The sequence below is a fragment of the Choloepus didactylus genome, chromosome 3 (genome assembly GCF_015220235.1).
Source record: "Choloepus didactylus isolate mChoDid1 chromosome 3, mChoDid1.pri, whole genome shotgun sequence".
NCBI lineage: Eukaryota > Metazoa > Chordata > Mammalia > Pilosa > Megalonychidae > Choloepus > Choloepus didactylus.
The window spans coordinates 31163766-31235854 of NC_051309.1; the positions used below are offsets into that span (position 1 = coordinate 31163766).

The 72089-nt window shown below is 35.5% G+C and overlaps 1 pseudogene; it reads right to left on the reverse strand.

The window, feature by feature from the left end:
• Positions 1-23884: 23884 nt before the first annotated feature.
• LOC119530231 lies at positions 23885-27154 on the reverse strand (annotated as a pseudogene).
• Between the last annotated feature and the right edge of the window lie 44935 nt (positions 27155-72089).

A 72089-nucleotide genomic window follows, 5' to 3' on the forward strand; every position in this document is an offset into this window, starting at 1 on the left:
ATCATAATGGTTATTAGCACTGTTCACCAAGGGTTAAAGCCCTCTGCTTTCATGCAAATATTAAGATTGCAAACATATCTTTTGAAGTCATGAGTGACCCTATGAATTGATCTGGTCAATGAATTTGAAAAGAAAACATGTGCTGCTACCTTTACACTCCTCAATCCACCAAGCTCACTTCTTCTAACAAGGCACCATCTAATGGTCCCAGTTTCAGATATAAAGAAAATCAATAAAATAACTGTCATAATACACCACAGTACTACCTTCCCAAGCATTGATGGGACTGCAATCAGATGTGACTCTGCTCATTTTGTAGTTTGGCAAGGCAACAATTGATAGTCTTCTCTGAGTATGCTGTAGCTGGTAGAAACATTTTAAAGCACATGAGCTTCATATCCTTATCTTGAAAACCAACCTGCAATACAATTTGGCACCAAACATCTAGTATTTATTGCTTATTTTCTTCATTCTTCTGCATAATTTGATTTATTTATGGTCTTCAATTCTATTTTCTCTTGGCCTAATTTTCAATTTTTGAAATAATGTGTGCAACTAGGATTTGTTATGACAAAAAGATGTGCTTAAATATGCAATTGTATTTAGTAGCTCACTTATTTTTTGGTAGCTCAGTTTGATCTTGTCAGATATAATGTAGATAATTATAGCAGCAACAATAGAGATTAATTACATGTGCTCTTGATTTTTGATGTTGTGCTCCCATACAATGCAATAAAGTTTTGATTTTATAGTGAAAAAATCTTTAATGGATAATCCCCGACTCCCTTTATACAAAGCTAAAGAAATAAAAGTAGATTTTATTATTCTTTAAACATTTATATAAAAAAAATTCTTAAGTGAACATTAAACTAGGAGTAATAAAAATTTCACAGAGTTGGAATATAAACATAATCTTGTCAGCATACATAATAGCTTATGACTTTTGAATCAGGTTTATACATCAAAACAATCTAACTGCCTAGTATTTTTAACATGTCATCATATAAAGGAACTGTAATTCTAATTACCTTTTAAAAATAACTATCATATATAGCTAAGTAAATTAATTAGCAGTATGTTCAAGAATGAGAAGTCCCTGATTTGCCCTAGTTCAGTAAATTAATCAGTATTTTATAGAATGTTGATAGTGAGTTAGAGCAGGAATTGGCAAATTGTGGCCCTTAAGCCACACTGACCACCTGCTATTTGTAAATAAAACTTTATTGAAATACAGCTATGCCTATACATTTACATGTTTTCTATATCTGCTTTCATGCTACAAGAACAAAGTTGAGTAACTGCAAAAGAGACCATATAATCTGTAGAACCTAAAATATTTACTATATGGCCCTTTATAAAAAAAGCTTAGGGATCTCCAATTTGGAACATGGCAACTGAATCAGAAAATATGGTTCGGCCACTTTACAATTTATAAACTTTGCCAAGACACATAGCCTTTCTTTAGCTTCATTTTAAAAACTGTTTTTTTTATAGAATGCATATTATAATACCTGTATCACAGGACTTATCTGAAGTTAAAATGTAATAAGGTTTATAAATTGCTGAGTCTAGCATCTGATAAAAAATAATTGCTTAATAAATATCTCATTGCTCTTATTCTTGTTTTTTTTCTTGTTATTTATCATCTTTCCTCTTAAGACTGCCAGAGAAGCATGGTGAAGATATAAATTAATAGGAAGTTATGAATTTAGTTCATATCTAGCCAAAAAGATTCTTCTTAGCATCTTATTATACATCTCATTGTGTCATAAAAGTAAATATTTTAAAAAGCATTTCTATATTTCCAATATTTAACATATTCACAAGAGATTTTCGGGACATAAAAGTTTATGTGTTTAATACATGTAAAATGCAGTTGTTACACAGATTGTGATTTGAAGGCATGAAAGTCTATTTGGATAACATCAGCATTTGGGGACAGGGCTGGCTCACATTACAGGCTAACAATGTAGTTTGCTCTTACATAAAGAGTGACTTCAATAAATGCTTAATCAACAGATTAAATAAATGATTTTCTAAATTGTGGTAGATTGAATCATGTCCCCCATAAAGACTCTTCAGGTACTAGTCACCAAGCCTATGGGTGTGGACTCATTTCCAAAAAGATCTTCAGAGATACAATTAAAATGAGGCAAAACTGAGTGGACCCTAATCCAATATGACTGAAGTCTTTATAAGCAGAGGAAATTTGGACACAGTCAGTTAGCAGAAACCAAGAGAGGAGATAGTAGACAGATGTGCCATGTAAAGGAAGATGAGTGAGAAATGCAACTAAAAGCCAAGGAATGCCAAGGACTACCAGCAAGCCCTGACCAGACCACAAGAGACTCGGGAGGAAGCCTAATCCTTCCAGCACCCTGATTTCAGTCTTCTAGCTTCCAAATTGTGAGCCAATAAATTATAGTGTTTTGTTATAGCAGCCCTGGAAACTAAGATACTAATGAATTATAAGATTTCCACTTTCCCCCTATAGAGCATAAATTAACCATAAACTAAAGCTATATAAAGAGAAATCCAAAAATAATCAATTTCCAATGTCATTTTTAAACAATTTTAGGGCCTGAAAAAAGGTACTGTGCATTCACTCTCTTCTCTAAAGACAGGAATCAGCTTTACCCTCATACTCTCACTGCATAGCGGTTGTCCTCCATCCTGTTGATGGGTTTGTTGTATGCAAGTCCTCTGAACTGCACCATTGTCCTCTCCTAGCCTCAGCTTCAGGAAGAAGTATGAACAACATTTGGGGGCTGGTCACTAAGGACTAAGTTCACATGGGGAAAGAAGGGCAGGCCTATGGCAATACCACTGCAGAGTGCTGCAAGGGTAGTGGCTAATGTAATTTTAAGGGTCTTTTCTTACACTTCTAATTTTTGGAAATCACAACAAAACGTAGGAAATTTCTAGACAATGGAAATGTTGAAGTTTTTCAAAAAATGGACTACCCTTCTTTTAATCTTTCCATCTTAAGGTCATTGACATATAAGTAATGCCTTACCACATGAAATGGCCCAAACCACTTCCTTTTCCTGGTAAAATTGACAATAATCCAAATATAAAATTATATCTTTTGTTCCTTCTTTCTTAATCTTGTCACCAAATGATTTCTCTAATCAACTTTGCAAAAAGCAGTGACTTAGAATCCTTCCTATTATGGAATTTATCTTTTTGCTTATTGAAATATGTAGTTAGACTAGAATTATGTTGAAATGTGTGAGGATATAGAAGTATATTTGGTTTGTGAGTTAGACTGTAATATTTTACAAGGTGATTTCTTCCTCTATGCTAAGCATATTTTCATAGATTTGCCTAAGAACTCAAGAGAACTTACTATTCAGCTGACCTCTTCAACCCATTATTAAACACCGCATGAGAAAGTGAAGTATTCCTGGGGACCCTTTCTTTAATTCACATAGTGCTCCACATTTATTTAAGTTTCTATAAATCAATAAGCCCTTACATGATTATTAACACGTCTGGATGCTGACTATTAGAGTTTTAAAGGCACTCTGGAAACAGCGATGCTTAGTATTCATATTTGGTGTTCACATATAGCAGAGGGTATTTGCAGGCAATTTACAAGCTGTCAGGGATCTGTGAGGCCCTGATCAAAATTTATTGAAAATTGAAGAACAGGAGAAAGTAAAAGAGCAAGAAGTAAACGGAGAAATGTGGTTTGCCAACAAGAAAGAAACACTTATATAGTATGTGCTGGCCAAATGCTCTGGAAAATTAGTCAGAATGTAGATTTTTGAATGAATTTTCAAGAAATTATAGTAATAGAGAAACTAAGGGGATACAAATTTGAGCAGAGACTGAGAAGTCAGTGAATTGTCATCTGGTTAACTTTTGCTGTCTTTCTTTAATCACACTTTCTATGTGTGAAACTATTCCTTAAAAAAATGGGCAAGGAAAGACAGAAGAGGTAAGGAAACCAGAACAATGCTCTTGATACAGTGAAGGTGGAAATAATAGCATGAATGAAGATTTAACATATATGTACCCACACACAGACTTACTGAATTCACATACACATGCATTAGACTGCACAACTAGAAGCATTTGACAATGAAAGAGAGGTCTATTAATAATTAAGTCAGAGCATCAGGCAGAAAGTGGGGCTGGCCCTGGCACATGAAACAAATGATCACCCTACATAAATTTTGAGCAAATTCTCCAGGCTATTACTAATAGCACTAGTATAACTCCAGAAAACCAGCCACAGTTTTTGCATATTCAAGTTACCTTACAGCCACATATATTTAGAGGCAAAACATCAAAACATTTTTTTTTCTAAATCAAATTTTGTTTCAAATTGGCTGTAATGCTTTAGAAACATACCTCAGTGTTAACTTCCAATCCACAGAAAGCTCTTTCTCTGCCCCCTAAGTGTTCTTGTCCTTACCTTTGCCTCTGCTCATGTGTAGTTTAATCTGTGCCATGGGAAAGACATGTTCTGATTTGCAATGACTTTAATAACCTATCTGTAGGCAAATTTAAAAGAGGAAATACCTGCAGACACCTGCCAGGAGGTACATTTATGCTGAGGCACAGTGGCATTCATTTGACATTACTGCTTTGCAGGTTATATTTCCAGTTGATGTGCCTCCGATTATTTTTCCTTCAGGTCTATTAGTCTGTACTTTTCAAAACTGAATAACATTTCCTTATATTTGAACCAGATGCCTGACCCCATTAAGTCTGTACATATCTTTTGTTCCATTTTCATCACTATTTATTTTATTTTTATGTAAATCTCCTATAGATATGTTCACTCTTTCCCTACCACTCCCTTCTGTTGTTCTTTCTACTTCAGGAAAATGAGTTTTTCAAGGAAAAAATAGACATTAGCCCCAACTCAATAGCTTCTCACATGTGTACCTGTATGCAGAGTTTGGTTCAAATTTTATGTGCAGAAGTCTGCTTATCCCAAAATATAAAACATCTTTTTAAATCAAACAACAAATATATATTGAATATATAAGTATTCATCCTGATTTGGGTAGCAGTTCTGTAGTTCTGTAATGCACTGCCACATGCTGCTTCTGGTGTTTTAAGTAGGGGTGCGACTAAATTTAATGAAGGAGAGACTGACCCTCCGGCTTAAGCAGGGACCATACAGTCAGTTAGGGCACTGTCTTTATTGTTACAAATACTATCTGGTTAGTTGGTGCTCTTAATACAATACCTCATAACAAAGAGTATTATTTGGGGACAACTCAAAACACATAATCCCAAGAATATGGTATGCTATTTTGCATTACCTTGCAGTTCTTTCTGTCTGAAGTGATACAGTGCACTCCTTCAACTTCATTAACTCCTCACCATCTTACAATTCAATCTAGATGGTACTTGTTATTTACTGATTTTTTACATACTTGTTTGGTTCCTTTCTGCTCCATTCTGTAATAATTTTTTTTTTTTTAACTCATATGAAATACTTCGTTCAGGGTAAGGCATGTCAGGCTTTAGGGCAGTGACTAGCTCTCCCACCCAGGAAATGAAACAAAATTTTCTCCATGGTACTCACTCTTTCATCTCTTCAGAGCATTCTCTGACCCCAATAAAGTGGTCTGTGTTGAATTTCTTTTCTGTGATTTTGCTTTTAACCCTTTGTTTTACACTTTGATCTAGACACTATAAACTTTTATTACAAAAACACTGAATTTTTCTGAACTTCAGAATAAATATGTGTTAAGATAAATATCCCAGTACAACTTCTGAATTATGATTATATTTTATTATCTTGCTATTTTTCTCACATATTACTGTACAAATATAATAAGTTGTACTCAATAATTTGTACTCAAATAAGTGACTCAATAGCACCTATTTCCTCTACAATTATGGATAATCTATCCAGTGTGTCAGAAGTACGTACCTCACCACTGAGCATCCTCTAATCAGTGCCTAACTGCCTTTGGCGGGGAGGTTGCTTAATTCGCATGATATCAATACAACTTTGAGCCCCTGGTAAGAGGCTCAATGATGTGAAGAAGAGTCAAATTCCAGTATAAGAAACTCTTAAGAAGCAGTGCAAACCTCCTCTTGGCATTAGTAAGTTGACCAATGAGCAGTGCTTAGTAATGTTTTGTTTATATGATCTGTCTCCTGACAATAATGGACTGGTACCCTAAAGTGATAATGCTAGTATAGTGAATCCTGGGGAGAAGCTAGGTGAGTTAAATAGACCCACTTTGTAAAGCACTCAGCCAGGTGGGGTAATTCATTATTCTAAGTATCAATTAGAGCTATAGCGAGAGTAATCAATTCTATGCCACCTGGTAGTCAGGCAGAAGGTACTTAACGAAAATGGGTGAATATTTTAGTCTCAGGCAATTTCTATCCAGCCAAATAGGAGGGGCACAATTGAAATTGGTTTAGCTAATTCAAGCCCCTATTGGCCACATTACCCAAAAAGTAACATGGTAGACCTTAGTTAGTTGATTAAGGTAATCAAATAAAAACAACTTCAGTCTCAGCATCTCAGTCAGAGTGCTACCCTGGACTCAGAGAATGTGGTACACTCTGCAAACACTTTGCTAGCTCTAATTAGGTGCCAGCAACTGTGCTATTTGCAGTGCCCCATACCAAAAAAATGTGCTATTGTCCAAGTCCCCTGAGTCCAAAATCATTTTAAATCCCCAAGCAATAAGCTTTTGATAGGAAAAAAACAAGAAAAATGTAATAATAATTGGCTAGGATCTAGGATACCAGACACTGTTCTAAGCCCTATGCATGTTAACAACTCATTCAATCTTCAAAAAAAAAAAAAAAAATGCTTTGCAGTGGGTATTATAATAATTTCTATTTAACGATACTTGGAACTAAAGCATATGGGTATTAGACCTTTGGCTGAGGGAGTCTTGCAGAAGCAGGATTTGCACACAGGCAACATGACCTCAGAGACCATGTTTTAAGAAATACATTATAACTCTTCTTTTCCATTTCAGTGCCACACTCCCCAACCACTCCAAATGTATATGCATATCAAGGGAACTGCATTAAGAAAGAAATAAAATAAAAACATTTTTCTTAGCAGGGCAGATAAAGGCTAAATTACAGGAATGGCCTCCTTGCTTTACTAGTTTGCATTGACAGTAGGAAGTATAGTCTTTATTGTTTCCTCTCTTAACTGCCACTAATTTCTAAATTTATGTCCAGGTGTCATCTTCAGATCTGAAAAAGCTGGGACTACCTTAAAACTTGGTATATTTTCCCATTAAATCAAAATTTTTCAAGTCTCATACTTAAAAGGAAGAAGGAGATACCTTCATATTTTAAAGGAAAGAGATACTTTTTCTCTAAAACCCTTTTAAGTAACAAAGAGGAATCAATGAAATTTATAATAATAGAATCATTGATAATGTTAAAGATGAAGTTTTCTGAGTAAAACAATATGTAAAGATTATATTTTCATAATTTGTTCTTTTGCCTTAGACTTTCTAGACTGGAACAAAAAAAAGAATTTGTATGGTAGTGAAAGGTATGTATGTGTGTGTTTTACTGGTACCTAAATAGCCAGATTGCTCAAGGTAAATTAAACTTGGCATTTTTAACCTTGGAAGAATTATGATATATATGCATGAAGAAATGTGCTTGGGATACTCACATTCTGAAATCTGATTTTAAGTGAGTTAGTCTAGAATAAAATCCTTTATTAGAAATGAGCCAGTTGTCTCTGAAATTGGTGATAACTTTCAGGAAACGTTCAATATACAAAAGAGGGTAAAATGTTGTGCAAAATCACACAATTTTAAAATCTGTATCCCTTGGAAAAACATTTAAAATCTGGTTGATTCACATATGTACTAAAGGGCAATAGTGAGGCCCATGTTGTGCAAGGGAATAGAATAATGATATTTGGAAATTCCTTTCAAATTTCTGATGATCTGTGACTTCCCAGCCTTTCCTGAATTTCCATTAAACCACTTTAGTTTATTTCTTTTCTCTGTAGTAATAATTCATGACAGCAGTTGATGTTTCCTCATTGGAGTAATTTAAGCAAGCCAATTTCTTGATCTTTTGTCCTTATGTCCATAGCTTTGGTTAAACTACCAATGCATATTGTTTGTATATGTCACCTTAGCTGTTTTAAAGGAAAGACACTATAGAAATCTTATATTCTTAATTGGAACTTCCAAGGAGCAGGAAGATTCAAGGTTGAATCCTCACTGAACTTTTTTCCTCCTCTCCCTGTGATTCACTGTACCCATACAGCTGGAAATAAAAGCTATCAGGTTCCCAATAAAACTTGATGGGTTTTAGAACTCATTCTATGACTGTTCATTTAAGATATGCATTACACTGAGGTTATTACGACACTCACTAAAAGCTGACTAAATCCCATTCAACAAGCTCAAGCTTTCAACATACTTGTCAGTGTGTTAGCAGATGCCATGGTTAGCCCCATCTATTGGTTGACTTTGCAAATGTCACTTTTTCTGAATGTTTAGATAGAAATTTATTATCAACATTTCTGAAAAGTAGCAAATACCAAAGCAATGGCCAATCTAAATAGTGATAAAGTAAATTGCATGAATATTAAGAGTGGAGTATACTTTATTCTTAAAAATTATGCTCACTTCTCATATTTTGCATGACAATTTTTAAAATGTAGATTGTAATTAGGAACTATTTTCTTTCTATTCAATTAGTTTTTATGAATAGTTAATAAATTTGACTGTAGTAATTTAATTTATTAGTTTTTGTTGTCATATAGTTATGAATATTTATATTGGATTTTTCTCTGCTTGCTTTTCTTGCATATAAAGTTCGTGCTTACAAAGAATCATGAGATGACCTAATAAAGATTTTTGTGACAAAATAATTCTAGAAGTAAATAATTTATTCAAAATGACCAATTCTTAAATAAATCACATGCCAGGAAATAATCTCCTAACTTGTAAAATACTTCAAAATAATCACACAATCTGTGAATAGGTGTTCAGAAAATATTTATTTAGCTTCTATTTAATGTAAGGAATAAAACATATGTGGCCATCACACACAAACACAAATACACACGTATATATGGAGAGGCTGAGGGAGAGAGTAGAGATGAGAGAGACAGAGAGAGAGAGAGAGGGAGGGAAGGGGAGAGAGAGAGAGAAAGAGAGAGAAAATAGAGAGATTATGCACTGGGAAAAGTTATATGACAGAAATAAAGAGTGATAAGGAAGAAAATTTACCTGACATTATGTAGAGTATGGATGACATTCCTTTCCATTTTTGGCAATTCATAAATATATCCAATTGTATTCCAATTGTTGGAAGTCAATTATAATTTTGAAGGTAAGCTTTATAATAGTGATCTACTATTAAATTACTTCATTTTTTTTTTTTTTTACATTTGTGAGCAGCTATAATGAAATCTAATTTTCTGGCTTTTAAGAAGCCCTTGATTAAATTCAGGTGCAAAATAACATGGACACTTACAGTAAATCCATAGCTTTATTCTTTCATTGGAAATGGCATGCACTGTCAGAGGACCCCTCCCCTGTTTATGTACATTGACCAGCAATGCCTTTCTGTTTCCATTTCCCCCACTTGGGGGGCATCCTGCTACCAAGGAACGAACATGCACATTTGTTGATATATAAGAGTAACAATTCTGCAGCCACAATTACTAGCTGCAATGCCTTAAACATGTTACCCAAACTCACCGAGTTATGTCTTTGTAAAACAGGATCAAAAATGTCAACTTTGTATGCTTTAGATGAGGCTGAAAACCATCCATATAATGGTTAAAATGTTATATGGACTATAAACCTAATGGACATTACTTTTCTGAAAACTTTTCATTCTGACTACATGCCAAAACCAACCAGAATGAGTTAAAATGATTAGTTCCAACTCTACTGGACCTCCTTAAACATATTTCAGCTGAGTGCTCCAGGTAGAAGGATCAGGAGAGGAAAGAGAGAGAGCATCCCCAGAGAACAAATTTGGAGGAATGGAATTATATGTCAGAAATATGTAAAATTATGCACCACGGAATATGGGATTAAAAACTTCACTCTCTAGTCCAAAAAAAAAAAAAAAAAAAGTACAAAGAAGACTAGTGCAACTGGATTTCTTGAGGAAATAAACAGGAAAGAAATAGGAAGAAGTCCATTACTGCTTCTTGGTTGACTGAGCTGAGACAAAATCAACCTATGAACTGGAGACGACATTAGATATGGTTTGCTTTCTTCCAGCAGTTGACAGACAACAGACCAGTCCCTTAAACTGAACAACTAATTCTAGAAAATTTCCTACTCATTTTTTCAAGTCTAACTCATGACTCAGAAAATCATGTGTACATGGTTCATGACAGGGGATTTATGTATTTACAAATAGGTAAAAGGCATTTTATTTTCTTGTGTTTCTCAATACCATCAACCAATGGAGAGGTTTCTCCACATTCTGGTCTGACAGATTACATGAATACCCTCTTTGAAGCCAGAGTGGGTCAGAAGAGTACTTGGAATAGCTACAATGCATGAATCACTAGACAGTTGCATGGTGTAGTGATAGGATGCATAACACTACAACATGCTTTTAAATCACAATTATACTGATCCTATACAACGACATCGTAATCAATAATTTCCAGCCTATTGGAGCACTATGACCTTGACCATTTTTTGTGTAGCAATTAATACCTCAATAGCCTTCCTTGCATTTTTTTGATGGACAAAATATTAGCAACAATAAAACCAGTCATAAACATTATTTTATATCTTTAGATTCTTAAGGTGTTTTATTTTAAGAGTGTTCACAGTATGAAGCATGATATGGCAAAAATTGCAGAGAAGACTGGTGATTTGTGCTTCTCTCTTGATCTCTCTCTTTCGTTATCTCGTTTATAAAGGTTTAATTTAAGGAGGGATGTTCTATATGCTTTTTCTATGTGTCTTGATGAAAGGTGTATTACTGTTACATTTCTAGTCCTGTCATCACAGGGTTGATGGCTGTCTGTGAATATGGGGAAATGTTGGAAATGGGACCAAGCATGGCCAGGATTGTTGAGCATAAACTAAATAGGGTTAAGTATTTGTTTGTTTTTACTATACTTATGCATGGTTGTTAACCATAAATTGATTTTTGTATCTATCTATAAAATATTTGAATAAAATAGTAAACATTATCATTTTTGATAAAATGATAAAGCCTACTAATCAGAATTTCTAAAATATTCTTATAAAACGAGAATGATAATTGTTCCCAATATATCTTACAAAGGTGCTATGAAAATTAAATAATTTAATGATTATGTGTCAAATAACTGAGTAGTAGATAATAGGGAGATTTTCTTCTCTTAAGGTCTTTAACTTGGAAATCAAGACCTGTCATTTGAGTTGTTCCCTGATGAAAGTAGTTAGTTAATGCATCTCTTTCTTTCTTTTCCTTCATTGCTTATGCACTCTTAAATGCCATATACTGCAAGACAAGAAAGGTGCTCTGGAATTTAGTCAATATTGTTTACTACTCTGGAAAATTAAAATAAGGAATTGAGAGTTAAGAAAATTAAAACAAAAATATACAGACTATTTTAGGACCAAATGTTTTAAGGGAAGGAATAATCGTTTTTGTTTATATTAGATTTATATTTTAGTTTATGTGTGTGAGTCCTGGTATTATCTGCACAGAAGATATTTAAAATATTTAAAGTGTTCAATAAACACAGTTGCTATATAATAATACAATTTATATAAGTGGATGGATGGCTGCATGGAGAATGTCAAAAATTAACATTACATGTGATTTTATGTGTGAAATCTTGGAATGCAAAGCATATGAGGTGTAGACTGCAAAAAGGAGCAAAGTGAAAGCCAAGAGATACTGCAGGATGAAACACATGAATGAACATCTTCCCTAGAGTAATGGTAGATACATTGCACAATGTTTTGTGGGAATACAATGATGTAAAGAAAATAACCTACATTTTTATGCCAAAGAACAAGTAGAAGTCATATTCCTTCTATCACTGTCCTGCCGCATGTGTTACTAAGCACATATGCACAACAACTTCTGACAGTATGGCCATACATATTTAATATGGGTATTTTGTTGACAGAGCACATGAAAATTGACTCATTTCTGGGGAGCTCCATTACCAACTCTGACCGCCTTACAGTTCTGTTGAGAAATGAAGTATAGCATCAGGTTACTAGACAACTCTGTGGCTTTTTTTTTATTTAAAGTACTTCCTGAAACTCACGTATTTCTACTAGCTGATTCCATTCATATCATTTTGAACATAAATTGGATATTGTGTTTAGAAATATGCTGCATTGCTACTTTCACTAACATGTTTTGCTGCCTCTACATGTCTACATCAAGAGTTCGTATATAAATCTCACATCAGAAGCAAATTTTAACCTTATTCCTGACTTGCATTGAGTATATATGTACATACATGTATATAATGTACATATATGTATGTGTGTGTATATGTGTGTGTGTGTGTATATATATGTGTATATATATGTATAATTTTAACCATTCAGGCTAGTAGCTAAAGGTATCCTCACACTATTAGAAATAACATAAATGACTGAAGAGTGATTCTATTTCTTTTAACTTTTACACAGAATAAAATTTTAATTATCCAGCCTGACTTACCCCTCACTAATCCTCACAATGTAATATATCTGAATTAATAGCAAATCTGTCTCACAGCAGCCTGTTGACATTTTTGCAGTCACTAAACCTTTGAGCAAGATAGCATCTCATCCAATCTTGAAATATTAGTGATAAATGCATACATATATCACGTTTTATGAGGAGTAAAGTAGGCTTTCATCATCTTTGAATCCTCTTTCCATTATATCAGAGGTGAAAAGAAAACAATAAAATGTTATAAACATTTTATGTTTAGTGTATTTTCTCAAGGACTCATTTGCTCTCCATTCTATATTTTAGAATAGTGCACATGTTAGTTATTAACTCTGTATACATGGCTTATTTTGGCTATTAATTACTGCAATTTGATAAGGATCAAAGATACAGGAGAGATTGACAGACTGGGATAAATCTGGACATTTTTACTTAGTGTCTGCTTTGGGATTGCGGAATTATTTTCATTTTACTTAATATGTGATCACTACAGAATTCTTCACATTATAGCCACATTAAAGCAACTGCTGAAATAGAAAGTATGTATAATTATTCAATTAATCAAAGGAAACACAGTTATATATTTCCTATTTCATTTTGAGATTTTCTCTATAATATAATTGTTTTTAATTAAGTGTAAAAGGTTACCCAGAAATGTCACTTCAGATCACTTTGTCCATTCACCCACATACTATTTGCAGGTAAATGAAGACTCACTCTGTGGGCACAGAACTGAAATGAAAGCAAAAGCTACTTTTAGTATTCTGTGGTGACAGGTAGAATAAATATGCCATTTTTTAACTGAAAAGAACTGTAGAAGTGAATTTTATTTACTGTGGAGGTAATAAATATTCCATGGCCTTAGTATCAGAGGAGAGTGTGTATAAAAATATAACCACAGAATTATGTTGAAGATTAACATGAATAGGGTATTTATCATAATGGTATTGACTTAATCAAGTGGCAATACATTATAATTACTAATATAAATTATTACTGTAGCATGCTGTAACATAATGTACACATTACTGCTCATATGTATTATGTTTAAAATTTCCTATATTTTCATTTTGGAAATGAAAAGCATGTGGCTTTCTCATTATAGAAAAATTCACACACCCACAAAGGGTGCAAAGGGCAAAAAAAAAATGATATTTATGTGACATATGTAAAAGCATGTGCTCTGGTCTGCTAAAGCTGCCAGAATGCAATACACCAGAAACTGATTGGCTTTTTCAATGGGTATTTATTAAGTTGCAAATTTACTGTTCTAAGGTCATAAAAGTGTCCAAACTAAGGCATCGACAAGAGGATTTTTAAAAAAATTTTTTGATAAATAAAATTAAAAAAAACAAACAAACAAAAAACAAGAGGATACCTTCACTAAAGAAAGGCGATGGTGTCTGGAAAACCTCTGTCTCCTGGGAAAGCACATGGCTGTCATCTGTTTGTTCTTTGCTCTCAGGTTGCGTTACTTTCAACTTCGAATCCAGTGACTTTCCTTTTAAGTCTCTGTGGGCAAACTCTGGGCTTCATCTCTTAGCTTATCATCTCCAAACATCCTTCTGTCTACATCTCCAAGCATCTGGGTCTGTGTCTGCTCTGAGCTCTCTTTCTCCCTGAGTTCTCTTAAGGACTCCAGTAAACTAGGGCCCACCTTGAATAGGCAGGGTCACATCTCCATAGAAATATTCTAATCAAAAGATCCCACCCACAATAAGTCTGCCTCCACAAGAGTGGATTAAAAGAGCATAGTCTTTTATGGGGCATATAACAGATTCAAACCAGCACAACATGTGTGTTTTTAAAAATGAAATACTTACCTGATTTAGACTTATTCTCTTTTGCTTCTGGTTCGGAAGAATGGAACAGGAACTATCAACCATTATAACTGATGTATTTTTTAAAAGAAGCAGATGAAAATTGAGGTTTAAAAAAATCACTACCAAAAACTACAAAAAAATCAAAATTGACCCCTTATTTTATCAGTCCCATCAGCAGATGACATCTCTTTCCTAGTAGCAGATTTTACAATATTTGTGCAAAGAAAAAAAAAAAAAAATTACCAATCAAAACTACTTTTTCACCCTTTGAATCAAGGCTCTACCACTCCAATATCCTGTCTTCTGAAACATTTGGCAGCCCATAGTTTTTAGTAGTTTCAAGCAAGATAAATCCGTAAGGAGAGTTCCATATAACTGCATCTTATTGCAACCATTAACTGAAGAAGGCTGAGATGAATTCTAATTCAACCTTAGTACACTGAAGCAAATTTCCTATTCACTATGAATGCAGAAAAACTGGATTTCTCACGTTTTCCTAACCAGCTCAGGGTTGAAAGATTATCTTTGTTCAATATATGTTCCCTAAAGAGCACACTTCAAAACTACGTTCCATAATGTGATATTACAAAAGCATAGGACTGAAAAGAAGATAGAAGACAAGCTAATGTGCAATATGAATCTACTATTTCAGGAATTAAAGCTAATAATCAACAGAAATCTATGGTTTTAAGAATTGCATTTCAATAGAATTGTTTCAGGACTTGTTTCACTTTGACCTGTCAGATCTTTGAAAATAAATGTTGTTCTTTTTTATTTTCTTATTACAAAAGAAATTCATGTTTATTGCAACTTCTTTTAGAAAATGCAAATACCAAAAAAGGAAAATGTATGAAACAAGTCAAATCTCCACCATTCAGGTGTTTTCAATGTTTTCAATGCAGATGATTCTCCCTCTTTTTCTATTCTTATTCATATTTGAATATATATTTCTGGAAAAGTAAGACTATACATGACATTCTCCTTGGATCTTTGAATTTTACTTAATAATTAATTGAAACATGCTTCAAGCTAGTAAGTATTTTTCCAGAGCATCATGTTAAATAACTTCTTTATATGAAATTAAAGCAATTCATTTAGATATTTAGATATGCAGATAATGCCATTATTTAGATACTCAATAATTTCTAGGTTTGGTTCCGGTAAAGAAAAATCTTTGCAGCAATATTTTCCTTATATATGTAGATTTTAGAAGAATTAAAATTTCATCGAGTTTCTTTATTTTTTCCACACAAGAAAAACCGAACCTCAGCCAAGAAGTCCTTTCTTTGATACTCAGGAATAAACAGAAATGTTTTAGAAATGAATGCAGACAGAAAATCACAGGGAGGACTAGTAAAAGCAATTTGCATCTACTTTTCAGAATAACTAATAGGAAAAGCAACTCTTTCTAAATGTTTATAAATTTAATAGTCAACACTGGAAAGGAGAATTGGTCGAGAGTTTAGAAAGAGAAGGAACCACGGAATCAATAGTTATTTACTAAATACATAACTCAATGCAACTATATTTATTGAGTATTTATTAAGTGCTAATGCTGAATTAGATATTAAGGATGGAGAAGGAATCAAACCCTACCCTTTTTTCAAGGATAATTTGATATTTGGGAAGATGAAATAAGGTAAATATGGAACTGAAAGCCAGAGATATGCTGCAAATGTTATAGGAAGAATTAGAGGAGGAAGTCAGGAAAAAATGTCAGGAAAGAAAGTGATCAATATTAGCCAATGTAGGCATGAATGATTCAGAAACAAAAGACAGAATTTGAACTTGATGCTGAACAAGGCTGATTTTAGATAACAATATATCTGCTTCTGCAAACATAGTTAACTCACCTTACTGTCTATCATTTTACTTTGTTTTTGATGTCACAAAATATTCTCCTTCATAGAAGATGCTCAGTGACAAATGTTAAAAAAAAGAAAGAAAAAAAATTGGTAAAACAGACTCACAGAGTTCTTAGCAGTTTCCATGACCATTGTAATGTCCCCCTTTTAAACAATCCATTTGGGAATATATTTACACATGTAATAATCTGGTTCTTCTAATAATGCATTTCTCTTAATAAAGAAGTATCTGAAAGAGAGAAAAATATAAACCTATTGGTAGAGATGGCAAAAGGTAATATGGAAACCACAGTGATAGACGGCTAAATAATAAGCACAGAAGCTTGTTTTCTCAGTATCAGAAATATGAATATAGTGGATCACTAACCAAAAGGCTAATTTTGAAAGCATGAGAGAATGATTGCAGAAATAATTGTGAAAATTCTTAATTGATAATAAGAATTTCATTATCCATTCATTTAAAGTTATGTTTTGTGGATTAGAGTATCCTTCAGTATTAATTAAAACCTTGGGGCCACTTGCTATAATGTGTCTAAATATGGTACTGACACAATGATCAAGTGGGGAAATGGTTGCTATGTACCCTTGCTAGGTATTATCAAAAAACTGAAATTAATAGTTATTTGACATATTAAATTGTTTCACCTTGTTGCTGAACTACCTTCACAATAGGCCTTTATTAGTAAGTAATGACTGTATAAAAGGACCAACAATTTTCTTCCATAATAGAAATGAAGAAATCACAAGAAGGCTTTAAGTTCTTGTTATTTTTTCTGGAATAACATCTGGAAAACTAGAAATACTCCAAATTTCATGAGGTTATGACTGATGTATATCACATAAAATCATAAAGTACTAAATACTATTTGTAATTGTCTTCAGTATGTGTTTACATCGATTCCACAGATTTTCAAATAATAATGTATGACTGAACTTCTTGCCACATGGAAAGCAATGAGTGAAAGAATAACTCTTTTCATCTTTACAACAGCTTCAGAAAATGTTTCACAAATTGCAGTTTGCAATTAATGAACCTAGAAGTTACAGAAAGCACAACTAAGAGTATCATTACTTGGTGTATTTTTTTCACATGTATGCAGATTAAAGGTTTCCAGTATTGGCTCAGCATCTCAGTGGTTTCATTAAGGATCCCTTTTCTTCTATCTTTGTGTTTTATTGCCATTGGCAAGTTGGCCTTTCATCTCATGGTCACAAGATAGGTGCTCAAATTGCAGTCAGTTATAAGGGCAGAAAGGTGAAGTATTTCCTTTTTGTCAAAATGTCTTTGTGTGTGTGTGAGAGAGAGAGAGAGGGAGAGAGAGAGACAGAGACAGAGACAGAGACAGAGATCAAAGTTCTACCCAGAATACCCTTGTCTACAACTCACTAATCAGAACCTGGTCACATGCCCGAGGCAAAGAGATTAGCATGACTAGTAATGATCAATCATAAAAATTACCCCTTGTGGCTTACGTGGGGGCCATGCCTGCCCTATAATCAAGAGATATTCCCCTGCTGTCTATGCCATTATAAGAAGTGTGCATTTATGCAGTGGGAAGCAACCAAATAGTTTCTAACTGCAGCATCACAGAACTTGGTCTTCCTTTTTAATGGTCACTCTGGGTGCCTTATGGAAAATGAATTGTCATGGTTCTAGAGTCAAAGAGATTAGCAGTTAAAAGCTTGAGTAGCTCTGGAGAGAGACGGGAAATGTCCAGGCTCTACATGTGGCAGTGGAAATGGAAGAATGTGTGAATGAAGAATATTTGTGACAATGTTGCAGAATTACCATAATCAGATATAACTTTCTTGTTATGCCCACTGAACTGAAGGGGCACTGTTGTATATTCAGAGACTCCCTAGCACACCTTGGCCCCAACTTCTGAATATGATACCACAGCTTAAATTCATTGGCATTTCTTAAACTTCATAAATTCAAATCTTGCGATTTGAACTGTTAAGAACATCTGAGCCACTCACTGAAATCTTTTGAATAGTGTGTTCTCACAAGGCAATTCTGCCCTTTGCAGAATTGCCTCTCTTGTCTTTGTAATTGAAGCAACAGTGTAAACTTCATGCCAGGTACAGAGATTCTACATATAAAAAAATTGCAGCAAACTTTAGGGGCTGTTTTCTCAATTCTACTGACCCCACCGACAAAAGTCCTGTGCCAACACAGTATGAATATCATTCCCATAAGAAACATATCTTTTACTTCCTTTATTGAAGGTACGTATATGCTATCACATCAAAGGGACTCTACTGGAGTCCATATATCTGTAAGATTTAGTTCACTCAAGAGATGCCTTTTGGAAGGTACTCCACAGGATATTACAATGAAACTCGGAAAATCCCCAAAAGTGACACAATATTAAACTTGGAAAGGTATAAGATTTTTCTTGCCTCTTCTTCTTTCAGCTTCATACTTGGAAAAGGCCATCTTCCCTGCAAGTATAACTCTTAGTGTTGGACAGTAAAATATTTATCCCAATAATCTGTGACTTGGTGTCAAGTCACACTTATTGCTCGTGTACATCTAATTATATTGGGTTATTATGAAAACATACTCTCACATTTTCTCAATATTTTTTGGTGTGTTTGGGAGTGTGTGTGTATATATGTGTATCTGTTTATATGTGTGTGGCATAAACAGGTATTTGCATTAAAACAAAGTTTCTCTATATCTTGGGACTTGCTTCATTTGGCTCAGTTGTCCTCTTAGATGTTAAAGTCCTGCTGCTAAACTCCATTTGCGTGGCAGGAGCCATTATGTCTGTTGGCAGATTTGCCTCATTTGGATTACCAATCTGCCTGCTGGATTTTAAAGACTGACTGGTCTTGGTTTATATTTGCCAATTTGCATTTTCTCTGCAAAAATATGTTTTATTATTAAACAGTGGACCACATAATGTTCACACATTTCTATACTCACTAAATACTGCTTTATTTGGTCTTTTTTCATTGTTCTTCATGGGGTGTCTACTTAGCATGCCTGTCCATCCCTAGATATTCTTTCAAATTTTCAATACTCAGTTTATGCTTTAAGAAGCCACAGTAAATGTATTCTTTTAAACCCACATCACAACCCACTGTGACAGCGAATAACTGCCAGACTGCCCTAGAAAATCTAAGCAGAATAACTACCACCGTCTATAGGGCACCTCCAATTCCTACTCAGGCTCCAAGACAGACAAAGCAGCTCTATACTCTAAGCCTTCTTGCTCTTACCAGGTCACTGATTCTAATTATGAAGCTTAAGCCAAAATGGTGCTGCAAAGTTCATGTTGATTGAAACAAGCCACACATTCATGATCTCACTTATATGAAATAATTAGAAGATACAAATTCTAATTCAGAAACTAGAATACAGGTTACCAGGGTCTGGGATGGGAGTGTTATTGTTAATTTTATGTGTCAACTTGGTTAGGTTATGGCATCCAGTTTTTGGGTCAAGTAAGCACTGGCCTGATTGTTATTGTAAGGGTATTGGGTAGATTTAAATCATTAGTCAGTTGATTGCATCTATAGCTGATTGCATCAACAAGCAACAAAGAAAATAAGCTTCAGCAATGAAAGAAGTCTCTTCCAATCAGTCGAAGTCCTTAAAGGGAGAACTGATGACTTCTGCAGTGGGAAAGAAGAATTTCTGTCTTTACATTAGCCAGCCAGCTTCTCCTGGAGAATTCATCATCACCCAATTTAAATTCATCATCCCAACTTGCAGTCTGCCCTTTGGAATTTGGACTTGCTGATCCCACAGTTGCATGAGCCAATTCTTATAATAAATCTCCTAATATTTATAAATATATTTACATATCTGCTGTTTCTATGTAGAACTCTGACTAATACAGGGATTTAATACTTAAATGGCACAGAATTTCTGTTTGGGATGATGAAAAAGTTTTGGTAACAGATGATAATGAAGGTAGCACAACATTGTGAATGTAATTATATCATTGAATTGTACATTTGATAGCGGTTGAAATGGGAATTTTTAGGTTGTATATAAGTTATCAGTCTAATTTAAAAAATACAAAACAAAGAACTGTACAACCCAGAGTGAACCTTAATGTAATTGTGGACTACAGTTAATAATATAATTATAATAATATTGTTTCATCAATTGTCACAAAGTTAACACACTAACACAAAATGTTAAAAGGGAAACTACTTGTGTGTGATAGTGTTTGGGGGAACTCTGTTTTTCTGCATGATTTTTCTGTAAACCTACAACAGCTCTAAAAAAAAAAAAAGCACTTTTTCTTCTGCTGTAAGAAAATTTTTTCTAAATTCCATAAGTAAATTATGACTTTCACTTTTGTGTACAATATTGGAAGTGAACAATGCTATCATGGGAAAATTTTTAGACCTCATAATTGACTATAAACATATAACTATTCTATGCAAGGCCCTTTATTGTGTGGGATTCAAGTAAGAATGAAATCATTCCATGATTTTTCCCAAATAATAAGCTTAACTAATACACTGTTTTTTAATGGTAAAAAGTAGTCAGTTTATAAATGAAAAATAGGGTGGGAGGGGGGTTATTGGGTGTTCATCTTTATTTTTATTTTTTATTCTTATTTTCACTTTTTCTGGTACAAGGAGGATGTTCAAAAAATAGATCGGAGTGGTGAATGCACAACTATATGATGGTACTGTGAACAACTGATTACACACTTTGGATGATTGTATGGTATGTGAATATAACTTAATAAAATTGAATTAAAAATAAACAAGCAAGCAATTTTATCATCTATTCTTAAATTCATAAAATCTTCCCACATCTATTGTAAAATTAAACTCTTGACCCATTGCATAGTTTAATGAACATAGTATTGAATTAGTGTGAGAATGAAGAAAACTGCAAATGAAAAGGAATCCATTCTATGAGCTTGTGGTTCCTAATAGCTAACATGCTTGAATAATTGATACGTTTTAGAAAAATATGTAGATTTAAATGAAAATAAAATTTTAAAAAAAGTAGTCAGTTTAGCAGATATTTTCTTCTGCTGCTGAAAAATAGCATGGGAAAGTAGATTTTCATTGTCTCTTAATTGTAACTGAACTGAATTACCAGAAAATATTTGTGAAAGGGGTATAAGTTATTATTTCTGTTCTCTTTAAGCCCAAGCAAAAGTCTTTATACTACCAAAAAAACTATGTGGTTGATAACTCATGGGAAACCATGGCAGATTATGTCTACAGAAAGACAAAAAAGAAAGACCAAAGGAACGAAATAATGCAACCAAATGTCATTGTCCTCTGAAGTGTGTAACAATATATGACAGATCAGAATAGACAGTAGAAATCCTAGACAGAGTTGCTGGCCTAGGTTTCTCTTCATATCTTTCCGCAGGTCAGATTCCATGACTTGTATAATCATATTTCAACAGACACCTAGAGAACCTGTTGTTCTAGGGACTTGTAGGGGTACAATGGAGGATGCTTTGAATTAAAGGGGGGCACAAACAGGCAGAAGCATCCGTCATTGCGTCCATTAGTAACTTTTGTTGTATGCCACATATCTAGATTAGATATCATTTGTCTCCCTGACACCCTCCAAGCAAACTTTGGACCCTCTTCATCCAGAGTATTTTACCATCCAAATATGTAACACATTGTTAGTCAACTGTTATGTTTAAAATTTTTGTCAACTACAGCATATAAAGTGATTTCAGGAAAGGGTATCTTGCACTTATTTCTGTAATACCCAAATAATAAACTTGTGATTAAAACATTTATAATTACACATATTTTTTTTCTCACTCTGTAGATAAGCACAGTCATTATGAACAAAAATCCCACATTTGGCATATTTTGTGTATTTTTATTATAATCTTCATAATACATGATGAAAAGTGGTACTATACTTATATATTGCATTGCCTTCTTAGAAACACCTTTTTTGGAAATCAGTAGTAGACACAAGATGTAACTCTTAGAAACATATTAGCAAAGAAGATCTATTCATTTGCTGTTGTAACTTGCTTCACAAAGATGAGTGTTACTCAAAGCATTCAAGGACTTCCAGGGAGGTAAAATGAACTAAGTTAGGAACATTTTGGAGATCTGAACAGAGAAACTAGCAAGATTAACAAATGATAACTCCTCCCAAAAAGGAAGGGTCAGCAGTCTAAACCATGACATGCAAAGAACCAAAGAACACAGCAAATAAAGGTCTTTCCTGATAGGGGTTTCATGGTGACAGTTACAAATCAAAAAAGGTCATCAACTGGTTTGTTTACACATTAGTGTGAAGCTCCAGAGCATCCCAGAATAATTTGGGCATAGGATAAAGAAGCATTTGAAAAGCCCTCTTGAAGGACTAGGGGAAAATGTGGAAATATTAAATTTATTCACCTGGGGAATTCCTTATTTTCTCACAGACTTTGGGGACTACCGATTTAGTAGGCTGAGCCCTCAATCTTAGGGCTTGCCCTTACGAAGCCTGTTACTACAAAGGAGAGGCTAAGCCTACTTTTAATTGTGCCCAAGAGTCACCCCAAGAGGAGCTCTTTTGTTGTTCAGATGTGGCCTCTCTCTCTAAGCCAACCTGGCAGGTGGACTCACTGCATCCCCCCTACATGGGACATGACTCCCAGGGGTGTAAATGTCCCTGGCAATGTGTGACATGACTCCTGGGAATGACTCTGGACTCAGCATCATAGGATTGAGAAAGCTTTCTTGACTGAAAGGGGGATGAGAAATGAAACAAAGTAAAGTTTCACGGGCTGAGAGGTTTCAAATGGAGTCAAAAGGTCATTCTGGAGGTTATTCTTAGGCATTGTATAAATAATACTTTTTAGTTTTCAGTGTATTAGAATAGCTAGAAGGAAATACCTGAAACTGTTGAACTGGAACCCAGTAACCTTGTTTCTTAAAGATGAGTGTATAAGTAGATACCTTATACAGTGTGATCATGTGATTACAGAAAACCTTGTGACTTATACTCCCTTTATCCAGTGTATAGACAGATGAGGTTTTAGGTGTTCTTTTTTACTTTTATTTTTGTTCTTATTTTTATTATTATTATTTTTTTGGAGTAATGAAAATGTTCAAAAATTGAGTATGGTGATGGATGCACAACTATATGATGATACTATGAACAATTGATTGTACATTTTGGATGATTGTATGATATGTGGTTATATCTCAGTAAAATTGCAAGAAAAAAAAAAGGTTATCAACCCCAATGCAAGGATTCTAAAAACAAGACCCATCATCCTCCAGGATGGCCGGCATGTTGAGGGGGATGAGATGGGAAACCAGATAACAGGAAAAGGTTGAGAGACTAATTTGAATAAGAAACCTGAGACGAAAGAAGGCAAGGTGAGATTTTATTTCATATGGAAATGCATGAGAGCAAGGCTTATCAGATCTTGGGTAGCAAAGGAAATGTTTTCAGGCTTCCATTGACCAGTACAGAAAAAGCTACCAGAGTTGGCTTTTACCAGAAAAGTCCTAAGCAAAGAGTTATATATACAAAAGATTAGCAGTCACATATGGTAGGAAATTAGATTAGGCCGAAATGATATTTTCCTTGCCCTTGAAGAGTACACACTCTAATAGGAGTTAGGGCTATGCAGAAAGCAAAAACAACACAATATGGCATACACAACAATTGAGAGTTATTAAAACTGTGTTGGCAGTACAGAAATTAAATCAATTTCATTCATTTCTACCAAATTGTCCAACTTGTTCAAAATTAACCTGATTTGTCTATACAATTTAATCTTCTCCTATACTCATACTAATGTCAGGGGTCTATTGGCTTGTCCACATTTTATTTGCTAAAGTTTTTGTTCAAGAATTTTCAGCATCTAGCATTTTTCTTTCACCCTGATTCCAGAAGCTGCTAATTTCCTGTCTCTAAAAGCTCATTTCTTGAATATTAACCTATATTTATAGCACACATACAAAAATTATCCTATGTCTTGATTAAACTGACAAATGGCTATCGTATTATACCTGATTACAGATTGCTTTTTCTGGACAAAATACAATTTCCAAATCAGAGATCATCAAAGACACAGAAGGACAGATAGTACAGGACAAAATACTTACTGAGAAACAAAGTAGAGGAAATGAAGTAGGACAAAATCTCTTTTAGGTATCCTGCAGATAGTTCATAGCAACTACCTGTTCCTTCCTAGGCCACTAAGCAAGCAAACAACTTGATAAAGGTAGTGTGGGAAACTTTGCATGTTGTTACAATATTACAGACATCATCAAATTCATATATTGTATCATCAACAATACCCTTGAATCGTAATAGAATGATGAAAAAAGTGTCCTGAAAGTCTAGATAGACATATAGAATAGTTGGAAATTTTGTAGCTACAGTTAATAAGATTAAGGAAAAGTAACACTAAAGTGATGAGATTTGGAAATAATCTGCAAAAGTAGAGAATCAACAAATCCCAATTTCAACAATGTAACCATACTTTGAAGGAAGATATTACTTACATTCAGTGACTTATTAATTCTATAACTACACAGAGGACACAGAGCTACAAGGTGAAAAAGGAAATTCATTCTCTTTTGTCTGATTCCAAAGCTGTGGGAAACTGAGTCTTCCATGTTGCCTGAGGCATATCTAGGGTGGTGGCTTAGAATGCTAAGCCTCAGGCCTGCATGGAATGACGTGCGGGCCCACCCTGTAAAGATATGTGTCTTGTGACTATGATGACAACGTTTACTATTGTCCTAAACCATGATTACTCCTTCTGATATGCAACAGGATGTAAACATAGGTATCTGGTGGGCTCTCCGGAGCCTGAGGACATTTAGCATATTCACCCTGATCTTCTGAAATAAATAACTGGAGCAAAGGTGCATTATTGTCCACTTACCACGAGATTCAGTGGGCCCCCTGTTCCCTTAATTCTTAATTTTGTGTCTGTGTCTCATTCCTGCGTGGCCCTGTCAGCAACACAAAGCTCCTACTTAAATTGAAATTCTTAAATTAAAATTTAATTTATATTACTATACTTTACAAATTCTGTTTCACTTTGTAAATAGAGAAGTTTTTATTAAATGTTTCCATGAATTATGTTTATTATTACATACTTTTCTATTTGCAATTGCCTCTTAATTTCTGACTCCTTATAATTATTTTGGTTTCAATGATCTTTGGTAAATGATCTTCAAAATCATGATAAGACTTGATGTATTCTATTTGTAGGAAGTATATGAGACATGTGATTAATTAAAAGTAGATAGCTAGGTGGTTAGATATAGAACAATAAAAATCTAGATAGTGAAAGAGAAATCCTAAGAAAAAGAGCAGGGTAGATAGGGTAATTTTTTTTTTTTTTTTTTTTTTTTGACTAATGGAATTTGGGTGATCCAAAAATGTAGCAGCCTTTGGTTTTGTTTTTTAATGGCACAATTTTTATTTTTTGTCTTTTTGTTATCTTCTATTATGTAGCTATGACATCCTTTCAGGTTTGTCTGCCTCTCCACAAATTATGCAATTTAATTATTGAGAAATAGGCATTCAAATTCAGACCAAATTCTCTATTCTATGTGTCTGTTTAGTCAAATTCTGTTAGTTATGAGTGATAGAAATTCAATGCCAAACTGTTTAAGAACAAAAGAAGAATTTTTTTTTTTTTTTTTTTTTTTTTTAGGTTCTTAGAGCTAAATAGTATCACAGGGACTAATCCTGGCTCTAGTGGTCCAGGGATTCACATTATATCATTAGGATTTGTGTTTTCTAACTCCATCTCCATTTTCCTCTATATTGGAGGTTCCCCCTGAGGAATTATGTTTTCTGCCTCTACCTCCAGGCCTGCATCTCATCTACTCAAATTCAATAAAATTGGGAAGAGAGTACACAGCTTAGTTCAAACTGACATGGTTCTCTTGCCTGCCCCTGGGTCAACAAATTATTTGCTCATGTATTAATTGAAATGTACTTTTTAAGTCTACCCCTCCTTTCTCAGACATTCCTTATCTTCTCCTTTCCTGCTTTATTTTCTTCATAGTTCTTTTCTTCTATATGTGTGTTTAAAAAATATATATATAAACATATATATATGCATTTATATATTTATATTTACTTGAAATGAATATTTACTTATTTATTGGTGTATTATGCATTTGACCCAACCAGAATATAAATTCCCTAAGGGCAGTGATGGTTGTCTGTTTTACTCACTCATTGCTTTTCCTCCAGAACACATGAGTATCTGGCATGGATTATCTGTTCAATGAAAGAATTAATTTATTGGTATCTACTGTGTACTATATTCTAGATATTGCAGCTATACCATTACACAAAATATAAAAGATTCTAGATATTGCAGCTATACCATTACACAAAATATTAAGCTAATAGTCTAATGAGAGTGATACAAGATAATTAAATAGGTAGATGACTGAACACGTTATTAGGGAGATGCAAGTGGTAGAAGAAAATATGCTGGCCAGGGCTAAGTCATTTAAACTTTTTTTTTTTTTTTGGAGGTGACCATAACCACAATATTTTACTGTCATCATAATAAAACGAAAGACAAAGCTTGGAATTGGATCACTTGTCCCTTTTCTCTTCTTGTTTCCTCCCAGTTCAAAACATTTGCATCTCTTAACAGCAAACGTTTTCTGACTTTGCAGTTGATCTCAACACTTTGATGCCTCACTACAATCTTCTCTGTAGTTTTAACCGTCTTCTGGAAAATTGGCGAAGTTTGTCCACCACAGCCATTCTGCTTCCTGTTGTAACACTGCTTTCCCTGGGCTAGAGAAAACTTTCCCTTATTTGTACTGTGTCACTTTGTGAGACTGGTGCTTACTGCACTTCTTACAGACACTTCAGCAGGTTTTAGGAATGTTCACCATGTCTGTGGGAGCACTCTCAGCATGAAAAGCAAGTCACTGATTATATAAGGCAAGCTACCCTCAGTCCATTCCCTGTCAGATCTGAAGGGATGTTTCTCTTTGGAGACTCACGAGCATATTTACGGGAGATATTAGAATGGTTGCTTGGTAGACAACATACCAAATGTCCATTCCAGTGTCAATTATAATCTTATTTCTTCACTAAACAAATATGTCCTTAGTGTTTATTACAATTTTTGCACTTTGGAGGCTTCTGAGATCATCAAACATATTAGCTTAATTTCCCAGATAGCAGAGCCTGAAGCAACACCATAAGTGTTTTAGAAAATGTAATCTCAGAAATTTGAAGAAGAGAGAAGAAAGGAGAGTGAAGGTAAAAATGACTCTCACTTTGCATAAAGCACTTGAGAAGCCATATAAACAACTGCTTCTTATTACCTTCCTGCTAGCATAGAAAGAGAGAATTTATCTACAGGATTCCATTTACTCCTGGTACCAGATCTCTCCCTTTTGCTTTACCACCACTACATCTTTCCACCCCACCCCATGAATTCTGAAATTTTTGGAAACCATTCATGGAAGCCTAGCAGTAGGGAAGCTGTAGGGTAGGGCATAAATGAGTTTGGTGTGGACAAATTGCATCACTATTGTGTCATGGACAAGGAAATTTGGCTATAGACCATACTCGATTTGCAGCTGGCACTGAATCAGTTAACCAGGAAGTTGGCAACAGATTAGGCCAACAGGATAGGAAGTGAGGTTTTAGAGGAAGAAACATACTTACCCACATAGACTTTATATTATCCAGTAGAGACAATAAACAAAATAAAAAATATACTCTAAAATATACAATTAACTATGTGTTTATTGATAGAATAAAATGAATTTGAATTTGTCTCATGATTTGGGCTCTGTCTGCTAACTTTACAAATAGCAAACTATTTTATCTCTTTGCAAGTTATTTACATTGGAAAATTTATGTATAACTTTTACTGTTGGTAATTTAACTGTAACTATTATCTTCCCAGTCTGCCTTTTCTCATTTGAATTCAAGTTTTATTACCCCAGGTTTGCTAGGCTAAATATACAGGTCTCTTTGTATTTGTACTCTACCTGTTCCAACACTTCACATCTAACAATTTTATGCAATTTGCTCCCTAATGTTCACTGTGTTCTGTCTTTTTAATCTTTTTGATGAAAATAAATGGAATGAAATCTTTAGTTGTGTGACAGAACAAATCTCTTTTCATTAGCAATAATTATAAGTGAAAACCTATGATTCTTATGCATTTATGTAATAAAAATCAGAATGAGTCACAGTGTAGAAGTCTAGAATATGCTGAGATTGTGTTTGCACATTGTTAATAATCACTTTGAATTTATGAAGTTGAAAACGTATTCCAGTGTTATGACAAAAATGTTCCAAAATGATACAATGTAATACCAAGATGATTTTAAAAGGAAAATCTAGAATAGCATCCACAATGGGTTATCTCTGCACCAAATTAGCAATGTAGCTTTTATTTTTAAAGAAGATTAAGCATATTCTTCATTATTTTATTGGTTCTGGGTGAAAACTTTTCAGCTATTAAGATAATAGAAAATATTGTCAAAACAGGTTTTAGTTTTTTCTACAGTTTATGAGCATATAAAAATTTATTTTCTATTAGTAAAAAAATGGCTTTATTTCTTTCAATTTTGACCATTCTTATATCAGAATTACCATTAACTATTGGATAATTTTAATCTAATACTGGTAGAATGATATTATGGGAACATACTTTGGTTTAAACTATTCTTCATTTGCTTAAAATCTAATAATCTTTTATGTCACATAGACAACGTTCATCATTTCAGTTTTCTGATGAAAGTGGCAGCTATTATTACACTTGATCTTCCAAATTCTGCAACATTTTGAGGGAGCTTTTGCAATTTTCCAAAGATCAAAAATACTTAGAGTGAAAAATAAAATGAAAATCTTTCAATCCTAGCTCTATATGGATTCCTGTGTTTCCCCAAGGGAGAAAGAGGAATACTATCCATAATTTGAGGGAAAAAAAACTTGGGGAAGCAAAGTAAGGTTCATAAAATAGGGAAGATTTAAAAATATATATGTAAATTAAAGTAACTGGGAAGATGGCTTTCTAATTTCAATTTAGTGAGTTCTGCCATCCATGAACTTACAGATAGAAAGAAGTAAATCTTGGTTTTAAAAACAGGCTTCAACTTCAAATTCAGTTTCCTTCTGGCAAATACCTTATGAAAATGCCCATATTTTTTATGTCTCATAATCTCATATTCTCTTTGATTCCATTGTGCTTCAGTGGCAAATTCTAAAAGACACATTTTGAAGCTACACACAACTGTAACAATAATGACATAATTCTAAAATCTCAAAATTAGGGATAGTCTAATTTCAGAAATATTTATACAAATTGAGGATGATATTTAAGTCCCTTAAATCTCTCCATTTTTGTAATTTCTGTCACTCCTTCCTTCATTCCTTCTTGAACTTAGATTCCATGGTTCATCACTTATGGGTCCCTGGATTCATGGAGTCCTACCATTCTTTTTCATTCTTGTTTGTAAACTGGACAATTATTTTTCAATCTCACCTATTATTTGAATGACTTCCCAGCCATGGCCAACAACAGCCCACACATACTTTTAGACTTTTAGATATTTCCATGGAACTCCTAATTCATTAGTAAGGATAATCATCAGACCCACAAGTTCCTGCAGATGAGACTTGTTCTATGTTTTCCACTAATCAGCATGGTTTGCCTTTTTTTTTCCAATGTACAGCATCAGTTTTCTTGCTGCCTATGACTCAGGCCCTAAGACCATAAAACAAATGTAGAAACTAACTTCTGCCCACATGTTCTTTACACGGAAGTCCATACTCACAAAATCAGTACTGCAATCAATGGCAGGGAAGTAGTAAGTGGTCATTTGTACCTTACCTCTTTAAGGCTTCTAATAGAAAGGGTCCAATCTCATTCTACTCTTATTATATTGGCAGGAAAGTGCAATCCTACTTCATGCCCAGAGAGAAAACCTGAAATAGTAGCAAACAGCAATAATGATCACAAAACCCTGTTAAATGTAGTTCTCCATTCTATACACAAAATGATTTTTCTAAAATACAAATTTACCATGGCACCTAAAATATATTATCACCAATTTTTAAAGACAACTTTCAAGGACAGGTCTATATGTCATTTCAAGCTAAACACTTTCAAATAGTCAAAAATGCCTCTAAAAATCTTTGCTTCTTCCTTATGAAACATCTGTTATGGACTAAGCCCCTCACTGAGTGTTGGCCATGAATATCTTCATTTAATCCTCACAAACCCTCTGAGAGAGAATGACTATTATTCTTTCTCTCTCTACATTATTTATGTGTTTATAATGCAAATATTATGAGATTTATTGACTCAAGTGACTGTGGGAATGGGCAAGTCACAATTCTGTATGGCAGGCTTCAAGTTGGGAACACCAATGAAAGTTTCTATGAATTCCTGAGGAAAAGCTGGCTGGCTGAAGTAGAGATGGAAATTCTTCCTTCTGACTGCTGAAATCTTCAGTTCTCCCTTTAAGACATGCAACTGATTGGATGTGATTTCTCTTATTGTTGACTGAAACTGCCTCAGTTGATTTTAGATGTAATCTGCCATAGATGCAATCAATTTATCAATAATTTAAGTCCACAAAATATCCTCATAGTAACAATCAGGACAGTGCTTGCTTGACCAAATAACTGGATATATAATTTAGTCAAGTTGACACATGAAATAAACTGTCACAGATGTCTTCTGATATAATAAGATCTGTAGTAATAAAAGAGACACTGCATAGCTGTTTCCTTGAAAAAATATGTACCTCATTATGTCAGGTACATGGGAAGCATATTTTGAAGTAGTTTGAATGAACTGCTTTAAAATACTGTATTTCTATTCATATAGTGTTTGCCATTCAAAGTAGTAAGAAAAGAAGATCAAGGTGGATATTCAAATGACCAATATGGTATGAAAATTTCAAATCTATTCCAGATAAGAAGGTACAGCTTAGATTGTGGTAATACCCAATGAACAAGGAATAGACTCTAACCTAAGGAATCTTCTTGTCAATATAAAGACAAAGATCACCTGACATTTTAGCTTAACAGCATTCTCTTACATTTCATTTTAACAATGTTGCCTTGAAATTTTCACTTAGAAGCTCTGATGCCAGCTTTCAAATGTAGACTTCCCTTCTCATCCATTCATTTTCCAAACTATTGCTAATCCCACAGTAAAAATGGCCATAAAGTAACTGAGTTCCATTGTCCTTCACTATATATTGAGTAGAGTCTATTTAATTTCTACAAAATAAATTACTTTATTCTAATTCCTAAACCACTTTGTGGGAGAAGGATTTGAATTCGTCAATTTTAGAGAGACATTGAATCATCCTTCAAGCAATATATGATGACATTTTGAGCACAAATATCAAGATTATTATTTTTAATATTAAATATTACCTGAGTGTTTAAAGTGGCTGAGGAGCATATTAATATTAAATATTATTTCTGACATTTTAAAAAGGTCAAATATGCTCCTGTTATACAAAAACTATTAGCAGAAACATCAAATTACTATAATCATTCTAAACACTAATTTGGTTCAAAAGTTAACATTTAGGGAGTTTGGACTCAATATTTTTTCTCAATGAAGGTCAACATAATTTCACTGCTCAAGATTTAGCCAAAAAATTCACTCAACTTGAAAACACTAATTTAATATCAACATTGACCTTCTCTAACTCTAAGTGAACATTTTAATTCTTCCTGCCTGGCTACAGTTGCCACGGAAAATAAGAACTTTTTCAAGTTTCAGCTAACTCTTCCATGAAGTATAAATAATTATTGGGCTTCAAATGTAGCTAAAAGATCTATGAGTTTGAGAAGGATGTTCTTTGTTACTGAGAGAACAAATTCTAGTCCATTATTCACCAGGCACTGAATAGAGGGTTAGACCTTAAACACAAAAACCTGGCTTTAGCTCCAGAGAATCAGCTGCCTGTCTGGTATTTCAAACTTATTTTACTTATAGACTTTAATAGAATAAAATTTATTTTTAATTACATCAACAATCACAGAGCAAGGAGACTTTGGAGGACTTTCTGCACCTCTCTCTTTTCTTGTCTCAATATTTACCTTACTGTTCAACCATTTCTTACTTCATTGTCCTCTCCTTGTAATTTCACATTTTCTCCACCTACTTAGTTTTGTTTATCAGATGGAACTTTTCAATTGTGGTATACATATCCTCAAAGGGACTTCAAAACTTTAAGAACTTAACAAGTCTACATGTTCCTAATTGCTCTGCAGTTTAGATAAAATAGGTGGTTGTAATATGTATAGAATCTTCAACCATAAAATAATATTCAACATATCTTTCTCTTATGTGTCTTTTTCTGTCAATCTATCATCTTTCTTTAAGTGGTGACATTGTTCATTAGAAGCTCCCAACAGCTACTGAAGTCTGATTAATGAAATTGCTGAAGATTTTCAGTATGATAATAACCTCTGTGTGACTAAGCTTTAAAATTTTAAGGGTCTTTTACTTAATTTTGATCACTTAATTCTAACTGCATCCCTATATGCTAGAAAGTACCCTCATTTCCCATCTACTAGAAATAAAAATAAGCGTCTAATAAGTTACATATCTTATTCAAATTCAAACAGTAAATATCTAAACTGAATCTGGAACACAAATAACAAAAAACTATGCTTACAAATGATCTTTAGAGATGAATATTTGAAAATTTGCATTTTTTTGTAGGCTTCTTGGGTTCCAGTATAGGTAATCTCAAATAGCCTACATAAGAAGTATTTGGAATCATTTCACACTGAATAAAAGAAGGTTTAGAATCACCAGAGATCTTGGGAACATTCTACTACCAGACTAAATTAGCTAAAATTTCATTGATATTGTCCATGAATTCATAAAGGGCAGCTGTGCTGACTCACAGATACCAGTACAATTACTTATACACTATGAAGCAACTCATACAAATCGAATAGATGTTTTCATCTATTGGTCTCTTCGATTCATCTTTTATCAATATTATATATTTATCAATATTATTTTTATATATACACACAGAGTACATATACACACATATATTATCTTTGAGTGGTTATTTATAGAAACTGTTGTCAATGAAACACCTGTCACTGAACAAAATTTTTGAATTATTATTGTCTCTTTTGTTGGTCTAGTTGCTAATACCATTTTATGTTCTATTTCCAGAATGCTGAAGGCTCACCTCACTTTTCCCTGCCTTTATCATATAAGCTCCTAGTTTCAGAATATTCTCTTCTCTCTCCTTAAGATGACTCATGCTTGGTATTTCAAATCATTACATACTACCTGTATGATCTTCAACAATGTCTACTTCCACATCCTCATTTATACAATGGGAGAGTATTGATAACTAACATAAGTAGTCAGGAAAATGATTGGCACCTACTAATACTTTTAAAATATTATATACTGTTGCTAATCTATAGAGCTTCAGACTTTCAAACATTGTTATTCCAACTTTGAAATCCCCAATATGTCTTTAATCTCTGTCCTTTGCTTTATGAACTAAACTTTTTGACAGTTCTGAAAGTTTACCTTAAGATTGCAAGTGTCCCACCTTCCCCAGGGTTCAATCTGAAAGGAGACAGACTGGAGAAAGGAAAAACAGATTCCTCTGTCTCAGGCAGTAGATTCAATAATTCGTGGGTTTTGTTACTATCTGGGGACAAATTTTCTATATTTTTCAAATGTGTGCCCTTAAAATTTCAACCTTTTTTACATGAAAATAGATATTTTCAGATATTCCATCTGTGGTTTGTTCACATGTGTAAGTCTCACTCTGCTTTCCTATAACCAACATTCAGCCTACTAAAAAGAAATACTATTTATTCTTCTAAGTATTCCTGCAAGAAGCGGTCTTGTCAGCATGAATTTCATATTCAATTTTCCTGCTGGTTTCAATTCATCTAGAATTAACCAGAATTTACCTGTTTACAACAAATGGAATGAATATTGGGTATTTTATCAAGGATAGTCCTCAGGCCTTAGAGTTTCTTCTGTTTGTTGAAATTGAATGTCATTTAACCTCTAGAAGTGGTGCACAATTTTTCCTGTAGACAGAGTTTCCCTAATTTATAGGAGAAGCTTTTTGAATGAAATAGAGCTGCAAGGCTGGTTTTATTTGTTTTGACTCAAAATGTTTACATTTTTATATCATTTGCTTGCCCCAGGGACCCCACAGAATGTAGGATTTTTTCAGATCTGAAACATCAATCAATCAATATGAGAATTTGTGGATCTGTATTTGCTATTAGTATTACAATCTCTTCTCTCCTGGGGCACCTTATACAAACTCAGTTAATAAAAGAGATTCCCTAGCGGTATTTTAAGTCATGATTACACTATAGATAAATAAACATATCCAAGTACATTATGTCAGTCTTATTTTTAATAGAACATGGGCTTAAAAAGTGTTTGAGGGGCCCAAATATTCTTAACTAGCATGCTGTTTTTGTGGTTGCTGTTATTAATGTTATTCTTAAGCTGATAATGGTGAAAAGGTTTGCTCAATCTGCTATATCTGTATTAATGGAGAAATTTGTTAGGTTATATTGTATTTGAGGGTATATAGAAGAACAAAAAGGAAAATAGAGGAGAAATGGTCATGAGATATGAAATAAAAAGGGTAACAATGACTCCAGATAACTAGTAGGTATATGATGTACATAATAAAGCTAAAGAAAAACTTGATTGAAAAAAAAATGGAGGGTGAGAACAATATATAATACCTCTTCATATTATGACAAAGCAGGCTAGTACATTATCACTATATAGAGGGTATGCCTAAAATTATTTAATGGCAATAATCAAATACTGTTTTTTCAATGTGAAAAACTGGATATACTATTGAATGAACTTTAAAAGTTCTTTGATTTTTTCTTGACCCAATGCATTCAACTGCATCATGGAAGAAATATAAACATCATTAAGATGTTATGTGGATTAAATTAATTAATGAATGCAAATATATATAACCCTGGGACTGGTACATAGTAGGTATGCAATAATCATAACATGACTATATCAATGATAACATTAAATATATCATTAAAAAAGGAAATATTCTATATGAACCAGAAAGAAAATAAATTATGGTTCTTCTTTTAACATTTGTAAGCCATATAACTTAATACAAGGTATATAATTTTCTGTATCCTGGTTTCTCAATCTAAAATAAATTGTCATATATGTGTCAAACATGGAAACCTTGCAAAGTTGTTGTGACAATAAAATTAAGAATTAATTTGATGAATTATTTCTTTCCTTTAACAATTTTTTCTTGGACATATTTGTATTCTGTTCCAGCTATGGACTAGTCACTGGGACTATATAATAATAATCTGCTCTCAAATGAGAGAGTGATGTTTACTGAGAGATGGAATATAAAAACAGATGATGGTCAGAGCATATTTAAAGATAGATATCTGATCCAAAACCTTTTCAGCAATCTGCTGGAGAGCCAAAACCCAACCTCTTCTACACCTACCCAGCAAAGCAAACCATAGCCTCTGCAGCAATTGGACCAAAATAGTCAGGATTTGGTCATTAATTGCCAGCTTTCTTAGTTTTTGCCCCTAATTCCAACTCAGGGTCAATGAGAAGCCAAACATGCTCTACAAATCAATCACCTAGCATGCTCCACTTCTAGATAGTCCGCCTCCATCTTCCCCATGACAACAGTCTCCACTCAGATTGTACCTGAAACCTTCCCTCTTTTTCACTGGAAGCTTTCCCACTTACCGGCCTTACCTGCCTGCATTTGAATTGTTCCCAAACATGATAGTGACTGACTCCCTTGCTATAGCAAGCTCTGAATAAATAGCTTCTCTTTTTAGGTTCCCCTGAGATCCATACAGCACTGCCCATCAATGTGGATCCTAGTCTTTGAGGGATCTTGTTTCTTATGGCTTGTTGAGACCACAACTGTGGTAAATCAGTGCTGGGTTGGAATTCAGTTCTCTTGTCATTGAGTTCCTTCTTGATTTATTCTAAGTTTGATACCCAGGTTATATTATTAGTTCCCATTTGTTTGACATCCTTGGTGGAATGATCCTTTTCATCATATGTTGCTCTCTTTTTTGTTACTGCTTTGTGTTGTGCTAACTACAACTGTTTGGCATAGACCCTATAAGCCTATTGTTGGAGCTGTCCTTACAGACTGTAATTTTGTGATTTTCCCCAGATCAACATCCATTTGACAAACTTTTCTGTGGCTGGTCAATAAAAGCAGATGAGATTCTCTTTTCATATCTTTTTTTTTTTTTTCTTTGGTCCTGGGAACTTGGCTTTTATACATTTTGTACAGAGAGTGTTCTCTCCGACATTCTGTCTGCCAGAAGGAACCACTTGTGTCAAGCTGTGGGCCAAGATGTGAGTTGCCCAGACATTACATTGTGACTGACCATTGCCAGCTCTCATGGTGTCATCTAAGCCTAAGGTCTCTAATATTACATAGAAAAGTCCTGCTTCTTGAATGTACTGTCATTTCAATCCTAACACTTGAACCTATCTTTCTAAATAACATGACTTCACCAAGGATGATCTGGGTCTTCAATGACAACTCTGGGAAGCAAGTGACTTAAAAAAAAAAAAATGTTCATTTGAGAGATGCCTTAGGAAAGAAAAGGAGTAAGATTTCTCAAAATGTTAGCAGGTTTTCATTTTTGTGCAGAGAACTCCAAATTCTGCATTGAAAATTGCCTACTGAAAGATTCTTTAGCCACAGCTAATGAGAAATTTGTCTAACTTAAACAATAACAGACAATTTCCCTAGCAAATCCTCCCTCTCCATGCCTTCCAATTACTCTGTGTATCCAGCTCTCCCTCATCTCCTTTATCCTTCTAATCTTTATCCTCCCAAGTTCCATTGACTCCTCCCTCCTCTTCTCTTTAACCAGACCCTGACCTTTTCCTAACAGCTCTCAAGTGACCCTAAAATGCCATTTGCTTCTAAAGATTTGTCTCTCCCATGAGCCAGGTATTCAGGAAGCTATAGAATTTAAACCTTGAAACTGAAGTGAATTAAGAGCTATAATTAGAGATTTCCCTAAACCTAGACACAACTAAAAAATATTCCTAGTATAATTTAGCATTGTTTTGGGTGTATATGACTCAGGGATAACTGACCCATATCAATTTGTACACATTTGGTCAGAATCTCAGATGATAAATCTGGTATGTGAAAAACTGATAGGATAGAACCAAAAAGGGGCTTACAGAATCTTTCTTTTCTCTGTAAACATGTGGGTTACAACTTTTATTAAAAAGCTAACACATATGTTCTTTGAAACTCTTGAGCTCCCTAAAATAGGATTTGTTATGTGAACTTTTTATGTGGCTTGCTAATAATTTTGTCTAATAAAGATTTATTTGTACAGTTAGAAAAAAAAAGGTTGAAAATAGGAGAAATTATTCTAAAAAATCTTCTAACAAATAAATAATGGGCCATAATATCATCATGGTAAAAGAAAAAAGATGAAACTATAGGAGATTTGGGGAATAGACTAGAAAATACCCTCTGAGAGCATTTGGGAGTTAATGTGGGTATGGCTGTAAGAGCATCCCTGTCATCTCATTTTGTCAATGGAGTTAAAACTGAAATTGGAGACATACTTGAAAACAGAAATTGGAATGAGAAATAATCTATTGGCCTGAATTACAACACCTGGCAGGACATTTTGAAAGAGCTTTAGCATGCTATACATAAATACATATATACATGTATATATATTCCCCAAAGTAATTGTGTTGCCTTATGTGGCAGCCCCTGGCTCAGGGCCTTCCCTAAGGGCCTTGAAGACTGTGCACAGAGCAGCTTGTGTGACCTAGGTCAGTTAAGGTTTGACCTACTCTCCTTGTAAAATCAGGCCTCCTGTGCTACATGTAATCCAGAGTTTACATCCTTCCTGAAACTTCCTGAGATGCTATTATCTACAAGATAACCTATAACTCCCCCCTCTTCTCTGTTGACTACAATCGATCCTTCCCTATGTCACAAGACCCCTGTTCCCGCATCTCATACCCATTGGAATGCCTTTGTCTCAAGCCCTTATAACTGGCCTGATCAGCCCCCCAAGGCGTGGGGTATTTTCACACTGAGCTTTGAACTTGCTGCCATTCAAAGCAGCTTCACTGACTTCCATTTCCTTGTAGGTAAGACCTGAATAAAAGTTCATGTCTCAAACCTTGCCCAGTGCCTTCTTTGTCCTTTGGCTGCAAAAGCCCCCTTGGGCCATGACACTCAGCCAGCCACTAGCCTGGAGACTAAAGAAATGCCAGGCACTGATGACATGAACTTGAGGAAGGGAAAGGGGAAGCACCCAGGCAGGATACCAGGGTGGCCTGCAATGTCTACGTGGGGATGGCTGCCTACCCTCCCAGATAAATGGATGTCTGCCAAGGGAATATGGAAATGTTTGTAACTCTCTGGCTGGACTAATAGCCCTCCGGCAACAGGCCGTGGGACTAGTAGGATTTCATGAGAAAAAGAAAAGCCACCAGGCTGTTGCAGCAGTAGGCTGGCCACTGTTGGCGGCTGTGTGTGCAGCTATAGTAAAGGCCTTAACAACTGACGTGGAAGGCTGCCACTTAGAAGCAGAATTGAAGTTAGAAAGGGATATGCAATTGGCCCAAGCAGAATTGAGAGACACTCTGAATAAAAGTTTAGAAATACTGGCATCAGTACACTAGAGTAAGAGGGCATAAGCTGTCCAAAAGGCAAGTTAGGCATATCCTAGCTTACCCTGACTGGGACCCTAAAGTGTGGGACCTGCTGATTCCTCCTCAATAGATGATTAGCGCTTTTCTGACTGGGAAATTAAAACTAAGGAAAATAAGTGTGCATATCCTCTGGTCCAACAAAAGGTTAAGATAGCAAATTCAATGCCCTGATACCCCAATGAAGGAAGAAGGTGTGGCAGCTGCCACTGCCCTAGCAGCAGCTCCTCATCAAAAAGTGCCTTCTCCTAGATGTACTGTGGCAATATATCAATATAAACTACCAGGGGGCCATTAAGTAATAATTGTACCATCAAAGAATTAGAGAGTATGGGCTTATAATCCCCATTGATAGTCCATTTAATGTCCCTGTCTGGTCAATGAAGAAACCTAATGTCACCTGGAAATTGACTATTAATTATAGCAAACTTAATGTTGTAACTCCTCCTTTGTTTGCAGCTGTGCCAAATATAGTTACCTTGTTGTAGGATATAAATACTCAATGAAGCAAAGTTTGTGTTAAACTTTGCTAAAGCTTCCTTTAGCATTTCTTTATATGCCTCTAGCCAGCTGGTGTCCACCTTCATGTGGGAAAAACAACAATGGATATGTGCTGTGCTTCCACAAGGATACCTCCACAATCCCACCATCTGCCACAGGTTGATAGCACAAGATTTAAAGAAATGGAAAACCTCTAAAAATGTCACTATGGTTTATTACATTGATTATATCATGCTAACCACTAATTCCTTTCCAGAACTAGAAGTCACCACCAGCACAGTGGTGACCCACCTTGAAAGTTGAGAATGGGTGATAAATTGAAGCAAATTACAAGGATCTGGACATTCTGTCAAGTTCTTGGGTATTGTCTGGTTGGGTAAAACTAAAACTATTCCTCCAGCTGTCATTGATTAAATACAAAGTTACCCCACACTGCATACTCTTAAATAATTAATCACTTTTCTTGGTTTATTAGGTTATTGGAAACTGTTTATGCACTATTTGGTGCAAATTCTAAAACATTTCTACACTCTAATTAGAAAAGGAAAACATGGGAATGGGATTTTCCATGGCAGACTGTGTTTAAAATATCTAAGCAAACTGTCATGCAAGCACAGGCTTTAAGGGGAGGTGGACCTCAATATGCCCTGTGAATTGGATGTGGCCAGTGCCAATATCGGCTTTGGGTGGGGTTTGTGGCAAAGGCAACAGGCAAAATGTGTACCTATTGCATTTTGGTCCCAACTATGGAAGGGTGCAGAACTCAGATTTAGCCCTTTGGAAAAGCAATTGTGTGTAGATTATAATGCTCTGTTACAAGGCAAAGGGCTACCTCAAAGGTTCCCAGTGACCTTACAGATGGCCATACCCATATGGGGGTGGATATGTGACACTATAAATAAGCCCCACTCAGGGAGTGCTCAGCTGAGCATGTTGACAAAATGGAAAGCCTACCTCCTACAATGCAGCATTTTTAACAATAGCCCTTTGAGTGTAGAGATGCATGAAATTTTATGACTGGTCTCCTATGTGAAAGAGCAAGATGCCCTGCTTCCTGTAGATCCTCTCAAAGTGACTCCTCCCATGCCCACTGTCAACAGACAAGGAAATTTACCTGACTCTGTATGGTACACTGATGGATCTACACATGGCAACCCACTACCTGGATGGCTGTGGCTGTCCAGTCTAGTACTGACACCATCTGGTGGAAGACTGGAACTTTGCAAAGCAGTCAGTGGGCTGAGTACTGGGCAGTATGGATGATCATTCACAAATGCCAGGTAACTTTTTCATGTCTCTGCCCATAACACCAATTCATAACCAGGTAACATAGAAGTAGATACCCTGGCAAAAATCGGCAGTCTAACACTAACAACACACAAAGCTGCTGAGTGGCTGCATCAGAAAATAGGGCACTGAGGACATCAGACCCTGTGGAGGCTGGCACAGAAGTTTCCACTACCCATCACCTGACACCAGTTAAAAGGAGTAGCGGATGCTTGCCCTTTATGCTCACTGTGGTCACCCAGAATGCTTCCTTCCAAACTTGGGCACATTGGCTGAGACCAGATCCCTGCCATCTCATGGCAAGTAGACTATCTTGGCCCCTTTCCTCTGTCTGAAGGGGCAAAATATTCCTTCACCACTGTAGATATGGCTACAGGACTGCTGCTCTCCTTCCCAGTGGGCAAGACCAAACAACAGGCTACAATAGATAGCCTACAAAGATTAAGTGCCTCCTTCGGGGTCCCCACACATGTGAACATTGATAAGGGACCCCATTTACCAGGCAGCTAACCCAAGCCTGGGCTTCTGAACATGATGTCCTCTGGATATTCTACCTTCCCTACAACCCAACTGCAGCAGGGTTGATTGAAAGAATGAACAGCTTTTTAAAAGAACACTTGAAAGATGATAAAAATTCCCTATAGCAATGGACTTGGTGACTGTATTCAGCACTAATCAGTAGCAACTCCAGGCCTAGGTTGGCTACCCCCACTCCTGTCAAGATGGTAACTGCTGGCCCATGCAAGCTTTGCAAATTCAGGTAAAGGGATCAGCAACCTTACAACTGCAGTGAGGTGATGATAACAATTTACTCTTGCTTGTGCTGCAATAAGATCAACTGTCTCTGGTTCTGGCCCATGCAGTCAGGCTAGTGAAGAATCCTAAGCCAATAGGGTATTAGAATTACACAAAATGCCAATAGTTATTTGTATTATCAATCCAGGACCCCCAATCACCCAGGGAACTGTATGCGTAACTTTGTAAACACTTGTTACCCCCTAAACTGGCAGTAGATCTGACCCTGAAGAACTCTCTGCCACTGCAGGGGGAGAAAATACAGTATTTAAAACCCCCTCACCTGGAACTCTTCTATCTACTAATAAAACTTAGTTTATATATTGTTAAAGCACCTAGCCATCCAGTTTAATGCCTACATGTACCACTAATTCTTGTTAAAAATTGTGTATCACTGTTTCAATAACACATTAACTGAAGTCTTTGAGTATTTATCACTATCCTAACAATTTTAATTTTAAAGTTATAAAGGATGTGCTCTTATTAAAAGGAAATTCATTTCTGTGGTCAAAATTAGGTAAAATTCAATGAGTCTATCCACAAAATATTGAACATTTATCTCATGATCCTTTGTCCCAAATGTTTTAATTCTTTAACTTGGTTGTGGCACCACTGATTAAATCTATATGTACTGGTTTATTGTAAACTGCTGTTTACTATAATGTTGTGGGATACGGATGCAATGTCTGTCCAAAATTGCTGTGTGGGGGTGGATTGTGGGAGCCCCAAGCCCAGGGCCTTACCCAAGGGCCTTGAAGACTATGCACATAGCAGCTTGCATGACCTAGGTCAGTTAAAGTTTGATCTACTCTCCTTGTAAAGTCATTGACCCTTCCCAATGTCACAAGAATCCCCCTCTCCGTTCCCACACTTATGCTTTCATACCCATTGGAATGTCTTTGTCTCAAGCCCTTATAACCAGACCGATCAGACCACCCAAGGTATGAGGTGATTTCACACTGAGCTCTGAACTCACCGCCATTCAAAGCAGCTTCACTGACTTCCATTTCCTTTGAGTAAGCCCTGAATAAACGTTCATGTCTCAAACCTTGCTGTTAGTCCTTTGGCTGCAAAAGCCTTCTTGGGCCATGACACCATGAAAATCAAACAGCCAGATGGCCCACTTCTTCTCCAACTACCCACTGAAAATAGTGTAGATATTTTAAAGAGAAGAAACACTGGGGGGGGGGGGTGCAGAAAGGGACCTATTTTACAAAATAAAAACTAAGACAAAGAAAATTCCATAATTCAGATAAATGAGGGTGTTCCAAGAAGGTAAAAGCACTCAATAGGATTTGGCCTTTCACCTAAACACTCATTTAACTCTAAATATAGATGTTCAAACTATCAATTCCCGGTATATATTGTTGTTACTCTTTCAACATTAGACCCTGCCACTTCCTCAGAGTAAAAGTACCATGCAGGTGGTATTTCAATTAACTTATAGATTTTCCAAATCTCCAAGCCATTAACTGTAACTCTTGGGTTGAAATACATTCCTTTCTGCTCTGTGATAACACCCCTACGAATTTAATTTAGAGAAAATACACTTTCAATGAAATTGTAATATTACATGCATACTAGATGGACTATTTCTTGAGGTTTCAAAGGTCTCTTCTATTCATAATCAAGTTGTTTGCTGTTGATATGCCTTTACCTTATTGATTATATTTGATTCAGTACCCCAGATAAAGATCTTAACACTATACTTGACACTCTATTGAATAAAAATTCCACTGTCATAGGAAAAGTAATTGGATTAGAACACATTAAACTTCATATAGATACTAACAAACTGTTCCCCAAACTGTTCCCTAAACTTTCCTAACATCCCATGAAGCCAGAAGCAAAGGAGCAGTTCAAACATATAGTTGAAGGCCTTAATTCAGAATTCTTCCCATACCCTGCACTAACCATTATCACTCTCCTGCCCTGCCAATAAAGAAAAAAAAAAAAAAAAATGAATGAGGATATCAATTTGTTCAAGACTTTAGGGCCATCAACAAAATTGTTTTCCCTCACTTCCCAGTAGTAGCTAACACAAATATCATCCCATCCTCATTGCCTCCGGAAGCCACTTGCTTCACTGTAGTAGATATTTGCTCTGCGTTTTTCAGTGTGCAGCTTTTTTTGCAGTCATCTTTTTGCTTTCACCTGGGGAGGACAATGGTATACCTAGAAAATCATGCCCTAGGGTTTCTTTTCTATTTTTCCTATGCCTTAAGTCAAGATTTTAAAAGATATAAAATTCCTTTGTGATTCTGTTCTGAGATAATATGTAGATAATCTACTTTTTTTGGAGCACAAGGAAGTATGCAAAAAAGAAACCCACATACTCATTCTCTGCCTTAGTGGGAAAGGGACATAAAGTGTCAAAAGGTAAATCACAATGTTTCTGAAACACCATCCATAACTTGGAGCATGGCCTGTTTAAGGAGAGAGAAACACTTTTTTTTCTCTGATAGCCTAAAGACTATCCAAATTTGTCCCAGATCCCTCACAAAATGACAATTGAGATAATTTCTAAGGTTTAAGTAAATATTGTAGACAATAGGTGCCAAAATTTCCTGAAATTGCAACACTCCGTTATGAAATCACTGAATCTTCAGCAAGAAGGTAAATAGCCTCTGGGTGGTCTTCACTTAATTCACATTAAATAAACAGGTACATTTTCTATGAACAACAAAGAACTGTGGTACATTACATAAAGTGATAATTTTGGCATGAGTAGTGTGGGAGTATATAATAGAAAATGACTTTTACTGGGGAACTAAGGATAAAAAGGCAACCCTGGACTTCCAGTTTCAAGCCATCACTCTCACCCTTAACAAAAAGAAAAGGCTGGACAAACTCAAAATTTATAACTTTTCTTGGACTCATCAGAGAACTGAGGTTACAAGGCATACCCTGCCCTATCCTCCTAAATTTGTAGAGACAGGAGCATTCAAAGAGATACAGCACCCAAAATTTGCTTGCCAGCAGCAAAATTCACTGGATGTCATAAGAGTAGCTCTACTTAAATGGTAACTTGACAAATTACTGTAGGCTGACTGTGGCCTACTATGAGAATTAGAAGCTCCTAGGACATGAAATATTGCGATTCCACTATGTTCTCAAGCTGGCAATAAGAGAAAAGATTTCCTTGTGTCCCTGACAAGGGGAGGTAAAACTTAACCATTGTGAAATATGTTGAGTATTCTCCATAGGGAAAGCCTACCCTCCAGGGGAAAGGGCTTTCCCAGAGAACAATACTGGGAAATCTTATCTCAGCAGAGGGAAGAGAATTCTTCCTGACACAAGCCCCCTCTAGCCTTCCTGTCTTACCTAAAGGAAAGAAAGAAAGAAAAATAATAATTAAATAAAACTAGTCAGTCAAGAACAGGCTTCAAGGAAATAGATAGGAATGCTGCAAGGAGGGAATGGAATAGAGGCCAGAGGGAAAAAATGGTATACAGAACATTGGAGGAGGGACAGAAACAATTTGGAAGACCACAGCCCCAAGACAAAGATACCCCCTACAAAAATTAACCTTGAGAATCAGGAGATTATAGAATGTTCCCCCACCCAACACCTTACCACCTCTAATAGGACACTAGTATAATAATATTTTATTACTACTAAAAGAACTATAGGATACAGGCTCTCTGCAGGTAGTAGCGGTACATAGGGAAGTCCCAATATGAAGAGAAAGATAAAATCAAGGATGCTAGAGGGTTTTGAAGTCTCTGGTTCCTTTAGCAGCAACAAATACTAAACACAGCTCAACTCATAGGAAGATTAACAAAAATTACCACACTGAAGATCTACTTTCTCAGTTCCTATTATCTGATACAATGTATCCAAATTTCAATGAAAAAAATTACAAAGCATGACCAAAAGCAAGGGAAAAATTCTCAAAAGAGACAAAGCAATCATCAGACTCAGACATGACAGAGATATTAGTATTATCAAGTAGGGAATTAAAAATAAGTATTACTGAATATGTTAAGATTATTATTGGAAAAAGTAAATGTAGCTTGAAAGATGGCAAAGTAAGAAGAGAGATGGAAACTCTAAAAAAGAATAAAAAAGATAATGCACAATAACAAATTAACAATGCCTTTGGTAGACTATTGATAGAAGTGGTGTGGCCAAGGAAAGTATCAGTGAACATGAAGATAGGTCAATAGAAAGTTGCAAAACTGAAATTAAAATTTTAAAAAAGAGTGAAATAAAAACAGAACATCTAAAAATTGTGAATAGTGGAAAAAAATGAAAAATTGTAAAAGGCAACCTCTAAGTTTTCTCATTAAAAACAAGTAAACGTATCAGACAAAAGAAATAGTCAGCACATTCCAAGCAGACTGATCAGCATAGAAGCAAAAAGGCAAGGAATTAGGAGAAGATATGGTATGTGCCAGATGAATTTAATATTTAATATGACTATAGCATAGACGATGTGGGAAGAGCAGAAGAGATGCTAAGAATCAGGTTGTAAATAATCCCATAGGCCATGCTTATAAGTCTGGATTGAAATCTGTGGGCATTATGGAGCTGATCTTTATAAAGCAGAACCAAATGACGTGATTTGAGTTTTTGAAATAAGCTTTTTTGGCAGCTGAACTGTGGTAGAAAACAGAATAATCAAAGTTTTTAAATATATAGACACATTTTGTTCTTTTCTTAATTTTTTTTTTTTTTTTTTTGGTGGCGGGAAGCAATATCCTCAACACCTATATTTATGAAGATCAAGAAAACCCTACTGTTTACTTTCTATCTCATTGACCCTTGTCCCATAGTCTCTCTTTAAATGCCAAGAACTTTAGAGCCGGAAGAGGGTGCCCTGGGTGGGCATCAGACTGTCCATAAAACCCCTAAATGTCAGTGCACAATTTTGAATTCATGGATGTTTGTGTAATTTTCTGGGGAAACAAATCTTAGCTTTTATAAGATCATCCAAGGATTTGGTAGTCCAAGGAAGGTATTCTAGTTTGCTAATGCTGCAGAATGCAAAACACCAGAGATGGATTGGCTTTTATAAAAAGGGGGTTTATTTCACTACACAGTTACAGTCTTAAGGCCATAAAGTGTCCAAGGTAACACATCAGTAATCAGGTACATTCACTGGAGGATGGCCAATGGCGTCCGGAAAACCTCTGTTAGCTGGGAAGGCACGTGGCTGGCATCTGCTCCAAAGTTCTGGTTTCAAAATGGCTTTCTCCCAGGACATTCCTCTCTAGCAAGCTTGCTCTTCTTCAAAACATCACTCACAGCTGCACTCCCTTCCATCTCTTTGAGTCAGCATGTTTTATATGGCTCCACTAATCAAGGCCCACCCTGAATGGGTGGGGTCACACCTCCATGGGAGTATCCCACCAAAGTCACCACCCACAGCTGGGTGGGGCACATTCCAAGCAAATCTAACCAGCACCAAAACGTCTGTCCCACAAGACCACAAAGATAATGGCATTTGGGGGATACAATACATTCAAACCGGCACATTCCACCCCCTGGACCCCAAAATGACATTATCTTTCCAAATACAAAATACATTCATTTCATCACAATATCACAAAAACTTAAAGCATTTCAGTAACAAAAGTTAAGTACAAAATCCCATCAAAATCAAATATAGGTGTGGTCAGTCCTAAGGCATACTTTTCCTTTAGCTTGGATCTGTGGACTTAGAACAAGTTATATGCTTCCAATATACAAAGGAGGGACATTCATAGGATAAACATTTCCACTGCCATAAGGAGAAAGAGTAAGGAGAACAGGGTTAACAGGACCAAAACAGTTCCTAAAACCTGCAGGACAAACTCCATTAGATTTCAAAGTCTGAGAGTCATTAACAGAACAACGTTGCATCCTTGGGGCTTGAGAGACTGGGAGCCTAACCCTTCCTAAGGGCCTTTTCGGCAGCCCTTTCCTCTCCAAACGCTTAGGTGAGTGCTCCAACATACCCACACATTGGGGAGACCACCTTCTCGGCCCCACCCTCCTCAAACATAGGGGCAGCTCCCAGATTCCCTTCCATCTCCGGGGCACACGCTCAACCCCTTCAGAACAGTGTGGTGGCAGCCAGGCTCTCCCAGAACCAAATGACATGATTTGAGTTTTTGAAATAAGCTTTTTTGGCAGCTGAACTGTGGTAGAAAACAGAATAATCAGAGTTTTTAAATATGTAGACACATTTTGTTCTTTTCTTAAATTTTTTTTTTTTTTTTTTTGGTGGGGGGAAGCAATATCCTCAACACCTATATTTATGAAGATCAAGAAAACCCTACTGTTTACTTTCTATCTCATTGACCCTCGTCCCATAGTCTCTCTTTAAATGCCAAGAACTTTAGAGCTGGAAGAGGGTGCCCTGGGTGGGCATCAGACTGTCCATAAAACCCCTAAATGTCAGTGCACAATTTTGAATTCATGGATGTTTGTGTAATTTTCTGGGGAAACAAATCTTAGCTTTTATAAGATCATCCAAGGATTTGGTAGTCCAAGGAAGGTAAAGAAAATATTATGTAATATTAATTTCATTCTAAAATATAATTAACCATAAAATGTGTTTGCTATTGCTATTGTAGTTTGACTATTTGTGGACTCTCTGTTCATTCACTAAAACTCAGCCCAATATCACTGCCTGCATGTAGCATGCCTTGATCTTTCCAAATAAAGTCAGTGATTCTCTTTCCTGGTCTAACTCTATATATGGACTTCCTTCTATTATGACACTTCCAAATACACTGTTTAAATAATGTGAGCACATTCTCAGAAACATAATGAAAAATATGTATATATTGGCCCTTAAAATGTTGGTTGAAAAGGAATTTTAAATATTTAAATAAAATTATATTGGGATACAGTAGTGCTTTTGTATATTAAGACTTTTTTTTGCTTGATTACAAGCTGTTTGAAATTTAAACATATGAAAACATTGAAATTCATTGAGAATTGATAAAAATGCTACAGAGGTGATAGGCACATAAATACTAGAGACATGGGAACTGAATTAAAAGTATAATGGACTTTATAAGTATTAGCTTCTAAGTGAATGAAGAAAGTGTGTTTACATTTTCATGCAATTTGGGGAGGCAATCAGCACACACTTGACATATATTAAAAATATGCAATTTCTAGAATTCTGGATATTACCTCACTCTTTTTCTTCTACTTAAGAAAGCACATCAGTGTGCAAGTGAAAAAGTGTGAGGTTATTATAGGAATAATATTATTTCTGTTGCAATTTATATTGTTAACAGTATATTACTAGAGCACTTTGGAAATTTAATTATTAGTAGTAACAAATTAATTACAGCACTGCACAACTATTGGTGACACACAAGTATATATAATACCATTCTTGAAAATCTTTACATTAGAGTACCTTTGTTTAATGTTAGAAATATAAGTATTATAAATACTAATTGTAAATAGAGTAAAATTTCATTATCTACAAAAACAAGGTAATAAACAACCCTTTCAATCTATAGAATTTGTATGTTAAATGAAATAATTCATGTGTTCTTTTCAAAGTACCCTGTACACCATGAAGGATTAATAAATTTTTACATTGTAATTAATTGCTATTGTGAGCAACATGTCCTTTATGAAGTGCTTTTATATACACTATTCCAACTGAGAGAAATATGGCATGATTTTTGTTATTGATTTACTTATAGGGAGACAAGAAATTAGAAAAAAAAAAGATTTGGGGAGTTCATTTTCTATTTGGTGGAGAGACACTATAGTACAGTGGAAAATTATAGACTTACTCTAAAGTTGGATCTCCTGAGTTTCCCAGTCATTGGAGGTATATGCTAGGCTATTTTACTTAATCTCTTTACTCCACAGGTTCCTCATTAAATGAGTTTATATTTATTAAGTGCTTTTCAGAGTTCCTGGTGATAGCAAGTCATTTATATTTGTTTGCTAAATATATAAAATAGGAAAAAAATGGTTAAATTTGTATAAACTATAATTGAGTAATAAAATTCACTTATTGTCTAGCCTTGTTTCTGACTCTGCTTTCTTCAGGTTGTTATAAAAAAAATTGTCACTTTTTAATAACTCATGATCTTTCTTCGCTCTCCTGAAACTATAGAAAACTGATTTTTGTCCAAGTCTCAGAAGTGTGAATCCAAAATAGCACAAGTCAATAAGACTTGTTACTGCAAAGGAGAGGCTAACCCTGCTTATAATTGTGCCTAAGAGTCTCCCCCTAAGTGCCTCTTTGTTGCTCAGATGTGGCCCTCTCTCCTAAATAAGCCAACTCAGTGGGTGAACTTGCTGGCTTCCCCACTACGTGAGACCTGACTCCCAGGAGTGTAAATCTCCCTGGCAACGCAGGATATGACTCCCAGGGATGAATCTGGACCCAGCATTGTGAGATTGAGAACATCTTCTTAACCAAAAGGGGGATGCAAAATGAAACAAAATAAAGTTTCACTGGCTGAAAGATTCCAAACGGAGTTGAGAGGTCACTCTGGTGGACATTCTTATGCACTATCTAGATAATTATTTTTAGGTTTTAATGCATTGGAATAGCTAGAAGTAAATACTTGAAACTATCAAACTGCAGCCCAGCAGCCTTGACTCTTCAAGAGGATAATGGATAAGATTTCTTCTATGCCTCTCTTTAGCTACTTCTTAGTCCAGTTTTAACTCAATCAAATATCACTCTAACTTTAGTGCTGACTTGGGCAAGCCACTTAACTTTATACTTTCTATTAATTGTGTTCAGTAATGCAGTGCTGCCTCTACTTATACTGATGAGATGGTGGTAAATCAGATGTATAGGTAAAAACAATTTAAGATCCTCCAAAAAAAAATATGAGCCTTTGCATGTGTAAATTCAGGCCCCACAGCAAATCCAAACCACAATTGTTGCTTCAAAATAAAGATTTAAATAGAAAGCAAATAAATACATGCACTCAGTGTTGACTTATGAGAAGGAAAAAAAAAAATATCCAGTGCCTGAGCTATCAATGGATAGGTCTATGCTTGGAATTTATGGGCTGTGGCAATTTTGACAACCTTCCTGGCATGTTTGGTGTACAATGTGTTTTTGCTCCATCTCTTGTCACTAAAGGTGCATATAAGCCCTGGTTTGAGTCCTGGTTTAAAAATATCAGATGCCCAATAACTCATTAAACTTTGCAATCCAAAAAAAAAAAAAAAGAGAGAGAAAAGAGCTTCAGGCTTCCAGGAGACCCAAGCCAGGTGTAACATCCCCTCTAAAGACCACACACCTCAGTCACATGAATGGTTTACTCTGCTCCATGAGGCTCTAGGAACTCCGTAATGCATCACCTTTGTGCAGTCATTCCAGGAAATACACAATTGCCTTCTCCCAATATAGAATCAACCATATTCCACAGGTAAATTGTTTCATATTCTGTAGCCCTTCTTTGCACAATGTCCTTATGATCATCATCTGAAGTTTTATTTATTTTCTTATTCAGAGCCACAGTGTATCTCAGAAGCATTACTCACAAGAACTATTACTTTAATTTTGCCCAAAATCCACTCTATCTTCAAGGCATTTAAAGAATCAAATCTGCTTTTTAATGCAAGATTAATAATAATTCCTCTCAATATTTTTATTGCCCCAAACTATTAAGACTGATTAGTGATCCAGTCACTAACAGACACAAGGGACAATTTTTTGACCAAATATTTTCCAATAAGCTTAGATATTTGGAATAGACTTGGGATCAGGAAAGGAAGACACTGTGAACATCATTTGATGATAAGGGAAAAGAAAACGTAGTGGAGGAAAAATCAGGGTTCTGAGAACATAGGCAACAGGAGTGTTCTAGTTTGCTAATGCTGCAGAATGCAAAACACCAGAGATGGATTGGCTTTTATAAAACGGGGATTTATTTCGCTACACAGTTACAGTCTTAAGGCCACAAAGCGTCCAAGGCAACACATCAGCAATCGGGTACCCTCACCGGAGGATGGCCAATGGCCTCCGGAAAACCTCTGTTAGCTAGGAAGGCAGCTGGCATCTGCTCCAAAGCTCCGGCCTCAAAACGGCTTTCTCCCAGGACGTTCCTCTCTAGCAAGCTTGCTCCTCTTCAAAACATCACTCCCAGCTGCACTCTCTTTCTTCCCCCCAAGTCAGCTCATTTATATAGCTCCACTGATCAAGGCCCACCCTGAATGGGCGGGGCCACGCCTCCATGGGAACATCTCATCAAAATTATCTCCCACAGCTGGGTGGGGCACACTCCAAGCAAATCTAACCAACACCAAAACTTCTGCCCCACACAAGACTACAAAGATAATGGCATTTGGGGGACACAATACACTCAAACTGGCACATTCCACCCCCTGGAACCCAAAATGGCATTATCTTTCCAAATACAAAATACATTCATTTCACAAAAACTTAAATCATTTCAGTAACAAAAGTTAAGTACAAAATCCCATCAAAATCAGTTTAGGCTTGGTCAGTTCTAAGGCATAATTCCCCTCTAGCTGTGGATCTGTGAACCTAGAACAAGTTATGTGCTTCCAATACACAAAGGAGAGACATTCATAGGATGAACATTTCCATTGCCATAAGGAGAAACAGTAAGGAAAACAGGGTTAACAGGAGCAAAACAGTTCCTAAAACCTGCAGGACAAACTCCATTAGATTTCAAAGTCTGAGAGTCATTAACAAAACAACGTTGCATCCTTGGGGCTTGAGAGAGTGGGAGCCTAACCCTTCCTAAGGGCCTTTTCGGCAGCCCTTTCCTCTCCAAACACTTAGGTGAGTGCTCCAATATATCCACACATTGGGGAGACCACCTTCTCGGCCCCACCCTCCTCAAACCTCGGGGCAGCTCCCAGATTCCCTTCCATCTCCGGGGCACACGCTCAACCCCTTCAGAACAGTGTGGTGGCAGCCAGGCTCTCCCCAATTCCCTGGGAATGTGCTCCACCCTCTTTGGGGCTTGGGGTGGCAGGACATTTCCTGAGCAACGAGGCGGAAGGCCCGCCCTCGACCTCCAGGGCAAACTCACCCTTTCCCTGCGTGTGGGCTGCTCCGCTCTCTCAGCCCTAGACCTCCTGACTCCAGACCTCAACCTCCATGGCTCTGTCTTTGAAGAGATTTTTCTTTTAATTTTTTCCTTGTCTGTCTCCTCCAGTCCAGACCGGCAATGGCTCTGTCTATAAAGATCTCGCAAAAATTCTGTTGGCTTTGCATGAAGCACACAGGGGTCAAAGCCATCAGACAATAGGATTTTCCACAAATCCTTTCTGCTTAACTCCTTTTCCAATCTTGGCTTGTACTGAAATGGCGGCTGGGTTCCATGTTTGGTTACATCCTCACGTTGGGCTATAGCTTCTGGGATTCCACCCCCTGGAAGCCTGTAATTTTCCAAGCCATCAACTTCTGGTTTCTTTGAACCCAAGAGTTCAGTTCTAAGTTTATCTCTCTCTGCTCGCATTTTACTATAAGCTGCAAGGAGAAGCCAGGATACGTCCTCCACATGTAGTCTGGAGATCTCCTCAACTAAGTATTCCAAGTTGTTGCTTCCAGATTCTTCCTTCCATCTGACACCAGGACTCAATTTTGCCAAATTCTCTGCCACTTTAAAACAAGGATCACCTTTCTTCCAGTTTACAACACATTCATCATTTCTGTTCAAGTCCTCATCAGAAGTATCTTTAGAGTCCATATTTCCACAAACAGTCTCTTTAAAGCAGTTTTGGCCTTTTCTATCAAGCTCCTCACAACTCTTCCAGAAATTCCCCCTTATCCATTTAAAAAGCTGTTCCAACATGTTTGGTATTTGCAAACTCAGCAGCAAAAGCACCCCACTTCTCTGGTACCAAAATCTGTTCTAGTTTGCTAATGCTGTAGAATGCAAAACACCAGAGATGGATTGGCTTTTATAAAACGGGGATTTATTTCGCTACACAGTTACAGTCTTAAGGCCACAAAGCGTCCAAGGCAACACATCAGCAATCGGGTACCCTCACCGGAGGATGGCCAATGGCCTCCAGAAAACCTCTGTTAGCTAGGAAGGCAGCTGGCATCTGCTCCAAAGCTCCGGCCTCAAAACGGCTTTCTCCCAGGACGTTCCTCTCTAGCAAGCTTGCTCCTCTTCAAAACATCACTCCCAGCTGCACTCTCTTTCTTCCCCCCAAGTCAGCTCATTTATATAGCTCCACTGATCAAGGCCCACCCCGAATGGGCGGGGCCACGCCTCCATGGGAACATCTCATCAAAATTATCTCCCACAGCTGGGTGGGGCACACTCCAAGCAAATCTAACCAACACCAAAACTTCTGCCCCACACAAGACTACAAAGATAATGGCATTTGGGGGACACAATACACTCAAACTGGCACAAGGAGTCATGGATATTCAGCCCCACCAACATTGTAATCATTTTGACTAAGTTTAGGATAACTCCAAATTGTTATAGTATATTTAATGGCTTGTTCCAACAAAATCAATTTTCAATTATTCAGCAGAATGCTCTGTAATTCAAATATGTTATTGTCATAATAATTAAATGAGTTAATGCTACCCTAAAGTATAACTTTAATAGGATACAACTGTATTTTTTACTTAAAAATGTGATCAGAATGTACTGTTCCAAAGTTTTTTTTTAACTTTTTGCATTCCCTGTATAGACCACTAAGAATTCTTATCTTATGACAACACTATTAGCTAGTAAGTCTATTTCTTCACTGTAGGATTTGTAAAAACACTCCGAAGACTCTCTGTATATTGTAGAAGGAAAAGTTACTTAATGACAGAAGAGTTATTTTACTTTTCGTTTACTTAAGTGCAATGGGTTCTTATTCAGAACCATTAAGTAAAGTAGGAAGACAGAATAAATGTGCTATTAAGGCTGTAAAGGGAATGTGCCAGTGTTGACATCTGTCCTTTACCAGAGTCAAATTGCATGACTTTGAAAATACATTGACAATTTGTATTAGGATTAATGAAGCTAAACAAATTTCCTGGATGGCATCCAAGTTTGGTAATTTCATTCTTTCTGCTTATGTCTCTATAGTAATTTTAGTTGAGTGGTATTAGAGCTTGTCTTCCATCTTTTTTTTTTCCTATTTTCTATTCATCTGGTAATCAACTTTAAGAAGAATCTGTCAAACTTTAGTTCATCTTGGTTTTCTTCTGTGTAGCAAGGGCTTTCTCTGATCAAATGGGAGTTATATTTAGGAACAACATTCTGAATTTTCCTTTTATAGCCTCAGGTATTATTTACTAAAAGGATGAGAAAGGAGCAAAGTACTTTTGATGACCAAGACACAACCAACCCTGCTTTGTGTGTATTTTTTTTCCAGCATATACTTTCTAAGCATAGTGGATATGGAAGAAATTTTAGTAGATAAGCACTGAGATTACAGCTGAAGATAAACAATTCAAACTTTATAACTTGTTGTCAGTCATGTCAGCATTAGACCATATCTCCAAATAAGTCCATTGACTTTGTATTATATAATAATAATAATAATAAGTAAAGATTCATAATAATAACAATAATAATAATAATAATAATAATAAGTAAAGATTACAGGTGGTGAATTTCGGAATCATTATTGCAATTCTTCTAAGAAATAGTCACCCTTTTTTCTGACTTCTGTCTTACAATTTCACTAGAGGAATGCCATTACCAACTTAATATGCATTGCTTATTGTGTTTTATTGCTCCTTAACATAATGAGAAACAGCAACTGAACAATCTGATGAGCTAATTAGAGTTCTGAGAATCTCAGCTAATACTTATAATCCCTTCTATCACTTGGAATCACACTTACCTCTGGGCCCAAAGGTTGAAGAGTCCCTTCTTAAAATCCTACATTGAGTAATATTATACTTACTTTAAGTGTAACAAAGTATAACCTGCCTTGCCTCATTTAAAAAATGTTTTTGGTTTGTATAGAAATGTTCATAAAATTTCAAATAAAAATGGAAAACACATTCAACTATACTAAAGTGAGTGTTACCTCATTTTCTAAATTATATATAATATGTTAAACATTACTTAATGGGAAACACTAAATATTGATGTTTGGGTCAACAAATAGAAAGTGTTTAGCCTCATATATTAGTTACCACAGGACTATGGGAAAATGGAAGAGTAGAAAACTCCAGAAATCAATCTCTCCACCAGAACAACTATTGAACTGGCAGGAACTGTCTGAATCAACAATTTTGATACTCTGGAGTCTGGTAGAACACTGTGGGGAATCCAAGAAGAGTGAGAGGGAGTGGTTGGTAAATTGCAGTAAATATTGATGAATTTCATTCTCCATGCAGCAGCTCCACTCCCTATTCCCCAGCCTCTGACAGGCAGCAGTGAGGTCTGCAGTCTGTTGGTACCAGGGTGGGATATGTCTTAGTTTCCCAAGATCCTTTGAGGGTGGAGTATAATCCAATCATCATTGATTTTGATCAGCTACTTCAAATCACTGAGGGGCAGCTCTCAGGGTGGCCACTTCTCCAAACCACCTCAGGCAAAAGCAGCAGAGAGTTTTAAAGACAGTATACTTCCTCAAAACCACAGAAAACAGTTAAAGGGCTGCAGTAACCAAGGAAGTGCAGAGCCAAGAAAACACAAGTTCAAAAGCCACAGAACAAGCTCATGCCACCCTTGCTTGGCTTGGAGTCAGCTGGTGCTCCCATTTTGAGTCCCTGCCTTGTTCTGGTTGGGAAACACTGATTTAGGAAACTTCTTTTGGCTCACACTTCACCCCACTCCTAGATTAGCCCTCTAGGTAAAAGTGGCTTGGGGTAATAAAAGCACTGTTAAATATTGAGTCAAACAGCCTGGAACAAAGGACTAACTGCTTCAATTTCTAAAATAGAGTACCTAGGAAATGGAGAAGGTGCATATCATAGGGAGCAGATGGGACATTCAAATTCTTATAAATGGGAAATCCTAAGGCCACTAGCAAGCACAAGCCCAGGAGAAGACAAGGGTCAGAAAAGACAGGGAGGACCCCACACTTCGCATTTGCATCAAGCTGATCTTCTTAATAGTAGCGCTGAAGTGTGAAGAAAAGCAGCAGCCAAAGTAAAGGCAATTTTCAAGGATTATGAAAGGTGTTTGTTAATTGGTTTGTTGGTTTTATTAGCTCCCAGCCCTCAAGGAAATATCTGTTATAGCAAGAGCTGGATACAAACTCAAGAAACAGGCAGTTCAGAGATTAAATCTCAAAGTTAGCACTTTCAAACATTAAAATGCAACAGACATATTTTGTCCAAGACAAACATAGAAACAGGAAATTATGGTCCATCCAAAGGAAGGGGATAAAAATCCATAAAACAATAATAAAGGAGACCAGTCTGGACAAACCAGACAAAGAATTTTTTTTTTTTAATGATCCTGAATATGCTCAAGGAGATGAAGGAAATTACAGAGAAAGAACTAAAAGGTATCAGGAAAACAATGAGCAAATGATATAAAAATCTCAATAAAGAAAATAAATTTTTAAAAGAATCAAACAGAAATACTAGAATTAAACACCAAAATAATTGAAATGAAAAAAATCCTCAGAGGTTTTCAATTGCAGATTGGACCTTACAGAATAATAGTGAACCAGAAGACAAGAGAATTGAAATGAGTCAGCCTAAGGAGAAGAAAGGATTAGAAAAAAACAAAAATAGCCAGAGGGACCTGAGGGATGTCACTAAGCATGACCATATATGTATTACTGGAGCCCAGAAGGAAAGTTATAAATGTATATGCACCTAATGGCAGAGCCCCAAAATGTATGGAGCAAATATTGACAGATTCGAAGGGAGAAAAAAAGACAGTTTTACATTAATAGTAGGAGACTTCAATATACCACTTTCAATAATGGATAGAACATCAATAAAGAATAGAAGACTTGAAAAATATTATAAAGCATCTAGACCTAACAGATATATACAGAACATTTCACCAAACAACAACAGAATATGCAATCTTCTCTACTGCGCATGGATCATTCTCCAGGACAGAACATATGTTAGATCACAAAACAAGTTGCAATAATATTAAAAATATCTAAATCATACAGTGTATCTTCTCTGACTACAATGAAATGAAGCTAGTAGTTAATAACAGAGGGAGAATTGGAAATTTCACAAATATGAGGAAATTAAACAATGCATGCCTAAATAACCAATGGGTCAAAGAATAAATAATAAAGTAATTTAGAAAATATGTTGAAACAAATGAAAATAAAAACATAATATACCAAAATTTTTGGAATGCAGCAAAGGCAGTGCTGAAATGGAATTTTATAGCTCTAAATGCTTACATTACAAAAGAAGAAATATCTCAAATCAGAGATCTAAATTCACAACTGGAAGATCCAGAAAAATAAGAGAAAACTAAACCCAAAGCAAGCAGGAAGAAGGAAATAATAAAGATTAGAGCAAAGATAAAAGAAATAGAGAATAAAAATACAGAGATTTTAAAAACCCAAAAGTTGGTTCTTTGAATAGATCAATAAATTTGACAAACCATTAAGTAAACTGACAAAGAAAAAAAGAGAGTAAAGAGATAGCTGAAATCAGAAATGAAAAGGGAGGCATTACTACTGACCACAAAGAAATAAAAATGATTATTAGAGGATACTTTGAAAAATTGTACGCCAACAAATTAGAGGATCTACATAAAATGAACAAATTCCTAGTAACACAGAAACTAAGTACACTGACACGATAAGGTATAGAAGCTCTCAAGAGACCAATAACAATAACAAGTAAAGAGACTGACTTCAAAACATCCAAACAAAGAAAAACCCGGGAGCAGGTGGATTAATTGGTGAATTTTACCAACATTCCAAGAAGAGTTAACACCAAATCTGATCAAAATCTTCAAAAAAAATGAGGGGAGGGAACAATTCCCAACTCATTCTATGATATCAACATCACCCTAATACCAAAGAGAGATAAAAATACCAAAAGATAAGAAAATTACAGACCAATAATATCCTTTTGAATATATATACAAAATAGACCCTCACTTCTATGGGCAATTGTCAAAAATCAACAACAAAAAGAAAAACAACCCAATTTAAAACTCAGAAAAAATTTTGAAATGATATTTCTCCAAAGAAAGTATCTTATACAAATGGCCAAAAGGTACATAAAAATATGTTCAACATCATTAGCAAAATTTGATTTGAAATGCAAATGAAAACACCAATGAGATACTATTTCACCACAATCTACTAGAATGGCTACTATTAAAAACAAGAAAAAATGAAAAGTGCTGGAGAGGATGTGGAGATTACAAACTCTAGTACATTGTTGGTTGGAATTTAAATGGTGTAACCTATGTGGAAAAGTTTGGCAGTTCCTCAGGAAGTATAAAATTATCATATGACCTGGCTATCCCACTTCTAGTTATATACCAGAAGAACTGGAATAGATATTTTCCCACTGATGTTCATTGTGGCATTATTCACAATTGTCAAATGATGGAAGTAACCCAAGTGGCTATCAACAGATGAATGGATAAACAAAATGTGGTATATGTGTGCAATGGAATATTATTCAGCTGTAAAAAGGAACAAAGTTCAGATACATGTGACAACATGGATGAACTTTGAACAAAAGGAGCCAGACACAAAAGGAAAAATATTATATGATCTCACTGATATAATTAGAATAAGCAAATGCTAGAGTCAGAAACATGAATGTAGATTGCCAGGGGTAGAGAATGGAGAGTTAATTCTAAAATGGTGCAGAGTTTCTCTATGGGGTGATGGAAAAGTTTTGGCAGTGTATAGTGGTGCTATACAGTGTGGCAATGTACCAGTGGCAATGTACCAGTGGTGCCGGTAATGCAAAATTGTAAATGTAATTAAAGCCACTGAATTGTAGATCTGAATCTGGTTACAAGGGGAAATTTTAGGTAGTGTATGTGGAGATAGAACAAACATTTTTAAAAAAATCATAGGGTGATACAAAACAAACAGGGAACCCTAATGCAAATTATGGACCATAGCTAATAGTGCATTATAATAATTTTATGCCATCTGTTATAACAAAGAAACTACACTAGTGCAAAATGTTAAAAATAGGCTTTTGTATAGGGGATCTCTGTATTTTCTGTATGATCTTTCTCTAAATCTACAATTTCTCTAAAAAAAAATTACTACCAGTTCATTTATATGTCACACTGCTCTGTTTTATACAAGGTCCCTTGTAAAAGAAATCATTTAAATCCTGAGATTTTAAATGAGGAGATGGACAACAGTAGCAGTCAATCAAAGGAGAGACATGAGTCAGTTACCACTTAATGTGGGTCTCAGTGCCTTCTTTTAATATATGTTTCTTCCTCTATATTACTGACATCATGGACTGTGGAAATTACCATCTTGGTAAGAGAATCTACAGAATAGGCTCATAGTATTTATTAACCTTCACCACCGTCTGACATCTAAGTGCAACATTTCTCCATTGTCTTTGTCAAGACTTTTAACAAAATACCACAAACTTGTTGACTTAAATAACAGAAATGCATTGGCTCACAGTTTGGAGGACAGAAGTCCGAAGTCAAGGAATCAGCAGGACATGTCTCCTCTGAATTCTATAGTGTTCTGGTGGTAACTTGCTGGCAATCAACCTCTGTGACATGGCTGTCTTTTTTGTCTTCTGTCTTTTGTGTTCCTGTGTCCACTGAATTAAAGCCCACCTTGATTCAATTTGGCCACATCTAATAGGATCTTTGAAGATCCTATTTACAAATGAGTCCACATCCACAGGACTGGAGGTTAGGACTTGAAGATCCCATGTACAAATGATTTCACAGCCATAGCACAGCTGGTTGGGACATGAACATGCCTTTTTGTGGTGGGCATGATGTAATCTACCACATTCATGTTTTTCTGGAATATTAAAGATATTGGTAGTCACAGGAACCCATATTGAATGACTGCCTGAAATCTCTGCTGTTTCTTATCTCCATCGTGTACTTCTTCTTTAGTTTAATATCAGTTTGTAATGAGATTTCAGGGAAAACTTTCTAGAAATATCCCTTTCTTATTCATTCATATTGAAAGTAAAAACAAGGTAGAAAATACCATGGTCATTTAATATTTCTCTTGATTATGTGCCTTTAATCTCTTAATTTTAATATCCTATCTTTGTAATTAGTGTTAGTTCCATCTCTCTCTGTCTCTCTCTTTCTGTGTGTGTGTACATTAATAGAGCCCTTGGGCAAAAACACTTGTTCTCTTGATTCAGGCATATCTTGGTACAATCCTGGTTCTACCTCTGAGCTCAGATTTCCCCAGAACCTTCATTACGATAACACATATCTCACCAAGATGCTCTGGCTATTAAATAATACAGTGCATGCTTAGCACAATTCAACCTCCTCCTAGTGTAAGCATTGTATAATGATTATGTACATAATAGACATGATTGATAGCAGTTATATTGTTGATTAAATTCAAACTTGATGATAAATATCCCCATAATTGTGCTTTTTATTAAAATTGCAAGAGGAAATTAAATTTCAAAAAATCATTTTATTTATTTTATGGCATCATTGTTTCAAAACTGTTATTTAAAAATTACAGAATCTGTAGTTTGTCGTAATAGAGTGTCAGGAGGCTAAAAAAAAAATAGATCCTACCCTTGCCTTTAAACAATTTATACTTTAGTGATGAATGAATTGTGTACAAAAATTTATATAAGCACATACCCCATGCCAAATAATACCAGAAATCAAAGCAGGTACATGGTAATAATGTATTTTTTAAAAAACCTAATTAACAAGAGACTCCATGTAAAGAGACATTAGTTGAAGGAAGAGACTTCTTTGCTCACTCTAAAGTTCTATTTTTGCAAGGGCAAATACTTGGAAAAATGACAAAAAGCGTATTTGGTGAACAGTGTTGTTTTTGTGTCCTTTATTATTGATCACAGGATTGCAGACTCTGAAATATCTATATTAGTTTGTCTGGGAATTAGATGAAAATTTATTTCATTACTTTTTTTAAAATTCAGTTTTATTGAGATATATTCACATACCATACAATCATCCATGGTATACAATCAACTGTTGACAGCACCATCTTATAGTTGTACATTCATCACCCCAATCTATTTTTGAATATTTTCCTTACACCAGAAAGAATCAGAATCAGAATAAAAAATAAAAATAAAAAAAGAACACCCAAATCACCCCCCCAACCCACCCTATTTTTCATTTAGGTTTTGTCCCCATTTTTCTACCCATCCATCCACACACTAGACAAAGGGAGTGTGATCCACAAGGCCTTCACAATCACACTGTCACCCCTTCTAAGCTACATTGTTATACAATTGTCTTCAAGAGTCAAGGCTACTGGGTTGGCATTTGGTAGTTTCAGGTATTTAATTCTAGTTATTCCAATATATTAAAACCTAAAACGTGTTACCTATACACTGCATAAGAATGTCCACCAGAGTGACCTCTCAACTCCATTTGAAATCTCTCAGTCACTGAAGCTTTATTTCATTTCATTTCACATCCCCTTTTTGGTCAAGAAGATGTTCTCAATCCCACAATGCTGGGTCCAGATTCATCCCTGGGAGTCATATCCTGCGTTGCCAGGGAGATTACACCCCTCCGAGTCAGGTCCCATGTAGTGGGGAGAGCAGCGTGATCACCCGTCAAGGTGGATTTGTTAGAGGGAGAGGGCTGCATCTGAGCAGCAATGAGGCACTCAGGGGGAGACTCTTAGGCACAAATATGAGCAGGTTTAGCCTCTCCTTGAAGCAACAAGCTTCATAGGGGCCAGACACAAGAGAGAGGGCTCAGCACACATCAAGCCATCAGTCCCTAATGTGTGTGAGAACATCAGCAACAATTCCAGGTGAGGAAGTCCAACACCTCTGTATTCTCTCCAGCTCTTCAAAGGGACCCCAGATATACATTTTTAGTCTCCACTCAAATTACTTTAGGATGTGTTGCTATTTCATTCTAATCTATAAAGACCTACCGTAGCTTACTTCCTATTCAAAGTTCACATGGAAGTTATTTCATTGCTCTTGCACTATGAATTGGAGAGTTCACAGAAATCACAGTTGAGCAGCAGTTTGCTGTTCTTAAGGAAATTTGAAAGTGAACTGAATCCTCCTTCTTGATCTCTTTGCATGAACTCATTTGGCATAATAGCCAGTGATATTATTTATTCCCAATGGTTCTGACATAAAATATATACTATGCATCACAATAGATCCAATATGGTAGAGTTTATCGTTTATATTTTATTTGGATGTGGGTCTTGAACTTGAAGACTAACTTCATGAATAATACTCTTGCTGTCACACCACTACTGTGAATCAAGTTGCTATTTTGTTCTGAACTCTTATAGATTACCAAGAGCTAAAAAGATGAAGAAAACAAGATTTTTGGCCTTATGTAAGTTAAAAGTTTACCACACATCCTTAAATCCAATCAGTTCCACGGTCAGTTAAGACTGAATGGCCATTGGCATTATACACTGTCGTAATGATGTAAAAAGTAAATATGCAAAAAGTAGAGTGTTTCATGATATTAATGTATTAATTTTCATTTTCAAGCAATAGAACAGAAATGAAAACTCATAAAGTTCTCCATTAGTATCTGAAATACCAAACTAACAGTTATCATAAATATGTGATGTATTTATAGAAAAATTATTTGGGGTTCAGATTATACAATTATACTAATTTCCAGTTTGAAGAAATCTTGAGCATTATAATATCAAACTCCTCCTGGTACAAGTATAGAATGTGTCTATATAATGGGGATTGTAGGGTCTCATCTGATTCAAGGGGGTCTTGATATGGTAATGGGGGTGACATGCTGGAAATGTTTGATAGTTGGTCAACTGTAAACAAATAAAGATGTTAAGATTGCATAATTGAACCAGTAAGCCTTACATTAAAATATATCTCCATTCATTCTCTTTGGTAACAATCATCATATTTGTAATTAATACAAAAGAGATAAGAAGCTGTATCCCTACCAGTTAAAAAGCTTTGATCCTCTTTCCTTCTCATTTTTATTTTCCAATTCTCTAACTGATACTTTGACTTATTCTACATTTTTTCAGCAACTGTTTTCAAAAGATTAAGTTTATATATTTTCCTCTAACATTTTTCAATTTCTCTCTTCTAATAGGTCCTGTTTATTGCCTACTTGTCTGAGATACTGTTGACAGTTTCTCATTCTTATTAAACCACCAATGTTCCTGAAGTCTCAGGTAGCAACCATAGCAATGGTCTGCTCCATAAAATAGAAAATGAGGTCCAAACTTTTTCTTAAATGCAACAAAGAGAGAAAAGTTTGTTTTCATTTGCAGTCCTCAGAATCATCTGGCCTCTTCCCTTAGCTTTACAACAGGAAAGTGATTTGGAGCTTCCACCAATGTATTCCCCAGAGCTCCCTGTAGAAACCATAAAGAGCTTTGAGGGTGTGAGATCACTTCCCATATCTCTTTAACTTCCCTGCTTTTTTCCACTAGATTCATCATTCATAACTATGAATAGAGGGAAGATTCTCATTTTCCATGCTTTTACTCTACCACAGCACCCTCAAGGGAGTAATATGTGGTAATATGGGCTCCAGAGTGCCTTTAAATTTTCTAGCAAGCACCATCAGCACACCCAATGGAAAGCATGCCATATTCTGCTACACAAGAGGTTAGGTAGTTGGCATTGTGCCATTCACTTAACATGCTAGGCCTGAGGAGTACAAAGTAATTCATTTTCTGTCATTTGTTGTTCTTAGGTAATATGCTTTTACCATTTTGCCTTCACTTAAAAGGCTCTATTACGTTCAAATGTTGGATTCTGTACATTTGAACTTCATGAATATGGGTCTGAGAGTAGGTTATTCATATTTACAAAATGTCTTTTTTTGAATTGTGAACAATATTTTGAATTATACTTTCTATTTTGAATTATACTTAAGGGCATGGGATGTCAGTGTGATACATTCATAAAGTATTGAATTTTTAGACTAAATTTCCATTTAATCTAGACACCAATTTCTAGACATGTTTTAATAAGAGGATTATGCCCATTAGCCTTGCATCACTACAAAAGCACTCTAGAGATTTATTGCATATATTACCAATTATTTCATAGCATGATTCTGAAAGTGTCAGAATAGGTTGCACTAGCATGAAGTTATGACTGTACAATATCAGCAAAAAGTATAAAATCTCCATGTAACATGGAGAATTACAGTGACAAAAAAGAGGTATAACTTATACTTTATTCAGCATAGTAAATGGAAAGGGAATGACCTGGTTTTAATTCCAAAGCATCTGCATTCAAAGAAGCACTTTAACAATACATACTTCAATTTTTGAAATTTATTTATACTACAAACTTCAAATAAATATTTTTATTAGTAATTAATTTGAAACTCTAGTAATGTTTGGTCTAGTTAAAATTAACTAAATGTATTTACCCCAAATGTTTTTTAGGGAACTTACATTCTTAGTGGCACTGATTTACTTCAATACTCTGTTATTCCAGGCAAGATGTCAGTCTATGTGCAATCTTTATACTTGGGATCATAGACTACCATGCTTTTCAATGTTCCACTATGGTCTCATGATTTTTCTCTATTGATATTCTTTCGTAGCTGTAATTGTGCTCTCTCTTGCTCACTTTTGCTTTTCACTCTTTCACACACATTCACATACACACACATACAAACACATAAGTATGCACACAGTATTATCACTACCACCCTTCTTTGTAATTTGTTTTTAGATTTAATACTGTACCCTTTACCAGACTTTACAAAGGTATATTGTTGAAAAGTAATAATAGAAGAAAGTTGATGCTGGTTATTGAATATAAATTTGATTCCTTTAACAGCTACATGTAAAAACTGCCTTAAATTATTGATAGACCTAAGTTTATGTGACCATCATTGTGATTGTGCATGATGAAACTGAGGTGGTCAGCAGAATGAAATAAGACTGAAAGAATGAAAAATCACATGTGAAGACATACCATGACATAAAAAACGTGAAAAAGGCAGAATCCATGTTTTGGTTTCCCAAAGCAAGTGCAAAAACGTACTGCTTGTCATTATATTCATCATCAAAATATCCACTTTATAAGAAATTCATTAAACTTCCTTGGTTGGTACTATAAGTTACCTCATAGTAACTTATATTTACTTTCATAAATCTTTCATTTTCAGATAAGTTTAGAAAATCTTTTTTTCTTTTGTACTGAAACCAACATAGAACAATATCCAAAAATTCCCATTTAAGCATCTATTTTTTGTTTTGCTCATCTTTTAAGAGGTGTACCTGCAGTTTTAAATACAGCATTTTGTTGGTTGTTCTGGATCCTTATTCACGTTACAAAAATTAACTTGAGGAAAATAAATAAAAATGAGAGTTTATTAAGAAAAGTCAGTAATCTTTAACAGAGTGCCTCAAAGTATAGCCAGGGAGTTAGAAAGGGAACTAGAAAATAAATGACAGTGAATCAGGAATGTTTCTTTCCCTCTTTTGTCACCGCTTCTCTTTGATCCATATGCTTCATTCTCTCTATCTGCAAACTGTGTTCCCCTGCTTTGCTGCACAGTGGAACTGGCTGATTTTTTTTTCTCTAGCTCTCCTGTATCTCTGACTTTTTCCTCCACCACTTTTCATTTCAAATATCTAGGTTTTGGGTGCTGATTGTTCTGACTTGGATCTGATCACCATCCATCCATAGCTCAGTCAACTGAGTTTGAGGAGCTGCAAGATTACTTTGTTCAGAATGGTTGTGGGGGGAGGGGCTATATTATGGATAAGGTGGATGGAAGGATGGGTCATTATGAGCTCTGCAGCCAGTTCAAAAGTTACCACTGCACATGAGATGGGTTTCTCTCTACTTTATAGTCAAATTTACTGAAGTCAGAAGATTGAATCATCAGTTGCAGTAATGAGCTTTCAGTATTGCCTAATTTCAAATAAAGAGGTCTATAATAAACACAAGGTTACTCAGTATTTACAAGTTACTTTATGACAAGTTGTTTATAGTGAGGCTATCGACCAGCTAACACGATTTACGAAACGCTGTTCATGGAGAAGACTGAGAAGGCAAGGGCATCCATAGACAAGAGATTATTACATAAATTTAGAAAAAAAAAATTATTTAAGAAGTAAAAGTGGGCAAAGATGTAAAATGCTTAAAAAGGCAAAAAGGGTAAAATAGGGAAATTGCTATTGTTTTTGGCAATATATCCACATCTTAATAGAAATTATTAAGACCTTAATGGAAGTGATTTGAAAACTTAACCAAAAGTGCTGGTTGAGAGGTAAGTGGGGAGTGTTTCTACAGTCTGTGGGTGAGTGGAAAATGAGACATATCTGGGGGAAACACAATAAGTGAGAGAAAATAAATGGATTGTGGAAGGTAGGAAAGGAGCATATAGATTAGAAATGTGGTGGGATTTATTAGTCCCATTATCACTTTGACCAAACCATTGATTTAAGTTTCATCTCTCCATCTGTAGGGAATGATGCCAGTTCTGTCTGAAGTCTTAAAAGTGTTGATATGATCAGCAATTGATATCATTCATTGGACTTTTGACCATTACAAAGTTTAAACTGGGGTAAAGATATGGTGTGATTAGATCCAAGTGAGGATTCAGAGAATCAGGGCTTGATGGATGAAATATATTCTGATATGTACATTCACTTCCCTGAAATTAGTCTCAATTCCCAGGTAAAAGTATAGAAATTCTTTAATTTAACTTAAATAAAACCACTGAACAGGCATGAAAGGGTTAGTGGAGGCCAATTAATGCCCAGAATGACTGATAGATAAGTAAGTACATTTGGAATTAGGATATAAATGCAGTGAAGGCCAAGAACATGCAAAAGAGAGAAAAAAATGTCATGAACAAACGCTCAAAAGTGGAAACAAGGAATATATAGGAATACTCTGTAAAATCAGATTGACAAATATGCGGACACTAAAATAGAGGATATTAAGCTAAATCATAGACTATTTGGAGAAGCTGTAGACCAAGTCCTTTCTTTTACAGGAAATAGAACTAAGGAATTAGAATTTATTCTAGTAAGGTCACACAATAAATTAGGGTCAGATTCAATATTAGAGCCCATGGTTTCTTGGTTTCCTGATCCATGATTTCTACAGATATGACCATATGCTTGCCATGTATACGCATATGTGTGTGAGGGAGATACAGACCTTTTTACGTTTTAGTGACAAGAACTTGTTTGGGATTTGATACTTTTGGAAAAAGAGAAAGTTTTTGTCTTACATTTTTTTAAGGTGCCATTGTTTTCTACAGTAACTGTGTAACTAATTCAATGTTTTCAAACACTACAAAAAAATGAGCCAATATCCATAGAATTCCTTTTTTTTTTTTTTTTTTTTCTTCAACAAATAAAATATTTAGTAAAGAAACTGAGTCCTGGAAGAATGAAATGATTTACCCAGGATTAAATCACAGGTTGATGTCAGTGCCTAGACCAGACACTTGATTTAATTCCATTGCTAAAATTGCACCTTCCTGTGTAATGGCTAGTAAGAGTTTCAAAGAAACATTCATTTTGGTTTCCAGGAATTAAAGGTATGCAACGTGCATGACTGAGAAGTCAACATGGAGATGGTATAAGCAGAACTATAATCATAGGACTGACTTAATTACATTTCTGCATACTTATCTAATACATGGCTTTCAATATTTCCCTATATGAACTAGCATTAACTTTGCAACAATTCTAAAATTGACCTACCGTTCTAACCACACGGTGAGATTAACTCTTCCTGCTTTCAGTAGAGGCAGCCTGATTTCTTTAAATGCAGCCAGCAGCTTGTCAGTGATTTCTCCCTCCAACACAGAATTACTGTATAGCTTGTCAGTGTGTTTCTTTTTCAGGGTAGCCACCTATAAAGGCAAACACACTGCTGGGAAAAGCCCCGAGTACATCTAAAAATACTTTCCCCCATAGATTATTTTCCCTTTCCTTGCTCTTCCTTCCCTTCCTTTCTCTCCCCCTTTCTCTCCCTCCTTCCTTCCCTTCCTTTCCTCCTTCCTTCCTTCTTTCCTTCCTTCCTTCCTTTCTTCTTTCTGTCTTTCTTTGTCTCTTTCTCTTTCTCTCTCTCCTTTCTCTCTTTCTTTTTCTCTTAGTACTTATAAAGCAAACCAGTATAAACTCATACTACTAGGAATGCAGCTGGGTAAGAAAAGGAAACTGGTCTGTCTTGTAAAGGGACTCTTAGAGATGCAAATGAAAACATAAGAGACATCACTACCATAAGGGGGCAGCCATAACACAAAGGGAAGATAATACAGTATGCAGCGTTGAAATTTTCCCAACAGGGAAACACTGGATTGCCTGAAAGCCAGCAGCAAAACCCTAATTCTACACCATTTGATATCAGATAATTGCAATATTATTGACTCCAGGTTGACTTACTCCTGTCTGCTCATCTTATCCGTTTTCTGAGAAAGAGGTAAAATAATATGATTTGGGCAGGACTCCAATAAGGAATCAAAAGTCTCTAAACCACTGAAGGAATGCCTTTCTGAAATTAATCAGATGGCAACTTAACTGAATGACTCTACCTACTTGAATATTATACATTTATTTTCACTTATGACCCTCACTTTGAGCTTTCGTTTGAGAAGATGAGAAGCAGATCATTTTATTTGACCCATATCCTCCCTAGTAAATGTTAGGCCAATAAATGATTGATCTAATTGCAGCAGTTCATTTAAAATCAGGCCCAAATGCAGAAAGCATTATAGATTGACAATATTTGAAGCATTATTACTCACTAGAAATAATTGGATCTCATTTTCTCCCATTTGGCATGCTTAAGTGTTCCCTATTGTTTTCCTCTGTATAATTTCAAATCGGAAATATGATGAGTTCCTTTGTATGCTCAAGTACCACATGGCAGATACATCTTCCAAACGAGGGCTTGTGCACTTCAGTAGCTCAACAGGAAACTGGTTTTTCAATAAATATCATTCCTGAATAGTCTAGCTCATTAATGATTTTTATTGCATTCTGAAAGTGTGCCAGATCCCTCATGGAACTCAATTACATTTTGAAAACAAAAAACACAATACATGGAAATACTGAAATCATATAAAAGGCAAGCTTTTAAAAATTTTTTATCCCTCCCACTGTGGCACTTAAGAATATAGAAATATAACGTCTCTTCATTCATGCATCAACACATGATGTCATGAAAATATAGAGCTAATAAGAACAGGTGAAATGTGGTTGCCAAGTCTCTAAAAATCCTCTAAAAAGGTAAAAATAAAGTGGGATTGTAGTTTCTGAACTTAACCCTTTGTTTATATATGAAACAAAGAAGGAATTCTTGTAAAATACTTTTTATTCTCCATGGAGAGAACGAAGTTATTGAATAATAGGTTATTCTTCAGCCAGCATCAGAACAATTATAAATCTACAATGTAGGAAATCAACAGAATTCATTACTTGCCATTTAATATGAGGTTTAGGAATCTCCATGGAGAAAAATATGAAGTGATATATGTCTCTTTCTACAGCATGCCTGTTCTCCATGCTATTTCTCCTTACTTTGTAAGCACTTTAGGTGCAATAATTTGTCTATTATAGTGTGTTTGTAATAAATATTACATAACAATAACCAGAAGAGCCTGGAAGCAAAATCTCATTTCAGTTTAAAAGCCAGAAATCTCAAACACACACAGACAGACCTATGCATACATTTGTAAACAACAGTTGTATTAGTACAAAATTTAAGTCAGTAAATGGATGTAAATTATAATACATTTTGAGTGAAACTAACATTACTTTGTTCTTTGAAAATTTTGCATTCTCTCTCATGTTATATCTAAAAATATTCTCAAAATACAAACAGCATATTTAGGTTCAAAACCAGTCATCCTATGAAACAACAAAAATGATTCTTAATGGGGAGAGTGTTATATCTATTTATAGTACTCAATTGTGCTTGATGGTTTTTGTTCTAGAAAGAGAAAAATTCTTATAAGACTATGTCATATGACTCTCACCTGATGTTTTTAAACTTCATATTTAAGATAAGCAAACACAAAAGTGACAATGGAAACATAGTCTGTAAACCATGATCAAGTTAATATGGTTAGAATGATATTTTAGGATGTTGTGTAAATGTAAGTCTGAAGATTTGAATGTTAATTATTTCAGATATATTTTGATCATAAAGGTTAAAACTTCAGCAAAATGACTCATCGGATAAGAGAGTTGCTGGCAAACTTCCTTAAGAGTATAATAATAGAGGTGAGTAACTGAATACAAGGTAGAAATAAGGAAGATGATGATGATGGATTTATGATGATGATGAGGAGGAGGTATTATAACATAAGCGTCACTAAATTCTTTAGGACTACAAAGGTATCCCTATAGTACTTTTCTGCTGATAGGTAGGAAAAACTTAAAGGAGGTGATGCTTTTCAGCTGATTAAGAAATACATTTAATAAGTGGGAAACCCTGGGTGTTTCAAATGGCTTGAACATATCTAGAAATGACAGAGGATTATGAAGGAAAAAACAAAAAACAAAAAACAATGCAATGTGGATGGCATAGACCCTTATATATATTGGCTTAATGACAGACAAACCCCATTCATTATAATTTTTTGAAGCTGCAAAGTTTTGATGAAACTGGACCTAGTATGTAAAAATTACCCTTTGATGTTTACTTTTAATCATTTCTTACATTTTAAATAAAGGGACTTCTATTTTCTTTAACACTAAGTGAACTGGTATATAGTAGCATCTAGATCATTTTGCTTTGGATTTATCTAAACTAAGACAAGAATTTTTGAAAAGGATTATTCAAGATTTGTGATTAAAACAACAACAGTAACAACATTATGGGCATTTTATAAGGATGCAAAATAATTGATATTTATTCAATTCAATTTGGTAAGCATTCACTTGAGATTAACAGAGCACTTGAGCATCATAACTTCTAGTATCTCACATCTGTACTATTTTGTAAGCATCTGTCATAGCGTCCTGGCTACTAAAGAAAATACCATACAATGGGTTGGCTTAAACAATGGGAACATATTGGCTCACCGTTTTGAAGCTAGGAGAAGTCTAAAATTGAGGTGTCAGCAAAGCGATGTTTCCTTACAAGCCTGGCATCCTGGGGCTGGCTGCCGGCAATCCTTGATCCTTGGCTTTTCTGTCACATGGTGATGTCTTCTTTCTTCTCAGAGTTCCGCTTACTTCTGGCTTCTTCCCATGGCTTTTTCTCTCCATGTCTGAATTTCATTCTGCTTGTACATGATTCAGTAATCCGGATTAAAGCCCAACCTTATTTGTTTGGGCTACACCTTAACTGAAGTAACATCTTTGAGAGATCCTATTACATCCATCAGAATGTGACCAAGATCAAGAAGATGGACATCTGGGGTACATGATTTAATTCACCACAGCATCCATGTTACTAAACAGGAGGCTCTGTTAGCCAGAAACCAAGTCTATCTTGCTCACCCCCACATGCCCAGAGTCTATCACTTTGCCTTCTACTTTGGGAAGGCTCA